General features: G+C 43.3%; 2 non-coding genes across 2 annotated transcripts; both read left to right on the top strand.

Annotated features, from left to right (window-relative positions):
- Nucleotides 1-44,880: 44,880 nt before the first annotated feature.
- Nucleotides 44,881-44,987, top strand: LOC132536130 (U6 spliceosomal RNA). Its single transcript, XR_009547801.1, has one exon. It is a non-coding gene; the product is annotated as a U6 spliceosomal RNA (small nuclear RNA).
- A 12,369-nt stretch (nt 44,988-57,356) lies between these two features.
- Nucleotides 57,357-57,463, top strand: LOC132536128 (U6 spliceosomal RNA). The gene has a single exon (XR_009547799.1). It is a non-coding gene; the product is annotated as a U6 spliceosomal RNA (small nuclear RNA).
- The last annotated feature ends 3,485 nt before the right edge of the window (nt 57,464-60,948 follow it).

Raw genomic sequence — 60,948 nt, forward strand, 5'->3', positions numbered from 1 at the left:
TTTCCCTGTCAGAAGGTATTGAAGCAAAGCTGGAAACCATTTACTCTGAATCTTTACAGTTAATGTCTCACTCCAGTCAGCCTCTTCTCAGATTGCCCTGATACTCACCTGCAGGTGGCTTTCTGGTTACTTCCAGCCTGGAATTCGCATCCTGGAAGAGAAGGAAGGCAGGGTCACAACAAGCCTTTGCAGTGAGCAGTGGAAGAACACATTTACCAGCAGCTCTGTTTCCCCAGAGAGAGAGTCCTGTGTCCAGGATCAAAGCTACTTGACCCTTGGGGGTGACTGTGGTTGAGTCGACACTGTAGATTTGAGTGAATCCTTGGGTTTTCAGTGCATGTTCAGAAGTGTGTTGACAAGGATATGTGGATTTCTTCTTGCTTGCTCTCTAGTCTCAGGATATACACACAGGTAACTCCCAGTTGAGTGAGTAATTTATAATTTAAAATGTCAAATATATCAACTATCTACTCAAATGCTTTGAAAAAAAAGCAGCTCCCCCCACCCCCTTTGAAGAGAAGCATTGCCTGGTGTATGAAGAAGCAGGAAAATGTCATCAATGCTGCAGAGTGAAGGCCAACCCTGACATGATGCAGCTGTTCAAATTATGCAAAAAAATAAAAGAAATAATGAAAAGAAAGCGGGCTAGGAGGTGGTGCAGCTGGTTAGGCACACACCTTACCAAGTCAAGAACCCAGGGCTGAACCCTCACTCCCTACCTGTAGTGGGGAGGCTTCCTTAGAGGTGAAGCAGGTCTGCAGGTTCTATCTCTCTTGAGTGGGGAGAAGTGGGTTATGGTGCACAAGGTTAAGCGTACATAGTACAGACTGCAAGAACCTACATAAGGATCCTGGTTCAGTTCGAGCCCCTGCTCCTTATCTGCATGGGGATCACTTCACAAGTGGTGAAGCAGGTCTGCAGTGTCTCTTTCTCCTCTATCTTCCCCTCCCCTCTCAATTTCTCTTTGTCCTATCAAAAAAAAAGGAAAAGTCAAAAAAATATCCATAAAAGCACTGGATCTGTAGTGCAGCAATGAGCCCCAGCAATAACCCTGGAGGGAGGGAGAGAGATAGAGAGAGAGGGAGGAAACAAAAGGAAAGGAAAAAAGGAAAAGAAAGGAAAGGAAAAGAAAAGAAAATTGAGGTCAGTATTTTCTCTTCACTTGAAGAGCCATCCTTGAATTGGGTTTGGTGTACTGCACTAAAGTAAAGGACTAGGGTGAATGGTTGTTCCAATCCTGGTGCATGATGGGGGAGGAGGAGCTGGGCTGGGAGTGAAGTGTTTTGCAGAAAACTGATATACATATGTGCCAACAACTATTTACTGTTTACTATAAACCGTTAATCTCCCCATGAATAAAAAGTAAAAAAAAAATCCTGGCCAGGGATAAATTATCTACAGGAAACAATGCAAACCACATTGTACATGCAAGAGTTAATTGGGAAAACAATCCAAGGTAATAGAAAAGCTGTCTTGTGAAAATTATTTGGTGCAAGAGACATCAAGGATTGATATTAGGGCAATATGAAAAAAATGTTAACTTTTCAGATGCAATGTTCTTTCCAAGTTTAAGTCATGTGACCACTAAGGACTGTTGCATATAGTCCCAGCTTCCTTTTCTGTGTATACACAGACCTGTGTGTCTGTAGAAAGATACACTTTTCTATCTGGTACATTCTGGATTCTTCCCTCATCTCTAGACCTCTTTCTGTCCAAGGCAGAAGCTTAGAGTGTAAGTTCTAGTCTTAGAAACACTTACAATGATGTCTTCCACCTGCTTTCGGAGGGTGTTCTGGAAGTCCAAAATCTCATTCTGAATGTTCCTAATCAAGTCCACAGTGACCCAGAACAGAAGAATATCTGTTAGATTATGTGCAAGTCAACTTACGTTTTGACTAGTCACTTCAGTATTTTGCATGCCTTTTTCAAGATATCAACATACTCAGCAAGATCTAATGAAGAGATATACAAATGTATTTCTGGAAAATGAGACCAAATCCTAGAAAACATATATTGTCAGGTCTCTGAGAGCAGGGCTCCAGATCCTGTCTTCACAGCTTTCCTGCCTGGAGTCCAGGCCAGAACCTCCCTGGGCTGTAGGGCTGGCAGATGCATTTGCTTTGAGAACCACCCCTTATAGAAACCTGCCCTTAAGTCTGAATACATGGTCCAGGGTGATGTTAGCTCCCATCACAGAGTGGAGAGAAGGGGGACAAGAGGGAGAAGCATTGACTGCTAGGACTCTGCATTCTGAGAACTTGAAGATTTGAAATACCATGGCCTGGGAGGTAACACAAAGGAAAAAGGATGCAAGCATGAGATCCTAGTTTAATTCCTGGAAGCACATGTACGAGTGATGTCTGGTTCTTACTCTCTCTCCTCCTATCTTTCTCATTAATAAATTAATGTCTTATAAAAAAAGATTTGAAATACCTGAACTAAGGACATACCTATGAAGCTCACTGTACCATTGCTCCATTTTGTCGACTGAACTGAAATCCAAGAGAAGGGCAGAAAAGAAGTTAAAATGCACAAAATTCACAAACATATTGTGAGTATTTCCCCCACCAATAAAAAGTAAAAAATAAAGAAATAAAATAAAATAAAGTTATCCCTTCCAGGGGGAAATTATCTACAGGAAACAACAACAACAACAAAATCAACATGCAAACATCAACATCAGGTTGTTATTGGTGGGACTGTGTGAGTCAGGAGGCCTGTCCTGCTCACTGGGTGGTGAGATGCCCAGCTTTCTGACAGAAAGTTTGCTGCGGGTTGGCAAGGAAATCTTCTAGCTGGAGGAGAAATTGGGTTGGGGCTCAGGTGGTGGTGCCAGTGGTTAACTGCACATGTTACCATGCACAAGGACCCAGGTTCAAACCCCTGGTTCCCACCTGCAGAGGGCTTAGAAGCTGCATGTGTTTGCTTGAATCACAACCATTGGGGGACAGTCCAGAGCATACAGCTATCCTTGTGGGGGTCAGAGCACATGTGGCAAATAGACCCCCAGATGGAGCTGTGCCCCCCACCCAGGTGAATCATATGGAGACAGGGCCGGGCTGCAGTCTTACTGAAAAAAGACCACGAAGCTGCGGTCATCCCAGCCCAAGACCAGCGATGTGCGGGCTCTCGCTCCATTCCTTGAGTTGTGTGCCACCCACATGTCCAGCAGGGGCACCCAGTACTTGATTCTGAAGTCACTCTTGAACCTGGAGAGGGAACAGAGCACAGAGCAGTTAGCTTGCATCTCCAGCATTCTGGGAGCAGCTGGGTTTCTCCTGGGGATATGGTGGGTGTGTTTCTGTGGCTCCTTCCCCTCTGAGCTGAGCCTTGAGAGCACAGCAGAGGGAGGGCTGGGGCCTGAGTGCTGTGTGCTGACTGGAGCCCGGCCCAGGATGTCCCTGAACACTCCTGACCAGTGGGAGGAAAGCAGCCATTTTCCTGAACATTGCAGAACAATTAGATACCCCCCTATATTTATGAGCTCGCTAAGAGAACCTTTCACTCATTTAGCATCTTTCCTGTTGCTTGCTTGTTAGCCATAATGGTCCATGATCATATTTCCCTTATTAATTGTATGGAAATTGCAATTAATATGTTAGTTCATTATTGTCATCCTGAAAGTGCTTGAGGATACTAATAAAATAAATCATGCATTACAATGTTAGTTAAGAATATTTTCTGGATGTCTGCCCCTCACCACAGAGATTTTACTTTGGTGCCTTACTTACAAGTTCATCAGGTCCTGCTTTTAGTTTCCCTTTCAGATCTTCTTACTCAACTTCTGTTGATGAGTGTTGATGAGTACATAAATACGCAAGTGCCTTCAGAGAACACCCTGGAGACTCTGAACTAAACTGTCACTGCTTCCACTGTGTGTGGGGAACTCGCTTAATAAAATCAGGATGCTGAGCGCACATGTTACAGTGTGCAGGGACCCGTGTTTGAGCCCCTGCTCCCCACCTGCAGGGAGAAAGCTTTGCAAGTGATGAAGCAATGTGGCAGGTGTCTGTCTCGCTTCCTCTTTTTTTAAATATTGATTTATTTTTCCCTTTTGTTACCCTTTTTTATTTTGATAGTTATTATTGTTGTTATTGATGTCATCATTGTTGGATAGGACAGAGAGAAATTGGAGAGAGGAGGGGAATACAGAGAGGGGGAGAGAAAGAGAGAGATTCCTGCAGACCGGGGCCGGGTGGTGGCGCACCTGGTTGAGCGCACATGTTACAATGCACAAGGTGCTGGGTTCAAGCCCCCACTCCCCACCTGCAGGGGAAAACTTCACAAGTGGTGAAGCAGTGCTCGATTTCTGACTGTCTCTATTCAGTAAATAAAGATAATTAAAAAATTAAAAAGAAAAAGACACCCGCAGACCTGCTCCACTGCCTGTGAAGCGACCCACCTGCGGGTGGGGAGCCAGTGTCTTGAAGCAGGGTCCTTATGTCAGTCCTTGTGCTTTGCTGCACGTGTGCTTAACCCGATGTGCTACTGCCCAGCACCCAATAATTTTTTGTAATACTGCAGGGCGCTGGGTGGAGGTGGGCCCTTCTCCCTGTGAGGGTGATGGAGAGCTGCAGCCCCCCCCACCTGCCCTTTGGCCTGGAGCAGAGTCGCCGCTGCCCTTCGTGTGGTCACACACGCGGCTCTTGCTCACCCTCACCTGCTGACAACCTCTCCCTCCATCCACAGCCTGCAGTGACCACGCCAGCTGGGCCTGGGACAGAAATGCGGCCGCAGCCAGGCCGGCGCAGCGCTGGGAGACGCAAACCCAGAGAAGAGGCTGCAGACAGGTAGGCGGACCTCCTCAATCGCTATCGAACAGGCCATGGCCGGTGCACCGCTGTGTTCCATCGCTGGGGAGCCAGAGACTGGCTACGAAAGAAGGGCAAATGCTAGAAGAAGAAGAAGGTAGGCGGACAGGCTTCCTACCCTGCCCTCACACTCCATCCCCAGACATCGATTTAGTGACATCTTTGCAAAGCGGCCAGAACTAGAAACTGTGTCAGCTCTACTGTCATCCGGATCATTGTGGATGATGGGATAATTCCACAGTGGAATTCTTCTTCTAGCATTTGCCCTTCTTCCGTAGCCAGTCAACAGCGTCAGGTTGAGCCTGATGTAAAGTTTTGAGACCTCCTTTGAATCTGGAGAGGTGGCAGTCGTTGACTATGTGGGTCATAGTCTGTCTGTAGCCACAGGGGCAGTTCGGGTTGTCTCTGGCTCCCCAGCGATGGAACACAGCGGCGCACAGGCCATGGCCTGTTCGATAGCGATTGAGGAGGGCCCAATCATAACGTGCTAGGTCAAAGGCGGGTTCCAGTGATGGAAAGACAAATGTACATGTGCATGGCAAACATTGGATGAATGTCACAACATCCTTTAAGAGAATGAGGATCCCATCAAACATTTCTATTTGCACAAAGTACAAAATATGCAAAAAGCATCTGAAATGTTGAGCAGGGACCTGAAGGAGACAGGAGGAGCCCTGAGAGCTGCTATGCAGGTGTCTGAGGTGATGCTGGGTTTGGAGGTCAGGTTACTGTATGCAATTTCCTGGAACTCATTATGACGCGTGCTTTTCTTACGTTTATTATTCTTTGAGGAGAGTTTAAATTTTCTTTAAAGGAGGCTTGGTACTCTTCTCTTTTCAGACCCATTAGAATTTTTTTTTTTGCCCATTGTATTGTCAGCATCCTGAATTTCATTGGTTGGTAGCCCAATACTAATTCTTTATAATCATTGCTGCTTGGATGTTAAATAAATTATAATTTATTACATCTGAATTGTAAACTTCTGTTGAGCAGAAAGTGTGTCATTTTTTTTCAGTGTCTTAAGTGAAATTAGATGGTAACAACTGTTAAATCACTGATACCTTCTCCAACCTCATTTCTCTTTTCTGTACTTTATTGATTTAATAATGATCAACAAGACCTTATTGAAGAGGGGCACAATGCCACACAATTCCCACCACCAGAGTTCCATATCCCATCCTCTCCATTGGAAGCTTCCCTAGTCTTTATCCCTCTGGGAGTATGGACCCAGGATCACTGTGGGGTGCAGAAGGTGGACGTTCTGGCTTCTGTAATTGCTTCTCAGCGAGACATGGGGTTAGCAGGTCGATCCACACTCCCAGTTGTACTTTCTTATTTGTTTAATAGAGTGTCCTCTGGCTCTGTACACATTTTCTTTTTTTAAAATTTTTTGTAAATTATCTTTATTTATTTACTGGATAGAGACAGAGAGCCATCAAGAGGGAATGAGGAGATAGAGAGGGAGGCAGACAGCTGCAGCCCTGCTTCGCCACTAGGGAAGCTTTTCCCCTGCAGATGGGGACCAGGGCCTTGAGCCTGAGTTCTTGTGCACAGTAGCATGTCCGCTTACGCAGGTGCGCCACCACCCAGACCCTGTGCACATTTCCTCATTTATAAGGAATTTGGTGTGTGAGTACCGTGTGGGTTTTCTTTTTGTTTTGTTTGTTTGTTTTGTGTGTTTTTATTTTTTGTAACTCAGAAGTCTAAATTTGTTTGCCTTTGCGATAGCACCTGAGGTTATAAAATATATAAATAAATTGGTTCTTGAGGATTTCAGCTCAGTGGATAAGAGCCAGTAGTCATGATAAAATTTGAGAGTTTCTCTACTGTCATATTGATTTTGAGAGCTCTGCCAAGGTCATCTATCTCTTAGGGCACTATCATGTGAATGGAAAGAATGATAGGCTCTCCTCCTCTCAGGACCACATCACTGTGCAGACGATGGGGCTTAAATACAGTTTCTTGTCCTTGCTAATGCAAAGGCCCACGAAGCTGCTCCCCCAGTTCTACTGGCAGATGCTATTTGTCTTCCTAGTGCTCACTGACAGATGAGAGAAAGCTGAGATGGCTGTGCTCCATCGCTCCCCTCAGCTAGTCTTTGAGACAGTGGGTCTCATTCCCTGCAAGGCAACCTGTCAGTAACTCCTACACACACACACAGGTGCCCAAGGAGCATATTTCCACTTGCCCTCAGGAAGATTTTCAGTTTTGCTGGGAAAGGAGTGCTTCAACTTGACTGTCTAGGCAGCAGGCTCTCCAAAGTGCTTGAATGCAAAACACTGTATGTGTGGGTGCCTGCCATGGGTTTGCCTCAAAATACGAACAGGATTATTGTGAAATCACTTTTAAATGTTCACTGTGCAACTTAGACATGTGCTTAAAACATTTATAGTGAGGGTGCTGGGCAGTAGTGCAGCAGGTTAAGCGCAAATGGCACAAAGCACAAGGACAAGTGTAAGGATACAGGTTTGAGTCCCCAGCTCCCCACCTAAAGGGGGGTCACTTTGCAAGTGGTGAAGCAGGTGTCTATCTTTCTCACCCCCTCTCTGCCTTCCCCATACAAAGCCAAACATACAAAGCCAAACAAATTGATGAGCAATCATGGACCCAAAGCTTGGAATAGTGGAGAGGAAGTGTTAGGGGATACTCACTGCAAACTCTAGTGTACTTCTGCTTTCAGGTATATATTTTGCAGTAGTTTATGGATACATGTAAACATATGCTTTCTCTCACAGAAACTGGTGTATATCTAGGTTTGGGGACTTTGTTGGAAAGTGAATCACCTGAGATGGAATTAGATATACTATGAAAGGAAAGGTCTCACCTGAGTAATGAAGCTGAAGGGTTGTCATTCCACATGTGAAGTCTCTGGACACAGTCTGAAGTGAAGCATCGCTGTGTTGATTAGGTAGTGATTGGCAGATGCAATATTATTTTATACGGATTGGGAGAGGCATACGGGAAAGTGGGCCCTATCCAAGGGTTCCAGTACTGGGGGAAGTAGAGGCTCTACAGTGGAGATGTGAGGTTCCTGCTGTCTTAGGGTTCAAAAAGACAATCGATAGTTAATGTTATCATCACATTATTTGGTAATTGGCTTAACTTTGAAAAGGCCTTTTGTTATGGTTTGCTGTATAGTACGCAGTATCTTGTATATAGCTGTGCTATTGGTTGCTTCTGATCTACTTGGTCTAGGCTTTTGAGAGAGTCCACCTATCAAATATACAGCCTATATATTAAAAAGATTCAGTATGTGTTTTAAAAAACTTCGAGACATACAATTAATTTTCCCCCTCTCATATTAATTAACTAGTGATTTATATGAGCCCTAACCCACTAGGGAAAGATAGAAAAGGTTGGGAGCATGGATCAACATGTCAGTGTCCATGTCCAGCAGAGAACAATTACAGAAGCCAGAGTCCATGACCAGCAGAGAACAATTACAGAAGCCAGACTGTCCACATTCTGCACCCCAAAAAAGAAATTTGGTCCATACTCCCAGATGGAGAGACAATAGGAAAGTTTCCAATAGAGGAGATGGGACACAGAACTCTATTGATGGAAGCTGTATGGAATTATTCTCCTATTACAATTATACCTTTTACAATCTAGTAAATCAATATTAATCACTAAAAAAAACCATAAAAATATATAGTCAATCCATATCTGTGACTTCGGGAGAACTATTATAATTTCCACTGGAGGGCTGTGGGGACCCAGAACTCTGGTGGTAGGTAGGAACAGTGTGGAATTTTACCTCTATTATCTTTTAATTTTGTAAATCACTATTAAATCATTGATAAGCATAAAAAAGCAAGTAGATGAGCTAAATAAAACAGCAATATACTTCTAGGCTCTGAAAAACAACTATATGGTAAAAGGAAAGTGTTGGTGAGTGATTGGAGAAGCACACCTTTGATTTTTTTTTTGTCTTTGTGGAAGAGAATACTCCTTGCTGTGGTGTAAATGAAACAGGGAAATTGCAGAAGGGAGAGAGGTAAGAACCTTCTGGCCACCTGTCCCAGAGCCTAGTGCCCTGAGGAACTCAGGCTCTGAAGCTTTTCTGTCAGTTGTGTTATTCCACAGGGCAGGGCGGGGTGGATCTGAAACCCTGGTCATACTCCTTTGCTTTATCCTTCAAGAATGTGTCTGAAAGGAGAAGATCCTTTTCTCTTGAAAAAAGAAACCCATAAGGGCAAATCAGCATTAGTTTTGCTGCATTGGGACCATGGGGCAGCTAGGAGGCTCCCACCTAGTGGTACTGAGAAGAAGACGACCATCTCACACCGAGATTCGTTCCACACATCATTTAACCCTAATTTGAATGACCTCCAATGTACACCTAAGTGAACAGCACAACTGTAGTGCATGGAACTCCATGAAATTACCTTTGTCTTTTTGGTACTTTTTTTCTTCCCTCAGAAGTGTGTTATATTTCCCTCATTTGTTATTCCAGTTTCTACATTGTGTTTCTAGAAGAATGGATTCACTGTGAGTCCTGACTTTATTGTGCATTTCAGTTCAGGACACTGATGTATTTACATGAGTTGCAAAAGAGTCCTGACTCCCATACACAACAATCCTGGTATCTTATTTTTACACTGATAAAATCAGAGAGGGTTGAAAGCAAAGCCACACGGCCCCTCTCCTTCTAAAAGAATGAAGGCAGCAGAATCCATCTGCTTCTATAGATCCAGCATTCACTGAATGTGTGCAGTGCTCATGTCTCTACTAGAGACATAAATCGAAGGCAACCACAGCACATGAGAGAGTTGTCTGCAGGAGGAAGTAGCTACTGTGAAAAGAGGAAGTGTTCTGGCTGCTGACACACAGGGCTTGACAGGAATCTCTGAGCAGGAGTTTGCAGGAATTGCATAGTAGTACCCAACCTTTCTTTATTTTTCTTTTTGTCTCCAGGGTTATCTCTGGGGCTTGGTGCCTGCACTACAAATCCACTGCTCCTGGAGGCCATTTCCCCCTCTTTTTTTTTGTTGTTGTTATTTTTAACCTGCTGTGCTACTGTCCATCCCTCAGACCCAGCCTTTGTATATCAGAAATAGAGATGAGCAGACATCTGATTTCAAACAGCCCCAACAAAGAAAGGTCCTACGTGCACGTGTGGCCCTGACCATACAGCTGTGTCTTAACTCCCTCCCAATTTGCAGACCCACAAAACATGTCCTATGTCTGTTCATCCCAGAATCTCCTATTTACAGCAGAAACTTGATCCTGGAACAAACAGCTGCACAGACACCACCATACATCAACTGGAAAACCATCAGCATGAGTGTTCATTAGCAGTGAAAAACAACCTCTCAACATCCAGTATTTAAAATTGGAAATGATCTCTTGTCTCCTAGTCTCATTCCCCCTAATGGGAAAAATAATAGTAAAATAATAATAAAGTCAAAATATGTTCTATTTTCAATATTCAGAAACTTTAAAATCCAGTCTGCAAAAAGCAGAAGTTGTGAGCACGAGCATGCTTTCCTCTTGCATCTTTTCCTTATTACTATGCCCTGCTGCTATTTGTGTAATTCCAAGCATATGATATTTTGCACAATTTCTTTTTGAGGAGATAGGGCCTTCTACATGCATGATTTCACCAAACTGGGCTCCTTTTTCTTTCTTTTTAAAAAATATTTATTTATTGGGAGTCCGTGGTAACGCAGTGGGTTGGGCGCAGGTGGCGCAAAGCACAAGGATTGGCTGAAGGATCCCGGTTCGAGCCCCCGGCTCCCCACCTGCAGGGGAATCGCTTCACAAGCGGTGAAGCAGGTCTGCAGGTGTCTATCTTTCTTTCCTCCTCTTTGTCTTCCCCTCCTCTCTCCATTTCTCTCTGTCCTATCCAACAACAACGACATCAATCATAACTACAACAATAAAACAACTAGGGCAAGAAAATGGAATAAATAATAAATAAAAATATTTTTAAAAATACATTAATTAATTAATTAATTAATTTTCCCTTTTGTTGCCCTTGTTTTATTGTTGTAGTTATTACTGTTGTTGTTATTGATGTCATCATTGTTGGACTGGACAGACAGAAATGGAGAGAAGAGGGGAAGACAGAGGAGGAGAGAAAGACAGACACCTGCAGACCTGCTTCACCGTCTGTGAAGCGACTCCCCTGCAAGTGGAGAGCTGAGGGCTCAAACTGGGATCCTTAACGCAGGTCCTTGCACTTGGAGCCACCTGCACTTAACCTGCTGTACCACCACCCAGCCCCCTTTTTTTTCAGATAGAGAAACACCACAGCACCAGGTCTTCCTCTAGTGCTGTAGCATCTCCCAGGCAGTGCCAGGACTCAAACCTGAACTGTGCCCACATAACAAGGTACACGCTTTACCTGGTGAATTATATCCCCAGATCCTTAAACTATTTTTCAAGGTTCATTTTTTATTTATTATACTTGAGAGAGAGTTTCATATGAGATGGGGTGGAGAAACACCAGAGCACCACTTTGGCACATATGCTGCCAGGAGTCAAGCCAGGAATCTTAGGCATGCAGGTCTGGCGCTCTACCAGTTGAGACAACTGCAGTTCTACTTCACTACTCATGAAGCTTCCTTTCTGCAGGTGGGGACCCGGGGCTTGAACCCAGATCTTTGAGCACTGTAATGTATGCACTTAGCCAGGTGGTTGGTAATTGAATGGGGGAAAGGGGTGATTTCTGGACCTTCTTTGAAAGCAACATGTTGTATGATGTGGAATAGCTTTTTAGTGTTTCTTGTTAGGTTTTATGATTTAATCGTTTTCTAGATATTTGAACTTGGAAGGTAAATGAGACTTCACAAGTGCAGGGTGGTGCCTCCTCATTTTCTTTCTGTTATGCTGTGTCTCCTCCTTTTTCTTGTTCAGCTCATGAGAGGAGGTCAACATGTTTACATGGAAAGTGCACTCATTCCTCTGTGAGCATAGCCCCCTTACACCCCCAAAGCTGTACTGGACAGTGCCTTCCAGGCTACGGGTTTAGGGGACAGGGGTTGAGAGCAGTTGCTTAGCATCATCTTTTTTGGAAATTTATAGAAGACTTTCATATTTCTCCAGGTTTCCTTCCTCTTTCTGTGTCTCTCTATCTGCATGCCTGTCTATATCTCTCCTCTTTTTGAACCACACTCCACATCATGGTATTTTATTTTTATTGGCCTGTTGAAATGCCCATGTTTTAAATTGAGGGCATAGAACATGTCTAGGAAGTAATGAGAATGGCTTTATCTTGTGTGCCCTTTTTGAAGATTAGTCAATAGCTGTGCCCTTTCTCTTTACACTCTGGGTGGACTTAATCTCCTCCACTCTTAAAACGGAATGCATTTGCACTGATGGTCCCACTGTGGGCTTTCAGTCAGCATCTCTGTGGAAGGTGTGCCCTCCAGAAGGCTCCATAGAAGCAGAGGAGCAGAACTGAAGGTGGAAATATGCCCTCAGCTGCAGCTTCTCGGTGGTGCTACTATCTGTTGACACAATTTTTTTTAACTTTTGTAGATGTCTAGGTCAGTGCTGACCTGTCCCCTGGCCACAGACTCCTTCTTCTGCTGTATCTGTGTTCATCTGCTGCGTACAAATGTTAAAGTTCCTGATCTGAGGATTTGTTGGATTTTGCCTAAAGGGTGCACTGCTTCTCTGAGACTACTACTACTTTTTCAGCTCTTACACGGGAAGCAGGGCAGTGAGTAGGATTTCTTGCTGCTTTATTTCTAGGTTAAATGAGGTTCTGAAGTGGTTTTCATAGAAGAAAAAAAAGTGTTAGAAATGGTTGCTCTTTTTCAAGTCATGTTGGTGTCCTCAGCTGAGAATAAGTTGCACATCTGCCTTTGAGAATTCTAGATGAATCCCACAGATCCTAGAGCCAATTCTCCATGCAGAAGCCCCCACAAGCCACTTAGGGAGATTCAATTCAGATTGAATTGTGGACATGATATAAGCAATAATAACTGGGGTGTATTGAAGATTTGCTACAGGTCCTCAGGCATGGTAAGGGCTAGCCTGTAATGGATGAATTATTTCCCCTGTCAGTTATACTTCTGATGTCCATTTGTGAGGTTTGCTCCTTGCTTTCAAGAATCTATAGATGATCAGAATGGCAAGTGCCATGCATTGTCCATGGTGCTGCCTGCAGTGGTGATGAAGGTCGTTAGACTCCTGTGCATACATGTTGAGATGACACTGTGCACACCTATCAAGCTGACACCATATATGCATGCCTAATATGATGACACTGTGTAACCTAGTGAGAAGGGGTCAGTGCAAACCTTCTGAGACAGTGTGCACACCTAGTGAAATAGACTCAGTGTACACCCTAGCAAAAAGGACTTAGAGCAAGAATGCAGTTGATGATTTTACTAACTAGAAGTAATCTTAAATGTCTTTTCCTAAGTTTCCTTTTCTTGCACCTTCTATTATTTGCCCATAAAGAGAAACCATTTCAAAGACCTGGTAGAATCATTGGGACCACTTAGAAACAAGTCATTTTTCAGGAATCAAAGAGATACTTCCAGATGTTGAGTTCAACTATGGGTCACCAACTTCAGTTTGATTACTGTACTCTCCCAGCGTGCATACACACTCTCACTCTCATGCCTTCCCTCCCTCCCTTACTACCTCTCTCCCTCTGGTGCACTGAGCAGAGCAGCCTCTGTGAAGACTTCTGGTTGCACAGGAGCTCCGCGCGCTGGAGCTTTGGGTCCCTAGCGGGCCTTCTGGCGCGGGGCTGCGCGGTCCTGCAGGGAACTTTGCAGCGCCCGGGGCTGGGCTGGAGCGCACCGCGGTGGAGGCCTCAGCCTCCTTGGGACATGCGCCCGGGCCCTCCGCGGTCCCCATGTCCCCGCTTGAACCGCGGGTCCCTGCGCAACAGTTGTCTGTTTGGAGGGACTCGGGGGGGTGGGGTGAAGGAGGGCGGGCCAGGGGCCTGGGCTGGGGCCCGCGGTGCGAGGCACCAGGGGCTGAGTGCCCCCCTAGGCATGCAGGGGGCTGGCCCCTCTGGTGGAGTGCGCACTGGCCGCCCCCCAGTGCGCAGGTGCCTCCCTGGGCGCTGAGTGCGCAGGCGCCAGCCGCTGGCACAGAAGGAAACCAGGCTTGAGCGCTGGACCAACAGGAACCCTGACTGACTGACCAAGGGAGCCTCAAGTCTCGGAGGCAACAGGACTACGAAGCCTGCCTAAGGGCCCGCTAGCCATGTGGCCCGGCACCTGCTGAGCCTGGAGCACTCCAGGATGTGCACGCTGAGGAAGGCGCGACTGCGGGGCCGGGTCGGGTCGGCGCGGGGCAGGGGGGTGGCGGGTGGCGGGGTAGGGTCCCTGCGGAGCGCGAGGGTGTGGGCGGGGGACCCTGCGCGAGACTGCGTGGGGGCGGGAGCGCGTAGGTCGCTGCTCCTGAGCCAGAGCGAGGTCCCCCCGCACCTGTGCGTGGGACCGCGAGTTGGCAGCGTGGCCCCGCGCCCCGGCGGCACTGAGTGCCTGGAGCCAGCGCGCGTCCTGCACCATGGCGGGGTCCCTGGGTCCTGGGCTCTGGGGTGCACGGCGGGCGCCGAGTGGGATGCCACGGGGGTGCGACTGTCCCTCCTTGGCCTTGTAAGCCCAGTAGGCGGGAGACCCATGGAGGGGCTGACTGGCGAGAGGGCTACATGCTGACTGGGACTCGGGTTCTGGCTTAGAAGGGGCAGCCGCCTTGGTGGTGGTGGGGCAGGCGGCACATTGCACCCCCCCCCCCAACCTCCTTGGTCAATTCCGTGTGGTGACGCTTTCTGGGACCCGCGGGAAAGGAGAGGTGTGGGGTCCCTGGTGCGGGGTGGCCTGGGCTGCAGCTACTGGGGTGGGGGGAAGGCGTGCTCCGGCAGGGGGTGGCCGACGCCCCCCTTTCCAAGTGCAAGAGAGCTTGCAGGGCCTTTTTAGGGGTAGTTGCTAAGCGAGGCGCTACCCAGCGCAGGATTTTGTAACCAAGCCTCCCCTGGCAGAGGCTGTCGCTGCTTGTGCCCCTTCCCTCTCTTGCGGGAGAAATAATGATGTGATGAGCACAGCCCTGCGCGCCATGGCCAGGGTGCAGTGGGTGCGCCCAGGTGGGCTGGCTGGGGTGTGTGTGTAGGGGGGCCGCTGCCCACTGCCTCGCCCCACCCCCACCACCCACCCCCGCGATGCGCCCGGGGTGTTGGGACTAATTAGACTTGGGGAGCCTAAAGGAGAGAAGAGTTGCAAGAGGTGGGGAGGGGGTGGCGAGCTCTGGCGAGGTGGCAAGCAGAGGGGACCTGCCTGCACCACCCCAGGAAACTCTGGGCTAGTCCTGGATGAGGGACTCCATCAGCCTTCGCTCTCGGTGAAGGTCTTGGGATTCAGAATCCATGATTTATCAGTGGTGGCAATATTGTATGGATTAACAATATGGCCATTGCCAGCAGAACCGTCTTCAGTGTTGATCGATTCTGCCTGGGCTGCTTTAGGGAGATTGAAGTGCTGTAGCCTCTCCATCACCTTTGGCTGGAGTGTGCTGGGGAGGCCACCTCACCTGCCACTGAACTGGGGGTGGAAGGGGTTGCCAACGGGGGGATGTCTCTGTTCTCACCCAGTCATCAGTTTGGGGGCCAGAAGGCCTGTGCTTCTGATTGACACTCAGGGACTTTAGTCTCCTAAGACTTGAAGACTCTTCTCAGCATAATCAGAGAGTGTCCCTGTGGCACATTCAGAGATTCCAAAGCCCAGTTAGCAACAGACCCCCTTTTAGCTCCACTTTCACCCCTGGGAGTGACACATTTAGATTTGAGGTTGAGTTGCATTACAGCACAATTTTCAGTTTACCTGCTTTATTTCCCTGGTGAAAGAAAGGTAATAGGTAACCAAGGCAAAAAAAAAAAGGTAAAATGATAAAAACATGCTAATTTTTGGCAGGTCAAGTTGTTACTCTAGTTTTTCAAAAAATACCATTAATCAGAATTTTCCAGTAGCCAAATTGTCTTGTGCAGGCAGCTGTGACTCAGAGATTTTGGCTCTAATAGTAATTGTAGAGTGTGCACCATTTCCTTTAGATGGGGTGACTTTTTCATTGCCTGCAAGAGAACAAATGAGAATTATTTTGTACCCCACATCTGGCATTATGGCTAGTGGGATTCAGGGTGTATGGTGTACGTGGGTACATTTGGACTGAGAGGTAGGGCCTTGCAGTCCTGCTGGGACAGGAACAGGAACTACACGCACCAAAGACACTATCTTCTCCACCAACATTTTGAGTAAATTTATCCTCTGTCAATAGTTCAGCAGACCTGAGGGTTCTTTTCAGTAAAACTTGTTCAAGGGAACTGGACTTTATACATGCAAATCACTCAGTTCCCTTTATTAACTCTTTCCTCCATGTTTCTCTGTTCTTGGTTAAGAGTTCATATAAGCCACAGATGTCATCGATGTCACTTGTCATGTCAAACTTGTGTATTGCACTTGAGACTAAGTGGTAACTTGAGTGAGCAAAATGAGTACTATGTCCAGTAACCAAGCAGATGAAATAAAGGTTCTCAGTTCAGCATTCTAAGTCATTGTTTCAAACTCTTAATCATTTATTCCTCCTTCTTTGAAAGAACTTTGCACTTATAGTATAATTATCCTTAGTGGTACTGTTTGAGACAAAAATAAACATGTATTCTACTTTCCAGTATTTCTGAATGTTATAGGTTACTTGTGGTGGAAATGAAATTTAACATGTAAAACCCTTCTATAGAATTCGGATTACATTGGTATTTCTCCCCTTTGACATATATAACCTGTAGCTCTCTGTAGTTAGGTTTTTTAAAATGGTATAAGTAACAAAATAAATAATAGCAATTAATAATAATACTCAATAGAAAAAGTCCTTTGGGGGGCCGGCAGTAGTGCTTAAGCATACATAGTAGGTTAAGCATACATAGTACGAAGTGCAAGGACCTGTGAAAGTATCCCAGTTCAAGCCCCAGCTCCCTACCTACAGGGGAGTTGCTTCACAGGTAGTGAACCAGGTCTGCAGTCATCTCTTTCTCTTCCCCTGTCTTCCCTTCCTCTCTCAAGTTCACTCTTTCCTGGGACCAGATGGTGGTACACCTGGTTGAGTGCACATGTTACAATGTGCAAGGACCCAGGTTTGAGCCCGGTCCCCACCTGCAGGGGGAAAGCTTCACAAGTGTTGAAGCAGGGCTGCAGGTATCTCTCTGTCTCTCTCCCTCTCTATCACCCTCTTCCCGCTTGATTTCTGGCTGTCTCTATCCGATAAATAAATCAATAAAGATAAAAAAGGGAGTTGGGTGGTAGCGCAAGTGTTAAGCACATGTGGCGCAAAGTGCAAGGACTGGCATAAGAATGCCGGTTCGAACCCCTGGCCCCCCACCTGGAGAGGAATCACTTCACAAGTGGTGAAGCAGGTCTGCAGGTGTCTCTTTTTCTCTTCCCCCTCTCTGTCTTCCCCTTCTCTCTCCATTTTTGTCTGTCCTATCTAACAATGATGACATCAATAACAATAATAAAAATCAACAAGGGCGACAAAAAGGAAAAATAAATATTAAAAAAAGAAAAAAATTCACTCTGTCCTATCCTATAAAAATAGTGCTTTGCAGAATTTAAATACATTGTATTTCATGTACCTAGAACCTGACCATTTTGAAAGTAAAGGATTATAATGGGTTTTTTTTTAATTGTTAGAGGATCTGTTATTGCTCTTAACAGAGTATCTTTCATGAAATGCACATAGGGTGAAGAGATGCCTTGATGCTTTTGTTATTTAAAACAACATATTGAGGTGATGACTAGGAGGTAGCTCACTTAGTAGAGCACACACTTTGCCATGCTAAGGATTCATAGGAACACCATGCAGAGGGGAAACTCCATGAGTGGTAAAGTAGTGCTGTGGTGTTTCTCCCCCCTCTCTCCCCCCTCTCTATTTCTGTCTCTCTCTCTCTCTCTCTCTCTCTCTACCCGTTTCTATATTCCATCTTCTGTATGAAAAAAAAGAGAAAATAGTCTACTTGGAGTGGTTGATTGTTGCAGACACTGGTGGCAAAAAAGTAAGTATATAATATTGATTTAAGAAAACATGGAAGTCATAGTTTCTCAGTTGCCCAAGTTATTGAATAATAGGCACTTTGACTACAGATTTTAAAGGAGTGTTAATTAAATATATTTTATTGACACACATAATAGATATGCCCTGGTCTTTCACTGGACACAATAAAAATAACTATGCCTTTGTGCCCTGGGCAGAAGGGAGTCCTGTGTCAGCACTGCCAGTACATTGGTTATGAAGAGTTGTGTTCAGGAAGTCAGTCGTAAGGACAAGATGAGTCAGTGGGCAGCACATATACTTTACCATGAGTTTTAATCTTGGCACCACATGGAGTACCATGGATAGCACTGTGGTAGCTCTCCTGATGAGGCAGAATGATGATGTGATACTCCTCTTCTCTCCTGTCCCGCATATAGTGAAGAAAGAAAAAGGGCCAAAGAGGTCTCTCAGTAGTGTTATCTGCCACGCATGAAGCCATAAATTGATGTTACATATGTACAAGGCTCAGAGCTCATTTCTGGTACTACATTAAAACAAATAAATAAACAGGAAGTCAGCAAGCAGAGTGTTCTCGTGCAGTTAAATCACTTGTAAGGACTGACAAAGTTGCTTACTTGGATAATGCAGAGCTTTGCCACCTGTGTGACCCAAGTTTGAGCCTGGGCCCCCATAGCATTGAAGAAAGCCTCAGTGCTCTGGTCTCTCTCACTCTTTCTACCTCTGCCCATTAAAAAGAAAAGTTATTCTTCATCCACCATAGTTTTACTTAATGCTGTTTTTATCAAACAGTCCATTCCCAGAAGACTGACATTTTCTTTGTCTGGGCTCCTTAGTGTATAAGATGGTGTGTGTGTGTGTGTGTGTTTGTGTGTGTGTGTGTGTGTGTGTGTGTTTGTGTGTGTGTGTGTGTGTGGTGTCAGGGCTCTCCTTTGAAACACCAAGTCTCAGCTCTGTCCTGTGGTGTGCCAGACACAGATAGGAGCACTTACACTGCCTTCTAGCCTGAACAGTAGTGACAAGGAATGGACTGAGCTGTCCATGGCAGCTGGAGTTCAGTAACCACTGCTCTGCTTTTTCAGCCACTACTTTCTGCCCCTATGCTGTGGAGATGCTTCTCAGTCAGCAGCTCCTGGTCCTCACATTCAGTCCCTTGGAGTGACAGTCCTCTTGAGCTGATCTGCCATTTCTCAGAGAGAATATTATAGGGCTCACTCTTGAGAAAATGTGCGTCTCCTGAATTATTCCCAGTCGTTTTTCCATGATGGATGCCTCCAGCTTTTATTCTTAAACTCTCTTTCCTGCTAGAAGAAGTTGTCCTGCACTCTTGCCCTTGTGATTGGCCCTCCATAGACATTTGCATGTAAATTTCCTTGGACTATTATATTTGCCTTTCTGAGAGTCTTGCTATTTTCAAAATGGGTTCTGCTTTGTCTAATGAGAACCATTCCTGTTTGAGAATTTTGTTATCCAGGGATAAGATAACATGACATTTATTTATTTATTTTTGAGCTGAGACAGAAACATGCCTTTTGAGCAGAGGGAATTCTTGGGAGGAAGGCTGAAAGGAAGTGGGGCCTAGAATTGTTGCTTGGTGCCAACAGCTTAGGTGGTGACTGTCTGTACACAGAGCAACATGGCCACTTTAATGTGAATTCATGCAAGAATCTGGTTGTCTGTCCATGGCAACCACAGTAAAGTATGAGTTTTTCTAAAATAATAATAATAATTACATGAAAACTACTGAAGAGCAAGATTTTCAGTCTTCAGCTGATATTCTCATCTGGTGTAGTCATAGAATAACAAAAAAGAAAACTTTTAATGAGTCATTGCTAAAAAGGAACATTTGCAACAAGACTTTCCTTAAAATCATAGAAAATATTTTAACAGTAACTTTGTAAGTTTAGGTAGGCATTACCTTTAAAATGATGTACTATACTCTGCACAAAAGAAAAAAGTACTGAACTAATCCACCAGAACCTGTAAGTATATATGTTAAGCCAGCCAAGATGTCATTATCCCCTTGTCCGTCATGAAAAGTTGTCCTGCTCTCCTGCATGAGGATGAATTGGAGCCCCCCTGGGGTGACAGTTCAAGTGGTATCACTGAGTTCTGATCCTAATACTCAAAAGGGGACAGAATCAATGCTGATTTGATAGGATTGTCACAAGGATGAAGTGAAACTGTGGCTGTACAGCATACAGCATTTAGAGAAGCTCCAGAGGTGACTCAGCAGGTAGAACACAGAGCCTGTGTGTGTGAGAGTCCCAAGTTCAATCCCTGGTATGTATATGCTAGAGTTGTTACTGATTCTCTCTTTCTCCTAAATAAGTACATACATACACAATGAAATTTCCCCCCTTTTTATTTAATAGGACAGAGAGAAATTGAGAGGAGGGTGAGGAGACAGCCAAAGAGAAAGAGGAAACTCTTGCAGTACTGTGTCACTGCACATGAAGCATTCCTCCTGCAGATGGGGACTTGGGACTTGAACACCAGTGCCACTACAACATGTGTGCTCAACTGGGTGCACCACTGCCCAGTCTCCATATTTTAAAAATAAAGCATTTAGCATAGTGCTCACTGTCATGCTCAATGAAGCTAGTTCATTGGGACCCAGTTGCAGCCATCTTGCATAGGTTGTGACCAGGAAATCTTCATATTACCATCCACCCAGAAAATAATGATTTACAGGACAGTTCTTACATGGGTTACTTGTTCATCCTTCCATGATAGGTATCTACACACCATTCCCACCATCAATTTTGCTCCACCACTGTGCATTGGGTCCCTGATAGCCACTCAACTCCCTTCCGTCGGCTTTCTGCAGTGGAGTACATCTAGTCTGGTTTTCACCCAGTGTTTTATCTTTCTTTCTTTTTAAAAAATTTTTTATTTATTCCCTTTTGTTGCTATTTTTATTGTTGTAGTTAATACTGTTGCTGTTGTATAGGGCAGAGAGAAATGGAGAAAGGAGGGGAAGACAGAGAGGTGGGAGAGAAAGAGAGACACCTGCAGACCTGCTTCACTGCCTGTGAAGTGACTCCCCTGCAGGTGGGGAGCTGGGGGCTCAAACAGGGATCCTTACACCAGTCTTTGCACTTTGTGCTACATGCACTTAACCCACTGTGCTACCGCCCGACTCCCTGTGTTTCATCTTTAAGTTCCACTTATAAGTGAGATCATATAGTGTTCATTCTTCTCCTTTTGATTGATCTCACTTAACATGATTTCTTCAAGTTCCATTCAAGATGGGGCAAAAGAGATTGTTACATCATTTTAAATAACTGAATAGTATTCCATTATGAATATAGACCACAATTACCTTTCTCTTCTATTCCCTTCTTCTTTCTCCTCCTCCTTCTCTTCTCTTCTCTTCTCTTCTCCCCTCCCACCACCTCCCCTCCCCTCCTCTCTCTCTCCCCCCCCTCTCTGAACAGGGGCTTAAATCCAGGTCTTTAACATGGTAATATGTGTGTTTAATTGGATGCACCACTGCCTACCCCTAGACGCTAAATTTCTTAACCACCTGTCTGTTGTTGGACATTTAGCATGGTCTGTTGTTGAGCTATTTTCCCAGAGAATTATGGCTGCTGTTCTGAATGTGAAACCATGTGGGTGAAGTCTTAAGCTTTTGTCTCCAAATCCAAGCCACTTTTCTGTCCCCCCGCCCAACGCTTGGGAAGCAGGGTGAGTGTCCCAATGAGAACTTAGATGTGGTATAAGTACCACTTTCTGATCCACAGGGTGGGCCAAGTAACACTCTGCACCTTCTATGGAATAGCATCTCACCATCAAAATCTCCCCATCCCCCCAGACCCCCTGCCCCTGCCACCTTTCTTCTGGAGAGACAGCTCTTAAAAAACAGTGCCTGGGGAGTTGGGCGGTGGCGCAGTGGGTTAAGTGCATGTGGCACAAAGCACAAGGACATGCGTAAGGATCCCTGTTAGAACCCCCAGCTCTCCACCTGCAGGGGAGTCACTTCACAAGTGTTGAAGCAGGTCTGCAGGTGTCTGTCTTTCTCTCACCTCTCTGTCTTCCCCTCCTCTCCATTTCTCTCTATCCTATCCAACAACAACGACATCAATAACCACAACAACGTTAAACAACAAGAGCAACAAAAGGGAAAATAAATAAATTAAACAAAACAAAAAATACCAGTGCCTGGTCTTATTTAGCTAAGATCTGACCGAAGAGGTCATACTATTCTGTGGATGAGTGAGTGAGACTGTGGGACACATTACAGATTCTCCAGATCTGTCTGACCTTGTCTTGTGAACACTGCCACTTCCTGTGGGCCCAGTACTCTGCTCTTGGGTCCTGTTACTCTGTACCAGTTTCTGATTCACCTACACAAGGACAAGATTCCCTGATTTTTAATTTAATGAATTAATTTATTTAGCCTTTTCCTTGTTTTCTTCTCATTTGTTCTTTATGACCTCACTGAATAGCTACTTCTGCTGTGCCTGTGTCTCAGGTCTTAACTGCCAAAAGTCAATATATCTGTGTGGCCCTGGGTCTCTGCCTGTCTCAGGGAACATTCTGTGGAAGATTTGTTCTCCAGGCTGCCCAGCTAGAGTATGGCACTGTCTTTAGGGGTTGAGATTCAGTGAATGGGCAAGTTTGGCAGTCTCCCAGTGTCCACATAGTTTTTGAATGAATAAATAAATCCACAACCAACTAACTCCATTGTCCACTACTAGAAAGTGTCCTACTGGCATGTTTTCACATTTCTTCTATAAATTGTGTGAGAGAGACAGACGGAGCTAGAGGACCTCATGAGCATGTTAGTGGGTATGAATACTTTTTATTTGCTTGTAATAGGATAACTTTGACTCTTTAAAAATAACTTCAATCTTTTGTAATATTTTGACAAGTTTTCCAACATTTGTTTTCTGGTTCTATTAAAAACGTAGCACTGAAATCTATACTATAGGCAATTTAGATTTTTTTTTTTGCCTCCAGGCTTATTGCTGGTGCGCAGTGTTGCGCTGCAAATCCATTGATCCTGGAGGCTGTTTTTTTCCTTTCGTTGCCCTTATTGTTTACTGTTATTGCTGTCATTGTTGTTATATAGGACAGAGAGTAATCACGAGGGAGAGGAAGAAAAGACAGAGAGAGGGAGAGAAGAATAGGCACCTGCAGACCTGCTTCACCGCTTGTGAAGTGATCCCGTGCAGGTGGGGAGCTGGAGGCTCGAACCTGTATCCTTATGCCTGTTCTTGTGCTTTGTACCATGTGTGCTTCACCTGCTATGTTATCTGCCCCCCAGCAATTTAGAATTTTTCACAAACTGTTGATGTTGTCTTTTCAGTCTTTCATCATGATAACTACATATTCCCAAATCTATACTATGCTGTTTATGTCATCAACCATCATTAGGCCAAGATTTTAGTTTTTTGTAAGGCAAGTTACATTGCTCTTTGAAGTCTGAACATTATTTCTTAGTCTTCAATTTATCTATTTGTTTATATTTCCTTGTTTCTATAATGATATTGTACTAAGGGTCATAGCACACATTTAAAAAGCACTACTATTCCAGGGCCTGGTGGTGGCTCAACTGGCAGAATTGGTAGCACACGCTACCAAGCACAAGGTCCCAAGTTCATGTCCTTGGCGTCTCCCTTCAGGGACCGTCATGGGCTGTGAAGCAGTGTTGCAGACATCTCTCCTTCTCTGTGTCTCTCTATTCTTTTTCTATGTCTCTTGGTCTCTAAAGAAATGTCAGCCTGTAATGGGGAAGTAGTGTAGGTACCATATTCCAGTGGCAGCAAGAACACCACCACCATTCTTTCTGCTTCCAGCAGTTTCATTTCTGGGAACATATCCTAAGAAAATTATCATGAATTTATAGGAAATTAGCTGAACAGATGTTCTCTTCAGCTTTGGTCATTGTAAGAAGTTGGAAAATAGCATTAACCATTGGATAAAGCCAGTGTGAAAAGTAAAAGAAAAGGGAAAGAAAACTATATGTATGCATTAAAAGGATAAAGTTTAATACAAAATACTGTGCTCAGTGAAGAAAAGCAGGCCCTTGTACCCCAAATACCTGTCATCCTTTTCAATCCTGACACCAATCTAACTATGTCAACCCGTCTGACTGAGTTTGTCCTTATCTAACCAGATTGGAAGACCATGTGGGAGAGTGTGTTAGTGTGGTCCGAAGTGCATATGCCACTTCATTCTGTTCTGTTGCCTCCTCACATGCCACACTCATGGGTGGGAGATAAAAGACCCTTAGGGCCCAGGAAGAATAAGGGGTGTGTGTGTGTGTGTGTGTGTGTGTGTGTGTGTGTTTGTGTGTGATGTATGTGAATCTTTGACTGTTTCATGGAACTGGGAAACCTGATGTGTTCCTTTTCACAGAATAGAGACCTCCTGAGGTTCTCCAGAGGATTGTAACCTGTATTTCACAAACCTAATACTGGTTTGAAAAGCCACTCAACACTTTAAAAACTGGGAGAAAGTCTAAGCTTGTCTGATATAGAAGGGACTCCAAAAGCTGGATAAGGGCAGGAGACTGGCTCACTCAATGATGGTCTCTTTAGCCAGTGTCAAGCCACTCTTATCACCTAGGGTCCTATCCAGAGGATCATAGGATTCCCCCATAGATGATGTGGGGCAAGATCTCTAGGAGTTCCCTCTAACACCACTGGTCACATCCATTGGGAATATTACCAGAAAGTCCATTGAAAACACTGTGTTTAAAATGGGAGTTGCCTCAGATAAATCAGATCTAGAGACAGCTTCAGAAAATGATGGAAAATTCCCTTTCCTTTTATGTTCATTTCCACCTCCACGTTTCAGAGACAGTAATTAAAATTTTTATTTATAAAAAGGAAACCCTGACAAAAACCATATATATGATGGGTACAATTCCCCACAACCCCTGCCACCAGAATGCCATATCCCACCCCCTCCCCTGATAGCTTTCCTCTTCTTTCTCCCTCTGGGAGTATGGACCCAGGGTCATTATAGGGTACAGAAGGTGGAATGTTTGGCTTCTGTAATTACTTCCCCACTGAACATGGGTGTTTGTAGGTTGATCCATACTACCAGCCTGTCTCTCTTTCCCTAGTGGGGCGGGGTTTTGGGGAAGCAGAGCTCAAAGACACATTGGTGTGGGGTTTTCTGCCCACGGAAGTCCAGTTGGCATCATGTTAGCATCTGGAACCTGTTGTCTGAAAAAAGATTTAACATATAAAACAAACAAACAAAAGTTGACTAATCATTATCCTAAATGCTGTAAAAGTTCATATGAAGAGTTGGGGGGTATCCATTTTAGAGTTAGTTATAGTTCTATTTTAGGTGTATTCCAAAGAGCCTATGACTATACTACTTTGTTTTCCTGAGCCTAACATCTAATATGCAGGTGGATCTAAGTTATTGTCTGTGGAGATGATATCATGGCTGGAGAAAGGACCAGAAAGCTGGATCAGCGAAGAGAGTAGCTCCCAAGTATGGGATAGGTGTATAAATATTGTTGACTGTAAACCACATAAATTTGATCTGATCTAGTGACCATATTAAGCTTTGGAGCCTATGTGACCTCTGCATCCCTATAGACCTGAGTTCACATTCTGAGGTCATGAGTAGGAATGTTTCAAGCTGCCCCAATTTCAGTATCCAACTTCCTCAGGTGGAAAATGGAGAAACATTCTCTACTCAGAGACTATTTGAAAAGATAGAGTCAGCTATTATTAATAATTTGAAACAAGGGCAACAAAAGGATAAATAAATAAAAAATAATTTGAAGGCATTCTTTAAAAAATTAACAAGTAATATATATAAATATATAAATATATAAATATATAAATATATATATATAATTGGGGGCCTGGCGGTAGTGCAGTGGATTAAGTGCACATGGTACAAGGCTCAAAGCCTGGCCTAAGGATCCTGATCGGAACCCCTAGCTCCTGACCTGCAGGGGGGGGGGTCATGTCAGAAGTGGTAAAGATGGACTGTAGGTGTCTCTCTCTCTTTCCCCATCTCTGTCTTCCTGTCCTCTCTCAGTTTTCTCTGTCCTATCCAACAACAATAACAACATTGTTAATAACAACAATGATAAGCAACAAAAGGGAAAATAACCTCCAGGAGCAGTGGATTATAGTGCAGGCACTGAGCCCCAGCAATAAACCCAGAGGTAAAAAAAAATAAACATTTTTCATGTGAAATAATAGAAGACTAAAAAAAGATATGGCTTTTACCTCCCCAGAGCCCTGCTGCCTCACTTGGGAAAGACAGAAACAGGTTGGGGGTATGGACCCAACGGGCAATGCCCATGTCCAGTGGAGAAGCAATTACAGAATTCAGAACTCCTCCTTAGGCACCCCATAAAAATCTTTGCTCCAGTGGTTGGGCGGTAGCACAGCGCGTTAAGTGCACTTGGTGCAATGCTCCAGGATTGGAGTAAGGATCCCAGTTCGAGCCCCCAGCTCTCAACTGTAAGGTGGCCACTTAACACTTGTGAGGCAGGTCTGAAGGTGTCTGTTTTTCTCTCCCCACCTCTGTCTTCCCATCCTCTCTGTATTTCTCTCTGTCCTATCCAACAAAAATAGCAATGGCAACAATAACCACAGCAGTAACAACTAGGACAAAAGAATGGAAAATAATGACCTCCAGGAGCAGTGGACTGTAGTGCAGGCACCAAGCCACAGCTGTAACCCTGGAGGAAAAAAAAAAAAGAAATCTTTGGTCCATTCTCCCAGAAGGATAAAGATTAGGGAACCTTCCAGTGGAGGGGAGGGTATAAGGAACTCTGGTGACTGGAATTGTATGGGATTGTGCTTCTATTATCCCACAATCTTGTTAATCATTATTAAATCACTAATTTAAAAAAAAAGATGAAAAAATCTATAAAAACACAGAAGCACACTATCTGCTAGCTACCTTCTTAGTAACTTTCTGAAGCTTTACATCCATTCTGTAGTATATTTAGAAAAGAGTTTATTCTAGCTAGCTTAACACAAATACTAAAGAAAACATGTTCTTTATACACTTGTTGCTGGAGGAACATGGCTTGGTTTTTTTCCTATTTTTATTAGTGATTTAATAATGGGTTTAATTGTTGTTATTGTTGAGTCATATGATTTATTTATTGTCATTTGTGATCAGTCTCTTGTCAGTTTTGTGACATCCAGGTATCTTCTCCCAGTTTCCAGGTTACCTTTGTGTGTGTCTGTGTGTGTGTGTATGAACTTTTCTTTTAACGTGAAGAAGCTGTTAAATTTGATGTAGTCCCAGTAATTTAACCTTGTTTTAGTTTTGTTTACCCATAGTGTGATGAGTCTCCAAATAGAGCCTGATGTTAAATTGTGGACGTGTTTCACCAATGTTTTCTTCTCTATAATTTTTAGTCTCAGTTCCAATAACCAGATCTTTGATCCATCTTGAGTTATTTGGCATTTGGTGTTAAGGGGCTGGTGCAGTTTCATTTTTCAATGACTACCCAGCATCAGCTATTGAAGAGGTCTTTTTCCCTCCCACCCCCCACTGAAAAGGTTTTAGTCCTTTATTATGTACACATGGGTTTATTTATGAAATTTAAATTTTGTTTTGTTGGTATATAAATTGTTTTTTTCCAGTACAGTATGTAACATTAATTACTATTGCTTTGTAGCATCAATGGAAGTCAGGAATGTTATGTATGCATTGTTTGGTTTTTGCTAGACTGCTATGGTGCTGACTCCCCTCTGGACATCTTTAATAAAATATTTTCAATAAATGTGAAAACGCATACCTTGGGATTCATAGTGTGATTATTAATACATGATTGTTAGTTTCTATAATTAGCATATTTAATAAATATTAAAGTAGATTTTTAAATTAACTCATCTCTATATAATTAAATTATATGGCAAAGTTAGTAAAAATGTAAAACCAAGGTCTCTTTTGCAGTCTTCTCCTTGGGCAACAGAAGATTACTTGTCATTTATAAGCCAGGTTCTAGTAGGAATGAACATGTCTGGCTCCACTCTGAAATATTTCTTTTTAATATTTACTATGGCTTTCAATTTCCCATCGTTTCCCATCCAAGTTCAGCTCATTAGCAAATCCAGTAGCAAGTCTAGAATGAAATTTTCAAGAGAAAATGATCTTGTCTTTTACTTCCAAAAGCCTGAAGATTCTGTGAAAAGATAGAGGTATTTATTTCTTCTAGTGTAGGTGATTATTTTTCTTATGATTAATGAAGAAATAGCTACAATTCAAGGCCAGAGGGTAAGCTGTTGCCCAGGGGTTCTTTTCAACCTTTTGTTAATTAGGAAATTCCTGAGCCCAATTATTCAAGTAATGCTTTGACTACTTTCTTTTTTATTATCTTTATTTTTAATATTTATTTATTATTCCCTTTTTGTTGCCCTTGTTTTTGTTATTGTAATTGTTGTTATTGATGCCATCTTTGTTGGATAGGACAGAGGGAAATGGAGAGAGGAGGGGAAGACAGAGAGGCAGAGAGAAAGATAGACACCTGCAGACCTGCTTCACCTCCTGTCAAGCGACTCCCCTGCAGGTGGGGAGCCAGGGGCTTGAACCGGGATCCTTACACTGGTCTTTGAGCTTTGCGCCACCTGTGCTTAATCCGTTGTGCTACCACCTGACTCGCTATTTGACTACTTTCTTTGTAAATAGATTTAGGTAAATTAGTTCTCCTCCAGGACCATATTTAAAGCTGACTCTCCATCAAAATCCAAAGGCACACACCTGTGAAAAATGGCAAAAAGGCACTGAAGTTCCAGGTTCAATCTGCCATACCACCATAAGCCACAGTTGAGCAGTGTTATGGTAAAATAAAAATAAAATAAATCAGTCTTCAGTGCATATAATTTAACTCTGATCTAAATTGCATAGAGTAGAAATAAGAAGATGTGAAGTCTAATCATTTAGTAATCACAATGGCATTTTTGGTGCAGAGGAATAGGGAGTGGTGTCAGGAAATACTAGCACCACGCAAGCACTAAGGATTGCCAACTGACTACCCTGATACACAGCGTGCTCTCTGCTGGTCTTTTAGGCTCATATTCTTCTTTTTATTTTATATTTTAAATAAATATTTATTTGTTCCCTTTTGTTGCCCTTTTTGTTTTATTGTTGTCCTTATTGATGCTGTTTGTTGTTGGATAGGACAGAGTGAAATGGCGACAGAAGCAGAAGACAGAGGGGGAGAGAAAAGATAGACATCTGCAGACCTGCTTCACCTCTTTTGAAGCGACTCCCAGGATCCTTACACTGGTTCTTGTGCTTTGCGCCATGTGTGCTTAACCTGCTGTGCCACTGCCCAGTTCCCTTAGGCTCATATTCTAAGAGAACAGGTACATTGACTTGATCCACTTCAGGGATCCCGAAACACTCTAGTCAACTTTAAAAAGAGTCCAATTTTTTTTGTGGGCTGGGTGTTGTGCAGTGGTAGAGTACAGGACTTGTGAGTATGAGATTCTAAATTAGATTCTAACACCATATGAATCAGATTAATGCACTGATCCTCTTTTCTTAAATGAATTAAAAATACAATTATTAATTAGAAATTGAGTTTATCTGTTTGTAGGAATAATTATACCCATCAAAATGCTAAATTGTCATATTCCTCTGTTTTAAGCTCCCTTATTTATGACAGTACATGAAAAATAAGATATTTATTAAATTGCATGCCTAAGCTAGAAATTGACTTGTGAGAATTTCCCTATAAGCTTAATGGCATTGGGTTCAGTCTTCATGGGTTAAAAAGGCAGTATGGTGAAACTAGGTATCTGCATCAGCATCTTAATGTGTTCTTACTCCTGGAAACAGCTAGAGAACTAGAAAGTTTGTGCTGCTTTCTCCACCAAACCTACTCAAACCTGCCCTTTGTGTGTGTTCAGGTTTAATGTATTTCACATGCATTAACCTCTTTACATATTAGTGCCACATTGTAGTATAGTAACAACCCCTTTCTTTTTTTGTTTGTTTCTTTTTTTAATATTTATTTTTATTATTCCCTTTTGTTGCCCTTGTTGTTTTATTGTTGTAGTTATTATTGATGTTGTTGTTGTTGGATAGGAAAGAGAGAAATGGAGAGAGAAGGAGAGAAAGATAGACACTTGCAGACCTGCTTCACCGCTTGTGAAGCTATTCCTCTGCAGGTGGGGAGCTGGGGGCTCAAGCCAGGATCCTTACACAGGTCCTTGCGCTTTGCGCCAAGTGTGCTTAACCCGCTACGCTACTGGCCGACTCCCAACAACCCCTTTCTTTGTCTGAAAGCTATTTTATCTACAAAATCTTACTTCTTTACTTAATAACTGTCTATCCATCCAGCTGGTGTTATAAAGTAACTTGAACATGTGGAGTGTTTTATTATGTCACTTCTTTATCAGTAATGCTACTACTAAGACAAAGTAAGTGTGGATCACTTGTTAAAAATATCCCCCTGGAAGTTGGGCAGTAGCACAGAGGGTTTAGCTCAGGTGGCGCAAGGCACAAATACCAGTGTAAGGATCCTGGTTCAAGCCCTGGGCTTCCCACCTGCAGGGGAGTAGCTTCACAGGCAGTGAAGCAGGTTTGCAGGTGTCTCTTTCTCTCTCCTCCTCTCTGTCTTCCCCTCCTATCTCCATTTCTATCCAGCAATGGCTACAACAATAACTATTAAAAAAAACATCTAGGGCAACAAAGGAATAAATAAATAAGTAAATATATAAATAAAATATCCCTCTGAGCTTTCCTATAGAGGTTGCTTAGAGACAGAACAGAAGCTTTTGCCAAAGGCTACTTCTAGGTGGGATCTTCCTGGGCGGAGGTCTACCCCTAGACACCTCGGCATTATAGTGGACTAAGCTGTTTGAAGTGCTGTGTCCAGGTGTGTCATGTTCTGAAAGGGAAGGACTGTCACCTCTCAGTGTGGATAAATCCTCTCAGTTTTCTTCTATTGTGATAGTAAGATTTTTTTGGAAATATTGAGGTGAAAACATAATAAAACCAACCTATGACAAACCCACAGTTAGTATGGTGGAAGTCACACACTCACCATTTGCAGATAATATGATAGTATTCATAGAAAAACCTAAAGAATCCAGCAGTAAGCTCTTGGAAATTATCAAGTAATATAGTAAAATGTCAGGCTACAAAATTAACATATAAAAGTCAGTGGCATACCTCTATGGAAACACTAAATTAACAGAAGAAGAAATCAATCCCTTTTACTATAGCAATAAGAACAATAGAATATGTAGGAATAAACCTAACAAAGGAAGTGAAAGATTTGTATACTTAAAATTATGAGTCACTATTCAAGGAAGTAGAAAAATAATAGGAAGAATTAGCATCATCAAAATGAATATGTTATCCAGGACCAAGTACAATTTATTTTTATTTTTAAAAGTTTTTTATAATCTTTATTACTGCATAGAGACAGAGAGATTGAGAGGGGAGGGGGATGTAGAGAGGGAGACAGAGACAGAGAGACACCCTCAGCCATGTTTCACCACCTGTGAAGCTTGCCCCCTGCAGGTGGGGGCCAGGAGCTTGAACCTGTGTCCTTGTGCACTGTAATGTGTGCTCTCAACTGGCTGTGCCATCACCCTGCCGTTCATTTTTAATACTTTGAGGAACTTCCCATTTTCTTTATCTAGAGCCTGGACCAGTTTACATATCTCTGCATAAGGGATCCTTTTTTTTCATACCCTCACCAATAACTGCTGTTGCTGGTCTTTTTGATGTTGGGGATTTGGTAGTGTGATTTTACTTATTTATTAAATTTATTTTAATAAATAAGTGGAGATATGAAGAGAAAGATATGAAGAGAGAAAGACTGCTCAGGTCTGGCTTATGAAGGTGATAAGGACATGAAACTTAGACCTTGAATCCTCAAAATATCAGTCTTTTTTGTAACCATCCTGCCCTCTCCCCTATTCAAGATTTTTAAAAATAGTAATTAAATGAAAAAAAGTGATCCATTTCTGATTTTATTTTACATGTGTTAAGGATAAGAATAATGAAGCTATAGAAATTTCCTTAGGTGATCTTAATTATTTTAAAAGAAAAATATCATTTGACCTAAAAAATAATTGAGATGTAGTTGTAGTATTACTTTGTTTGATTTATAGTACCCTTCATTCTCATTATTTGCCCGAGATAGCTCAGATTCAAAATGAAGTATCTTATGCCTTATAAGTTACATACAGACATGCACAAAAACCCACAGTTACCTGTAAGATGTATGTAAATTTTCTACCATAAGAAAAATCAAAATAATTGTGGAGTTTGGGGCTGTTGGGTTGGGTTATCTTCTGCCTTATAAGTTACATACACACATGCACAAAAATCCATAGATAGCTATAAGATGTATGTGAATTTATCACCTTATGAAAAATCAAAATAATTGTGGAATTTGGGGCTGTTGGCTATTTGGCTGTTGGCCAAGACTAAAGTTGTTCAGTTTAGGAAATTTTTCCCCCAGTGCTAAGAGAGGAGCTGCCGCTGGAGGGCACTTAGCACTTTTTTTTTATTGTTTGACAATTAAAAAAATATCAGAGTCTAGTTTCCTTGCCTTTCTTTTAAAGAGAAGACATTTTTCCCCCTCCTCCAGAGTTATTGCTGGGTTTGGTGCCTGCACCATGAATCCACCACTCCTGGAGGCCATTTTTTTCCCACTTTTTTGTTGTCCTTGTTGTTGTAGCCTCATTGTGGTTATTATTATTACCATTGTTGATGTTGTTCATTGTTGGACAGGAAAGAGAGAAATGGAGAGAGGAGGGGAAGACAGAAAGGGGGACTCCCCTGCAGATGGGGAGCCGGGGGCTCGAACTGGGATCTTTATGCTGGTCCTTGCACTTTGTACCACCTGTGCTTAACCCACTGCACCACCACCCGACCCCCAGAGAGAAGACATTTTACCAACAGTACAGATACAGTTATCTTCTCATTCAACTGCATGAGTTTGACCTCAGGTTATTTACCACTTTTGTCTCTAGTCTTTGCAGTCCATAGAACTCAGCTCTTCTAAACACCCCCCACCCCCGGGAGCCCCAGTGATTTCACCTACAGGTTATTTAGGAAACCGGAGTCTATGTATCTGCTGCTTTCTGACTTGAACTGCCTTGTCTTCAGCACTCAGATAATTAATAAAGGAATGCTGCCTCAGGTGTTACTGTGAGTCTGGTTTTGAGAGGCTTCCTTGTGCCAGTATGAATGAGATACTCTTTCTAGAGAGCTTACACAACAAGATTTCTTTCTCTGCCCACGATGACATCTTTGGATTGCTCCCAAATCTTTCCTGCATCCTAAAATTGTCTATTTCTCCCACCTTGAATATATGTGGATATATATATCCAGGGTTATTGCTGGGGCTCGGTGCCTGCGCTATGAATCCACTGCTTCTGGAAACCATTTCCCCCATTTTTGCTGCCTTTGTTGATGCCCTTGTTGTTGGTATTTTTATTGTTGCCATTGCTATTGTTGTTGCTGCTGCACAGGACAGAGAGAAATCAAGAAAGGAGGGGAATATAGGGGGAGAGAAAGACAGATACCTGAAGACCTACTTCCCTGACTGTGAAGCAACTCCCCTATAAGTGGGGAGCTGGGGGCTTGAACTGGGGTCCTTACGCAGGTCCTTGCGTTTCATACCATGTGTGCTTAACCCACTGCACTGCTACCGCCTAGCTCTCTATTTTCTAGTTTTAAGGTCTTCCTTGCAAGTATATGGGTATGCTTACATGCTGTTTTTACAATGAGTGGTAATTTTAGGAATATACAATGTCTCATCTTAAAATACATTTTCAATTTAAAACTCATCCCTGGAGATTATTAATACGTGTATTTATATACTATTTGCATTTATGTTTCGTTTGTCTCTTACTTTTTTTTTGCCTCCAGTGTTGTTGCTGGGGCTCAGTGCCTGCACCATGGATCCACTGCTCCTGCAGGCATTTTTTCTGTTATTAGACAGGACAGAGAGAAATTGAGAGAGCAGGGGGAGATAGAGAGGAAGAGAGAAAGATAGACACCTGCAGACTAGCTGATTGTGAAGTGCAGTGACCCCCCCCTGCAGGAGGGGAGCCAGGGGCTTGAACTGGGAATCTTGTGCAGGTCCTTGCACTTTGTACTATGTGCGCTTAACCTGGTGAAGCACCGCCTGGCCTGGCCTTTACTCTTTAACTAATATTAAAGTATGGTTTTCATTATGATTGCCACTGTCCAGTCAGTAAGGTGGTCCTGACTTTAATCTTGTGATACAGCTATTATCACTATCATTCAAATTAACAGTTGAAATTGCAGCACGAGATATGTTTTTAACCAATCAGACACTGAAGAAATGTGACCACTAGCTAATTACAGATTGTGTTCATGTAATTGGCAGAGCTGCTCTTGCTGACACTGAAGTTGATTTCACTCAACTCTTAGACTTTCTGTAGATTCTGACTTAGAAAGGTACATCAAAACTCTGGTGACTGGTATGTGCCAAATAGGTATTCATAGGCTTATTAATATTTTCTCAGTAGTGTAAAGCCACCTGTATTCTAAGGCTCATTGGATCAGTCAGTCAGATGTGTGCCATACTGGTAGGATCTGAAGGTTCACAAATGAGTAGGAGCACAGCACAGCGTCTGCTTGATGACTTAGCTTCCTACCCACCGCAGCATGTCCTGCTTAAGAAAGGCAACTCCCCAACCTGCAACATCCTGCTGACCAGGCAGAAGGGAAGATAACCAAAAGTCGCAACCCCTACCCACCTGCTTCCTCCTGCTATGGCTTGGGAACACTTTTTTTTAACTAAACTAACACGATGCTTGTCACGTAGCCCCCCTGCCCTAAACCCTATATAATCTCAATAGAAACTATAGAGGGGGTCAAGCATTTCTGACCACCACTGCGTGGTGGCTCAGGGTGTTCGTCCCTGGCGCCAGCTAATAAAGACTCTGTTGATTTTACATCGCTCTGGTCTCTTGGTAATTTCTGTGGATTACCGGACCCTAACACACGGAGGGCGCCTAGTGGGGTGCCGCGGAGGTGCGACGGTCCCTCCTCGGCCCTGTGAGCCCAGTAGCCGGGAGACCCATGGAGGGGCTGACCAGCAAGAGGGCTACATGCTGACTGGGACTCGGGTTCTGGCGCCGGAGGGGCAGCCGCGGTGGTGGTGGCGGTGGCGGTGGTGGTGGTGGCGGTGGCAGCACATTGCAGGTGTGGGGTCACTGGTGTAGGGTGGCCTCGGCTGCAGCTGCTGGGGTGGGGGGAATGTGTGCGCCAACAGGGGGTGGCTGATGCCCTGCTCTCCAAGTGCCAGCTAGCGCGCCAGGCTTTCTTAGGGGTGGTTGCTAATCGAGGCGCTACCAGGCGCAGGATTTTATAACCAAGCCTTTTGTAACAAAAGCAAATTAATATGTAAAATATGATAGATTCCTTGTGCAGGCACCAATACCCAGAAATAACCCTGGTGAGGAAAACAAAACACAGAACGTAAAAAATAAATAAATAAATAAACAATGATGTTGAGAGAAAAAAGTTAAAAGAATCTGGAGGAGCTGGGCGGTAGTGCAGCAGGTTAAACGCAGGTGGCACTAAGCACAAGGACCGGCCTAAGGATCCCTGTTCGAGCCCCAGGTTCCCCTCCTGCAGGGGAGTCCTTCACAGATGGTGCAGCAGGTCTGCAGCTGTCTATCTTTATCCCCACCCCCGCTGTCTTCCCCTCCTCTGTCCATTTCTCTCTGTCCTTTTTAACAATGACGACATCAATAATTACAGTAATAACTGCAACAATAAAAATGAACCAGGGCAAAAAAGGGAAAATAAAAAACATATATATTTTTAAAAAGCACATTTAAAATATCTTGGAGTTGGGCGGTAGCCCAGTGGGTTTAGCACACATGGCACAAAGCACAAGGACTGGCCTAAGGATCCCGGTTTGAGCCCCCAACTCCCCACCTACAGTGGAGTTGCTTCACGGGCTGTGAAATAGGTCTGCAGGTGTCTATCTTTCTCTCCCCTCTCTGTCTTTCCCTCCTCTCTCTATTTCTCTGTCCTATGCAACAAGGGCAACAATAACAACAACAATGGTAACTACAACAATAAAACAAGGGCAACAAAAGGGAATAAATATTTTTAAAAAAGAAGTTAAAAGAATCTTTAAATCTGTAGCAAACAGGTAAACAGTAACAATTCAGTGTACATATCCTTGTAGACACTATATGGAAGCCAATGTGCAGACATCAGAGGAAACAACACTGCTGTTTGGGGATGGTCTAGATGTGAAGTGATATAGTCCCAGAATGAAAAAAATGTTTCTGGACTGAGGATAGTAGTCTTTCTTAGTTACGTAGCCTTTCCTCTCTTTGTACACATTTGAGAATATTAATAATAGGGTCAGTTATTATTAAGAACTTGAAACAACAAGGGCAACAAAAGGATAAATGAATAAATAAAAATTTAATAGAAGAATTTGAAGGCATCTTGTAAATAATTAACAAGTGTTATACATATATGTGTGTATATATATAAGATTTATAGAAATATAAAGCAAATTCAGGGCCTGGCGGTAGTGCAGTGGATTATGTGTACACAGCACAAGGCGCAAAGACTGGCCTAAGGATCCTGGTTGGAACCCCTGGATCCCCACCTGTGGGGGGGTCACTTCACAAGTGGTGAAGCAGGACTGTAGGTGTTGCTCTCCTTTTCAGTCTCTGTCTTCCTGTCCTCTCTGTTTCTCTCTGTCCTATCCAACAGCAATAGCAATGGCAACAATAACCACAGCAGTAACAACTAGGACAAAAGAATGGGAAATAATGACCTCCAGGAGCAGTGGACTGTAGTGCAGGCACCAAGCCCCAGCTATAAGCCTGGAGGCAAAAAGAAGAAATTTTTTGTCCATTCTCCCAGAGGGATAAGGATTAGGGAACCTTCCAGTGGAGGGGAGTGTATAGGGAACTCTGGTGACTGGAATTGTATGGGATTGTACTCCTCTTATCCCACAATCTTCTTAATCATTATTAAATCACTAATTTAAAGAAAGCAAGAGAAAAAAATCTATAAAAACACAGAAGCACACTATCTGCTAGCTACCTTCTTAGTAACTTTCTGAAGCTCCACATTCATTCTGTAGTATATTTAGAAAAGAGTTTAGCTTAGCTAGCTTAACAAAAATACTAAAGAAAACATGTTCTCTATACAATTGGTGAGGGAGGAACATTGCTTTTTTTCCTATTTTTATTAGTGATTTAATAATGGGTTTAATTGTTTTGTTGTTATTGTTGAGTCATATGATTGATTTATTGTCATTTGTGATCAGTCTCTTGTCAGTTTTGTGACATCCAGGTATCTTCTCCCAATTTCCGGGTTACCTTTGTGTGTGTGTGTGTGTGTGTGTGTGTATGTGTGTGTGAAGTTTTCTTTTAATGTGAAGAAGCTGTTAAATTTGATATAGTCCCAGTAATTTAACCTTATTTTAGTTTTGCTTACCCATAGTGTGATGAGTCTCCATATAGAGCCTGATGTTAAATTGTGGATGTGTTTCACCAATGTTTTCTTCTCTATATTTTTTAGTCTCAGTTCTAACAACAAGGTCTTTGGTCCATTTTGAGTTAATTTGGCATATGGTGTTAAAGGCTGGTGCAGATTCATTTTTCTGCAATTGACTACCCAGTATCAGCTATTGAAGAGGCCTTCTTTTCCCCCACTGAAAAGGTTTTAGTCCTTTATTAGTACACACATAGGGGTTTATTTATGGAATTTCAATTTTGTTTTGTTGGTCTATAAATTGGTTTTGTTACAGTGCTATAACTTTTTAATTGCTATTGTTTCGTAGCATCAATGGAAGTCAGGAATGTTATGTATGCATTGTTTGGTTTTTGCTAGACTGCTATGGTGCTGACTCCCCTCTGGACATCTTTAATAAAATATTTTCAATAAATGTGAAAACACATACTTTGGGATCCATAGTGTGATTATTAATACATGATTTTCAGTTTCTATACTTAGCATATTTAAGATTAAAGTAGATTTTTAAATTAATTCAACTATAAATAATTAAATGTTTATATGGCAAATTTAGTAAAAATGTAAAACCAAGGTCTCTTTTGCAGTCTTCTCCTTGGGAAACAGAAGATGGCTTGTCATTTTTTTTTTATTTAAGACCTTTATTAACAGATGCTTGCAGCTTGTTGCCTTTTTTTTTTGAAAAAAATCAAGTTGTAAACTTTTATTACAAATTCAAAATGAGGTTCTTAAAAATCTCAACTTGACCAGATATGAAACAATTTAAAAACCTTTAAAGGTGTATTGAGAAAAACCAGGCCTTTTTTTTTTTTTTTAAAAAAAAACATGTTTGACATTACCAAAAAGAGACATCTTTAGGTAAAAATAATAAAAACCCCCTTGCTGCATAGATAATGCAGATAGTTCTGGTTATCTGGTCAAGGGGCAAAAAGCAAGCACTTAAGGTCTTCAGCTCATTCCTATTGTTGAAACCATATCTGCTCCTTACATTGACCATTTTACTGTTCCCATAACCTTCATTGCCTTGATCTTTTTGTCCCTGCCAGCAGGCGCCACCGATATGAGGCTGCCTGGGCAGCCGCTCCCTGTGCCACTACCCGTGGCACCAGGCTTGGTGTCGGTGGTGCTGAGGGCGGGGGTGGCCTGTGGCTGCTGGGTCTAGACCACTCTGCTCATGGTTGCCATGATGGTGACTGGGGCCAGCTGCTGCAGCTACAGCTCCTCCCAGGGTGTGATGGTAACTAGGAGGTGGTGGCGCTGGGGCTGCTCAGGGCTCTCTGGGGTCCGCTCTCAGCTTGTCATTTTTAAACCAGGTTTTAGTAGGAATGAACATGTCTGGCTCCACTCAGAAACATTTCTTTTTAATATTTACTATGGTTTTCAATTTCCCATCCTTTCCCATCCAAGTTCAGCTCATTAGCAAATCTTAGCAAAGATCTTGTTTAATATTTTGGCATCTATGTTCATCAGAGATATTGGTCTGTAGTTTTCCTTTTTTGTTCTGTCCCTATCAGCTTTTGGTATCAGGGTGATGTTGGCTTCATAGAAGGTGGAAGGGAGTATACCTGTTTCTTCAATCTTATGGAAAAGCTTAAGAAGTATGGGTACTGTTTCCTGAAAGTTTTAAGTAGAATGCTGTTTAGTTTCCAACTTCTGTGACTTTTAATAATCTTCGGTTTGTTGTTAAATGTTAGTTTTACTCCACTGTGGTCTGAAAGATACGTGGCATGATTTTGATGCTCTTGAATTTATTGATCCTGTCTTTGTGGCCTAATATGTGGTCTATCCTTGAGTATGTATTATGTGGATTTGAAAAGAAGGTGTATGCCAGTTTTTTTGGGTGAAGGACTCTGAAAATGTCCAAGAGGTCTAGTCTGTCTATCTCTTCATTCAATTCTCTTGTATCTTTGTTGGTTCTCTGCTTTGTTGATCTGTCTAAGTGTGAGAGTGGTGTATTGAAGTTTCCCACTATTACTGTATTATTATTGATGTATTATTGAAATTCTTTCAGTAAGCGCTTGACATATTTAGATGGCCCCTCACTGGGTACATAGATGTTAATAATTGTTATGTCTTCTTGGCTGATTGATCCTCTAATCATTATGTAATGTCCTTGCCTATCTTTTGTTACTTTTTTTAACCTAAAATCTATAGTGTCTGAGATGAGAATGGCAGTTCCTGCCCTTTTTTGTGTCCATTAGCCTGTATGATAGTTTTCCATCCTTTCACTTTAAGTCTGTGTTTATCTTGTTGTGACAGATGTGATTCTTGCTAGCAGCATATGGTTGGGTTATGCTTTCTGATCCATCCCCCACTCTGTGCCTTTTGATGGGTGAGTTTAAACCATTGACATTTATTGATATTATGGATTTAATGTATTGTAGTGCCATTGTTCAAATAAAAATTTTTGTTTGCTCTGATATATTGCAAGTATTTATAGTGATGTTCTTGTTTATAAGAGGTCTTTTAGAACCTCTTTCAGGGCCGGCTTGGTGATGGTTGCCTCCTTTAACTGTTGTTTGTCTAAGAAGGTTTTGATCCCTCCATCTAGTTTGAATGAAAGTCTAGCAGGATATATTATCCTTGGTTGAAACCCTTTTTCACTCAGGGCTCGATAGATATCTTGCCATTCTCTTCTGGCTTTTAGAGTTTGATTGGAGAAGTCTGCAGATAATCTTATGGCATTTCCCCTGTATGTGACTTTTTGTTTCTCTCTTGCAGCCTTTAGGATCCTTTGTTTATCCTTACTTATTCTCATAGTGACTATGATGTGTCTTAGTGTCTTCAGGTCTGGGTTGTATCTGTTTGGAACTCTCTGGGCCTCTTGAATCTCGATGTCCTTTCTGTTATTCAGGTCTGGGAAGTTTTCTTCTATTATTTCCTCTAGAATGTTTGCTTCCCCTTCCCCTCTTTCTTCCTCTGGCACGCCAATTAAACGAATGTTACTTCTTTTGAGATCATCCCATATGTCTCTGTTGTTGTTTCCAGTGTCTCTCAGTCTCTTTTTGAGCTATTTCACCTCTTTCTTAATTTTCTCTAACTTATCCTCTGTCTGACTAATTCTGTTTTCTGCTTCTGTTAGCCTGCTTTCCCTTGCCTCAGCTTTTTTCTTCATTAGAGCTATTTGAGGTTTCAGTTCTCTAATTGCCTCAAGATAATCAGTATTTTCCTTGGGGGTCTCAACTTGTTTTCCGAATAGTGCCATTCCTTTCCTCCAAAGTTGTTTTCATTTCTGTCATTAATAAGTTTATTATTGCTTGTATCCTTTTCTTATCTATGGTAACTTCTGGCTGATTTGTAGTTTCTTCTGGGCTCTTGTCTTCATTCATTGGAGTAGCAGTTTTATTTGTTTTTGATCTACCCATTTTTAATGTATTTCTTTTTTTATGCTCTGTTATTCCTCTTTTGTTGTGTCTTCAGTACAATTAACACTGTACTAAATACCTTTATGACAATTGCACTCACCAACCTCAGGAATTACAATAGCAACTGTAGCAAGTATTGAAGCAGTTTAATCACTACCAGTTAGCCAAACAATATCTCCAGTCTGTGAAAAAATAGTAACCAAATCCCAGTGAAGAAGAAAGAGTAAAAAAAAAAAAAGGATAGCAAGAATAGACAGTTATGCAAATCTACTATCCACTGTATATTCTAGGGGTAACAAGAGGGGAAAGGGAACTAGAGCAGAGATAGACACATAGAGAGTCCACTCTGAGTCAGATTTCTTCCCCAAAATAATTCACAAATTCATAACGGCAAAGAAGAAGGAAGGAAGAAGTGTATGACAAGATAAAAAAAGAAACAAGAGAGAAAAAAGAGAAAAGATAAAAAAGAGCTGTAATTAAAGAGCAGTGAAAGGAAAGTTTTTTTTATTACTTTATTTTTAATTTAAGTTTTTTAATTAGCTAGGAGGAGGAAGGCGAGAGTCTGTAGAGGAGGTAGGAGTAATGAGACAAGTTCCTCCCACAATAGATAAGATGCCCATTACCCTAGCAATGAAAGATACCCTAAGAGTTAATTCTGATCAACCTAAAGGGGGGGAAGATATATGCCTTTACATAATATTAATAATAAAATAGAGCAGGGTAAAAATAACACCCTGTCCCAGATTACCTCAAACCTCGTGAGCAGAGGTAGCTGATTGTTAAGAAAGAAGAAGAAAAATAATAATTAAAAAAACCTCAGGACTAGACAAGGATAGCTGGGATAGACAATTATACAAATCTATTATCCACTGTATATTCTAGGGGTAGCAAAAGGAGGAAGGGAAGTTGATCAGAGATACTCATAGTGAGAGTCCACTCTGAGTCAGATTTCATCCCAAAAATAATTCCCAAACATGTATCAGTGAATTCAGTGAAAGCACACTGTTTGGTGATGTAGGGGATGGGGTCTGTGGCTTTGGAAGCCACAAAAAAAGAGAGAGAGAGAGAGAAAAGAAAAAACAAGAAAAAGAACAGTAATAAAAGAGCAGTTAAAGGAAAGAGTTTTTTATTTGTTTATTTTTTATTATTTAATTATCTATGTGGGGGAGGGGTGGATACTTAGAAAGAAAAAAGGCCAGAGGTTTCAGAAGGGAATAGACTTAGAATGAATGGTACTCCCTGGTGGGACAGGAATCTTGGTAAAGAAAGAAGCTCAGCAGAGGAGCCTGCTAGGAGGTGGTCCCCCGGGATTGGTTATGGGGGGGTGAGGGGGAGGAGGTTCGCTTTGGGAATAATAATTTAAAAGAAAAAAATTTTTTTTCCTTTTTTTTCTACTCTATTTTTAACCCAAATTAAGTTATAGTCACCTCCTTGGTAGGCCTATTTTAGTTGTATTCCAAAGGGATATATATCCCAAAGGTATATTATATTCCAAGGGATATATATTTCAAAGGGATATTATATTCCTACTGCTTTGTCCTCCTCTCACGCAGTCTCATCGTGCAGGTAGCAGGGATGGGTCTGGGCAAAGCCCTATTTCTTTTTCTGGCTCTGAGATTTTGAACTTTACATCCTGTCTCTAGATTTTATTCAAACTTAAGTCTGTCTCTAAACCCTAACACCATCAACACAAAATGAATTGAGTTAGATTCTTAAAATTTATTTTGGATTTGAGTCCCCATCACACCTGCAGAGGAAAACCTTTGTGAATGGTGAAGCAGTGCTGCAGGTTTCTCTCTCTCTCTCTCTCTTTCATTCTCTTCTCCCTCTTTACTTCCCATTTCCTTTTTGATTTCTTCTGTTACTATCCAATAAACAAAGATAATAAAAATATATTTATTTTTTAATTTTTAAAATATTTATTTCCCTTTTGTTACCCTTGTTGTTTTATTGTTGTAGTAATTATTGTTGTTATTGATGTCCTTGTAGTTGGATAGGACAGAGAAAAATGGAGAGAGGAGGGGAAGACAGAGGGGGAGAGAAAGATAGGCAGTGAAGCAGGTCTGCAGGTGTCTATCTTTCTCTCACCCTGTCTTCCATTCTTCTCTTCTTCCCTTTGTCCCAGCTGCATCCACAGCAGCACCATGGAGCCCTGAGGTCCGCGCCCTGAGACCCTGTCGCCCCCTGTCACATTGAGTAGCATAGCATCGCATCACCCCCAGGCAGCATTGAGCCATGCCGCGTTGTGTCGCACCCATAGGCCCCAGTGCTGGGGCCTCGGCCCTGCACCCTGAGCGCCCAGCAAGAACTGTGCGGAGTCCCCGTGTGGAAGTACTGCTGGGGACTCCCCAAGGTGCTGTGCCAGACAGCAGCCAGTGGCCAGGTCCATAGTGCTGGAGCCCGTCTAGTGAGATTCCTCCAATTGCAAGTAAGTGGCCCCTGGTTCCTGTGCCCTTGAAGGCTGGGTTGTTGTGCCCATCTGGGAAGTTGCTGGGTGGGGTGAGGGGCGAAGTCGGGGTACAGCCGCAGAGGGGCCAGCACCCCCGGACCCAGTACCCCGGGACAGGCCCACCCCTTAGAGGTGGCTGCGCACCCCCCCAAACCTCCAGCACCCAGCGGCCTTCAGCAGGGCGCTCCCCGAGATGGAGCCATGTGCACCCCCGGCAGGGGCGCACCCAGGGGAGGTGTCCGCGAGCCCCCAGACCCTGCACCCCTGGCAGGGACACCCTGGAAGGGTGGCTGTGCGCCCCCAGATCGTGCTGCTTTTGGCTTCCGTGAGCGCGAGCGTAGGGACCCCGCCTGAGAGTCTGGGCAGCCGGCCTTCCCTTTCCTTCCTGCCGGGAGTGGGGTCCTAGGTCCCTGGGCCTTACCCAGCGTGTCAGTGCTGGTGGCTCCAAGTGCCCCGAGGGTGAGGACCCGCCAGTGCAGCTGGAGTCCAGGCAGTGCGCCTCCCACCCACCCCAAACGCCCTGGCAGGAGGGGACGGGGACCCCGGAACCCACCGACCTGGCTTCAGGGGCAGCCAGGTCCAGAAAACTTTCCGTGTGTCCGCCCACCAGAAATGTGCACCCGCTGTCCTTCCTCTCGGTGTGGCCCACGACGAGGTCCTCGGGGGACGGCTGTTTGGAATCCTGAACTTCGAGTTTGGTCTGGGGAAACATGGCGAGCCAAGCTCCCAAATTAGGGTGAAGGAGGCTGGGGCACGGGGTGCGGGTCCAGGTTGGGGGTCTCCTCGCACTACTAGAACTGGAGTGTTTTCTCTGCCTCTGTCTCTCTCAGAAGAGACATGCATTTCAGAGGGGTGCCCCAAGCCAGCTGGCTCCAACCCTTGTTGAGCCCTGGGCCCGGGCTGTGGATTGGGTCTGGGCTGAAGGTCTGGCACTTTGCAACCTGCTGGTCCTGGAGGGTACTGCCAACACCCACCCCCAACCCCCCTTGTCCCGGTGGCCTGGGCCTGGCAGGGCTCCTTGTGTGGTGGGGGGTGGGCAGGGGTCGCCTGGGGTTCTTGTGTCTGTGGGGACAGTCCTGGGGAGACTGCAGTCTTCCTACTCACACAATGGGGCAGCCAGGATGCTGGCAGGTGGGAGCTGCACTAGGAGCCCCACAGAGCCAGGGAGCAGCCGATCTTGGAGCCGGGTAGGAACCGGGCAGGAACCGCGGTTTTTAAAAAAAAATGAAATTAAAAAAAGGAAATTAAAAAAAGGAAAAATGTTATTTATTAATACAAAAAAGAGAAGCAGAGCATGAATATGGCACATGCAAATCTGGGGATTGAATTCAGGACTTAGTTCGTACAGAGCCATTGCCCTAGCCATTCTGCAATTCTAAAGTATAAATAGGTTATTTTATTTTTGTTGTTGTTGTTGTCACCAAGGTCTCATTGTCTCCCTTTCTTTTTTTTTTCTTGTCTATTCTTTTCCACTCTTTTTTATTTTTATTTATTTTTCCATTTTGTTGCCCTTGTTGCTTAACATTGTGTGGTGATTAATGTCGTTGTTGTTGGATAGGACAGAGAGAAATGGAGAGAAGAGGGGAAGACATAGAGGGGGAGAGAAAGACAGACACCTGCAGACCTGCTTCACCACCTGTGAAGGGACTCCCGGGCAGGTGGGGAGCCAGGGGCTAGAACCGCGATCTTTCCTCTGGTCCATGAGCTTTGTGCCATGTGCGCTTAACCTGCTGTGCCACTGCCTGACTCCAACTGTCTCCATCTCTTCACACTTTTAAAATAAGATTATAATATAGTCCTAGCTTCGGTAGTACATATACTAAAATTGGCATGATACATAGAAGATTAGCATGGCCCCTGCTCAAGGATTACACACAGATTCATGAGGCATACCATATTTTTTCAAAAAAAGGATTATAAAATATATGTACACACATATAAATAATTATAACCTTTTAAAGAGCCAGTTAATGCAACCTGGGAGGCGGTTCAGTGGCAAGAGATCTGGATTTGTATGTGTGGGATCCCAGGTCTGTCTGAACTCTGGTTCTACATATGCTGAAGCTCTTTTAAAAGATTTATTAATCAGTGAGGGAGAAAGGGAGGAGAGAGAGAGAGAGAGAGAGAGAGAGAGAGAGAGAGAGAGGAAAAACACTATAGCATCAGTCTGGAACATGTGATGCTGGAGGTAGAATTCAGGACCTCATGCTTGAGTCCAAAACTCCAACCACTCTGCCAGCCTCCAGGACTGCAGATTGGCTTTTTTGAATAAAATCATGGTAATATTGTTCTCTTAACTGTACATATTTTAAATAATACAAAGTCTTTTAAAATTTTTTTCTCAAATATTGTGCCTGGGGATCAATCCCACCCAGAACCTTGCACCTGCATGGGACAGCTGAGAGGCCTCCCTGCCAGTCTCCATTCTGTATCCTTTAAGAGAGGGAGACATGCAAAGCACTGCTCCTCTATGCACGGAGTCCCGCCCATTGCCTGCCTGTGTTTTCACTTGCAGTGTGGAGGATCAGACCCCCAGCCACATGCTATGCTATGTTTTCTTTTTAAGAAACAGACAACCTGCGCCTAGATTTAGGCGTGTAACTGGACTCAACAGTAGGCCAGGCCCATTTAAAATCCAAATTCAACAAATTTAGAACCAAGGCAAAGGAAAGAACAGTCACTATAACTTTTTTAAGACACTGGGTAGCTTCTTTGCATTGGTCTCTCTATATAAACATGTTATTTTCAACATCTCTGTATTGATGATTGAAGTGGGTCAAGCTGACTTAGTTCTCCTTGAGACAGACAACGTGTGTATCTACATTTGGGTCACAATACCCTGCTGTATGTTGATCTTTCAAAGTAAATGAATGTGCTGGGGTGGGATTGGGAGGCAGAACATGGAGAAAGAATCATCCTCATCAATAGGTGTTGCTACATTCAGCCTTCATATAGGAAACACCTCAAGATATCAGTATCAGAGCAACCATTTACAAGTATTTTTTCAAGATTTATTTTACTTTACTTGTTTATTGAATAAAGACAGAGAAACTGAGATCATAGGGGGAGGTAGAGAGAAAGACACCAACAGCACTGCTTAACCGCCTGTGAAGCTTCCTTCTTTACAGGTGAGTCAACAGTTATTACATCTTAAGCTAGGTATCATTTCTTCCTTTCTTTCTCTCTTTTTATTTTTAATTTCTTTATTGGGGAATTAATGTTTTACATTCCACATTAAATACAATAGTTTGTATTTGCAGAACAATTTCCAGTTTTCCATATAGCAATCTATGTATCATTTCTTTTCTTTATTTCTTTTTTTTTGTTGTTATTGGATAGCGACAAAGAGAAATTGAGAGAGAAGGGGGAGATAGAGAGGAATAGAGACAGAGAGACACCTGCAGACCTGCTTTACTACCTGTGAAGTGACTCCACTGCAGGTGGGGAGCAGGGGGCTTGAACCAGGATCCTAAACGGTCCTTGCTCTTTGTGCCATGTGGGCTTAGCCCACTGTGCTACCTTCTGGCTCCCTTAGGTATCATTTCTAAAGCCTGTTAAATCTAAAATGTTCTTAACCTTTTGTAGTAATTTCCTGATTCATGTTTGCTTGTCTTAAATATCTTAGTTCTGTTTTAGTTTGCCTTGTGGGAACTCCCATCTGTCTTTGGTCTTGGTAATTTTCCAGGGCTTGTAGTTGAATGCCAGCAAGGACGCTCCCAGATAAAAAAACAAAGAAATTGCTCTGCATGTGCTTCGAGATAGGCTTTACCAGAAGATTATAGAGAAAGACGTGTCGACAGCAAAATACCAGAAGAATGCAGGTAAATAAAAGAAATAATAAATAAAAATAAAAGAAATAAAATAAAAGAAAATAAATAAAAGAAAAAAAGAAAGGTGGGGGTCAGGTGGTAGTGCAGGAGGTTGAGTGCAGGTGATGCAAATCTCAAGGATTGGTGCAAGGAACCTGGGTTGTGTTCCTGGATCCCCACCTGCAGGTTGTCTCTTCATAAGTGGTGAATCAGGTTTGTAGATGTCTTATCTTTAACTCACCCTCTATCTTCCCCTCCTCTCTCGATTTCTGTCTGTCCTATCCACAATGACATCAATAACAATAATAATTACCATAATAATGATAAAACAACAAGTGCAACAAAATGGAAAGGAAAAAAATGATTTATTTATTAATGAGAAGGTGTGAGGGAAGAACTAGAATATCAATGTGACCTATGGAATGCCAGAGATTAAACTCAGAACTTCATGCTTGAGAGTCCAATGTCTTATTCACTGAACCACCTGTCAGGACACTGCAGATAAAATTTATTTAGTAGAATCACTTAACAACTGTTCGAAGAGTCATTCTGCACATGCCTTACATATGGGAGTCCCTCGGATTGATTCCTGGCACCACTGAACAGTAACACAGACACCACTGAACAGTAACACAGACACAGCCAAGTTCAGTGGATGGTAGATCTATGCTTAGGTCTCTATCTCAAAATCATAAGCATTGAACTGAGAGGTAGCTTATTGGTAAATTGCATACTGCACATGCATAAGGCCCCAAGATTGATCCCCAGCATACAGAAGTTCTGAGTGGTGCTCTATCCATAAAGATAAATAAACGAAGGGGTCCAGAGCTTGCTCCCCCAGTAGAGTGCACATCACATCACCATGCTTGCAGACCTGGTGTTGAGCCCTAACACAACATGGGAGCACCAGGCATGATGGCAGGTACTGTGATGTTTCTCACATGCTCTTTCTCCCACTTTTTCTATTTCATTTAAAAAAAATTTTAAAGTCAATTGTAATTTATAAATGTTAATATATTTATTTATTATTGGACAGAGACAGAGAAATATGGAGGGGAGGGGGAGATAGAACAGGAGAGAGACAGAGAACCACCTACATACAGCCTTGCTTTACCACTTGTGAAGCTTCCCCTACCCCCTGCAGCTTAGGACCAAGGGCTTGAACCTGGTTCCTTATGCACTGTAATTTGTGTGCTTAACCAGATGCACCACTGCTGGTCCCCTGTATATTTTATTCATTTATTATTTCCTGGATAGAAATTGAGAGGGAACAGAAGATCTAGAAGGGGAGACAAAGAGAGACACCTGCAGTGCTACCTCACCACTTGTGAAGCTTCTCCTCAGCTGGTTGTATCTTGGGCTTGAACCTTAGTCCTTGTGCATTGTAACATGTTTACTCCACTGGTTACACCACCTCCTGGACCCCATTTTTTCATTTTTAAATTTAAAAGGAGAAAACAACTGTTGACAACAGTAGAATTATGTAAGTATGAAACTCTGGTGTAAGTATGAAACTCTGGCGTACTAAAATACATCAATATATTCATCTTTTTTTAAAGGTCACTTTGTGAGTGCACATGTTATAGTGTGAGAGGACCAAGGTTCAAGCCCCTGATCCCCACTTGCAGGTGGAAGCTTCACAAGCAGTGAAACAGTATCTTAATGTGTCTCACTTTCTTTTTCCACTCTATCTCCCCTTTCCATCTCCATTTCTTTCTTTCTTACCAAGCAAAAAGAAAAAAAAAACTTTTTAAAAGGTTTCTTTATATTAAAAATGTTTTTTCATTATTCTTGACCAAGTGAAAATCTCAGGACATATAGAAAATATACTCCGCTGTGAATAAGAAATAACTTGAATGTTTAGGCTCTCTGTGTCTGTGCCAGAAGGGGTTTGCTAAGAAGTAGTGGTTTTTAAATGCAAATTCCTATCTTCAAGTCTACCTACTGATGCTCCTCTGCAATCTGAGACCATCACAGGCAAGGGATAAATATATTATTTGCACTGTCACTTACACTACTGCAGGCTAAAACAAGCGTAGGGAAAGTGGAAAGGCCAAAAGTAGGGAAAACTAAGATATCTAAATCAAAGTGACTTGTGACAGTTATTATAATGCTTACTGTTATGCAGCCCACTTTTCCTAAAATGCTACAAGGTTTACTGCAAATAACTCAAAAACATGGCTATTTTGGGCTTCCAACTCCAAAATTCTCTTTCAACCCCATTCAGGTTTTACTTTTGTTTGTAAAGATTTATTTATTAATGAGAGAGATAGGGGAGAGGAAGAAGGAGAACCGCAGCATCACTCTGACACATCTGATGCCGGAGATCAATCTTGAGACCTCACACCTAAGAACCCCAAAGCTTTATCCACTGCACAACCTCCCAGACAGTGGCAGCCTTTATTTTTATTTTTTATATTTATTTTATTTATTTATTCCCTTTTGTTGCCATTGTTGTTTTATTGTTGTAGTTATTATTGTTGTTGTCATTGTTGGATAGGACAGAGAGAAATGGAGAGAAGAGGGGAAGACAGAGAGGAGGAGAGATAGACACCTGCAGATCTGCTTCACCGCCTGTGAAGCGACTCCCCTGCAGGTGGGGAGGCGGGGTTCGAACCGGGATCCTTATGCCGGTCCTTGTGCTTTGCGCCACCTGCGCTTAACCTGCTGCGCTACAGCCCGACTCACGGCAGCCTTTACTTTTTTATAATTTAAAATAATATGATACTTTGCTTACTTAAGAGGCAAAAGATTTATACAATCTGAAGAGAACAAGAGTATACATACTTTGCTTATTTAAATGATACATACACTTTAGTAGAACTTATACATTTGAATAAAACTACATACATATGTAATTCAAAATCTAGGAAATAGAGAAAAATGAAGTGGGGGGAAAACCCTTTCCTGACCCTCGACCTTAGACTCTATCAGTAGAGAATATTACAGTATGGTGTTTTTAAATGAATTAATTTATTTTCCCTTTTTAGTTGCCCTTGTTTAACATTGTTGTAGTTATTGATGTTGTTGTTGTTGGATAGGACAGAGAGAAATGGAGATAGCAGGGGAAGACAGAGGGGGAGAGAAAGACAGATACCTGCAGACCTGCTTCACTGCTTGTGAAGTACCTTTCCTGCAGGTCCGGGGAGCTGGGGCCAGAACCAGGATCCTTCCGCTGGTCCTTGCACTTTGCAGTATGGTTTTGGCAGAGATATTTATTTCTGAACCCATAGGGATTTGTAATAAATTTTTGTAATAATATATTTCATTTTAAAACTTGGAAGTATCTTAATTTCCATAAAAAATTTCATAAAAATGACCTTTAAACCAATTTTCTCTTTAGACAGTTATGATACAAATCCTGAATAGAAATAGCTTGAGGAAGAAATTTGAGTTAACACATTAGTAAACTTGCTGGAGAACGGACTGATGAGGGTAAAATATAGTTTTTTAATTACTTTAATTTCATGAATTACAGAAGGTGGTAGAGGGGCCCAGAAGCAGCACTCTAGCATATGCAGTGCTTGGGATTGGACTCAGGACCTAAAATTTAGAAGCTCTAATTTCTTCCATGGTGCAACCTACCCATCTTCAGAGATATTTTTCTTTTGTTTTGTTCTAAAGATCTTATTTATTCATTAATGAGAGATAGAGGAGCAGGGAGGATCTGCACGTTACTCTGGTATATGTGGCACCAGGAATTGAACTTGGGACCTCATGCCTGAGAATCCTATACTTTATCCACTCTACCTCTTCCTCCCAGTACCACTGATAATTTGGCTTTGATTGGAATTGGAACTAGTGAAGAAGCACTATTGGGTGCTGGGTGGTAGTGCAGCGAGCAGGTTAAGCACACATGGCACAAAGCTCAAGGATAGGGGTTGGGATCCCAGTTTGAGCTCCCCACCTGCAGGGATGTCACTTCACAAGTGGTGAATCAGGTCTGCAGGTGTCTGTCTTTCTCTCCCACTCATTGTCTCCGCCCCACCCTCAATTTCTCTGTCCTATCCAGCAACAATGATAAACAAAAAGAACAACAAAAGGCGGCGGGGGGGGTGATGGCCTGCAGGAGCAGTGGATTTGTAGTTCAGGAAGAAAAAAAAAAGAAAAAGAAACACTCTTACTCCATAAGTAAACCTGAGATAATAAGAGTCTTAAACAATTAAATTCCTTCCACTCTTGCTCTTTGTCAATTGTATGTGCCTGACGTTCAGAAATAGAAATCCTTAGAAAAGAATTTCTGGTGCCTTTTCCATTGTAGTAAAGATAGTAATTATATTAAAATGTGAATTCCTTTCTATCTCTGCACAGGTTGGAACAAGAACCTAGTCAGAAAGAATCCAGACCTACAATTTCACCCAGAATAGTGTCACTGACCACAGGGTAGGATATGAAGTCCATGATATTAAGGTAATATTACTGAATGTGCTTACTGTATCTTTGATTTATTAAGGAATCAAATTTTGGGGCCTGGTTTATTAAGGAATGAAATTTGGGGGCTCTAGCCGGTATCCTTAGGTTGATCCTTGTGCTTTGCACCACCTGTGCTTAACCCACTGTGCTACAGCCCAACCGCTGTTAATATTCTATTATCTTCCTTTCCTTCTTGGCTTGGTCCCTTTATCTTGCTTGTAAATCTGTCATCTGAACTCAGAAGGTTGAAAGAGGAGGGGAGGGGGCCCACTGAGGTGGAAGGATCCAGGGCCACATGTATGCCCTGCCCACTTCACTCCCAGGTCAGACTGGCTTCCTCTGCCCCCTGGAGCCTGTCTGTGCATGTGTGTGTGTGGGGGTGGGGTGTTTACAAGTGTTTCCTGATGCTAGAACAGTCTCGTTGGAGTGTGACTGCTAACTGCTTTTTGGCAAGATACTATTTTAAATAGTCCTGGTGTCCTGATTGTGGTACACCTGGTTGAGCACACATGTTACAGTGCACAAGGATCCAAGTTCAAGCACCTGGCCCCCATCTGCAAGGGGAAAACTTTTTGAGTGGTGAAGCCAACACGTGTTGCAGGTGTCTCTGTCTCTCTCCCTATCACCTACCTTCCCTCTGAATTTATGGCTGTTTCTATCCATTAAATAAATATAATAATAGAAAAATTAATTTACATGACAGAAGTCTACATCAAATTGGCATTTGAAATAAGAAAGCTCTTTTTTGAGGTCCCCTGTTACAGAGCACATGAGTGGAAACAAACTGCTTCTGGAAAGCCTGTTTTTAGTAGCTTAACTTTTTCCTTTCTTTAATTTTCTTTTCTTTTTAAACTATCTTTATTTATTGGATAGAGACAGCCAGAACTTGAGATGTGATGGAAGGGGGAGAGAGAGGGAGGGAGAGACAGAGACACTTGCAGCCCTGCTTAGTCACTTTTGAAGCTTTCCTCCTGCAGTGAGGACCAGGGGCTTGAATCCATGTCCCTGTGCATTGTTGTGTGTTTAACCAAGTATACCACTGCCTGACTCCCCCCTTTTTTCTCTTGGCTTTTCTTTCTTTGTTTATTTTTCTTTCTTTCTTTCTTACTTGCTTTTGGGCTTATCACCAGGTTTCAGGGCCATCACTATGAATCCACTGGTGCTGGCAGCCATATATTTATTGATTCATTTATTTATTAATTTTAGCTAAGACAGAGAGAAACTGAGAGGGGAGGGTGTATATAGAGAGGGATAGAGACCTGTTTCTCTGCTTGTGAAGTGTCCCTCTGCAGGTGAGGAGCCAGGGCCTCCAACCAAGATCCTTGCATGGGTCTGTGCTTTTATACTATGTGCACTAAACCCAGTGCACCCCCACCTACCCCACCCTCCCATTTGCATTCCTTTATAGGTGAGAGGAAATACAAAATAAGAGGCAAAATCTTCACCCAGCACTTTGTTTAGGGCAGAAGAAACTCTGCAAATGTCTCCCCTCAGCTTAGAGGGAGAGGGGAGTTTCTCTGCATGTGATGCCTCTTTTTTTTAATTATCTATGTCTGGATTGACTGATTGATTAGATAGAAAGAGAAATTGATAAGGGAGGAGCATGTAGAAAGGGAAAGAGATACAGACACCTGTAGCTATATTTCACCACTTGTGAAGTTTTCCCCCTGCAGGTAGGGGGCCAGGGGCTTGAACCCAGGTCCTTGTGCACTATGATGTATGCACTTAACCAGGTGCACCACCACCTGCCCCCATTTTTTTGCTTTTAAAGAAGCTTCCACTGATTTTTTGCATACAACTCTCTATATATGCTATTCTTTTTTAAAGGTTTATTTATAAAATGGAAACATTGACAAGGCCATAGGATAAGAGGGGTATAATTCCCACCACCAGAACTCAGTATCCCATCCCTTCCCAATGGCTTTCCTATTCTTTAACCCTCTGGGAGTATGGACTCAGGGACATTATGGTGTGCAGAGGTAGAAGGTCTGGCTTCTGTAACTGCTTCCATGCTGAACATGGTTGTTTACAGGTGGATCCATACTCTCAGTCTGTCTTTCTCTTTCCCTAGTGGGGCAGAGCTCTGGGGAAGTGGGGCTCCAGGACACATTGGTGGAGTCTTCTGTTCAGGGAAGTCCAGTAGGCATCTTGGTAGCATCTGAAACCTGGTGGCTAAAAAAAGAGTTGACATATAAAGCCAAACAAATTGTTGACCAATCAGGAACCTAAAGGCTGGAATATTGCAGATGAAGATTTGGGGTCTCTGTTTTGAAGAGAGCTAGTAGGCCTATTTTTAAAATGTTATATTCCAAAGGGATATATATTCCAAAGGGATATTATATCCCAAGGGATATATATTCCAAAGGTATATTATATTACTACTGCTTTGTTCTTCTTTCAGCCAGTCTCATCGTGCAGGTAGCAGGGATGGGTCTGGGCAAAGCCCTATTTCTTTTTCTGGCTCTGAGATTTTGAACTTTACATCCTGTCTCTAGATTTTATTCAAAATTAAGTCTGTCTCTAAACCCTAACACCATCAACACAAAATGAGTTGAGTTAGATTCTTAAAATTTATTTTGGATTTGAGTCCCCACCACACCTGCAGAGGAAAAGCTTTGTGAATGGTGAAGCAGTGCTGCAGGTCTCTCTCTCTCTCTCTCTTCTCCCTCTTTACTTCCCCTTTCCCTTTTGATTTCTGCTGTTACTATCCAATAAATAAAGATAAAAATATTTTTAAATTTTTAAAATATTTATTTTCCCTTTTGTTGCCCTTGTTATTTTATTGTTGTAGTTATTATTGTTCTTATTGATGTCCTTGTAGTTGGATAGGACAGAGAGAAATGGAGAGAGGAGGAGAAAACAGAGAGGGGGAGAGAAAGATAGACACCTGCAGACCTGCTTCACTGCCTATGAAGGAAACCCTCTGCAGTTTGAGAGCTGGTGTACTTAACCCACTGTGCTACCTCCTGACTTCGCTTAGATTATCTTTAAGGAATTTGTATTTACAATTAAATTTTGATTTGATAGGACAAGGCAATTCATACAAGGAAGGGAGATAATGGAGAGAGAGAAAGACACGTACAGCTCTGCTTGCTTGTCAAACTTAACTCCACCCCCTAGCAGGTAGGCACTGGGGCCTTGAACCTGGGTTCTTAGTCATGGTTATGTGCATGCTCAACTGAGATCACCACCACCTGTGCCTAAATTATTAAAGAATTTCTTAAGAATCCCCTCAACACTTTATCTGTACTATTCCAGCTTAGGTCCATGATTGGTCAACAATTTGTTCGGCTTTGTATGTTAACTCTTTTCAACCACCAGGTTCCAGATGCTAGCATAATGCTGACCAGACTTCCCTGGACAGACAACACCACCAATGTGTCCTGGAGCTCTGCTTCCCCAGAGCCCTTTCCCACTAGGACTAGGGAGAGACAGGCTGGGAGTATGGATCAACCAGTCAACGCCCATGTTCAGCGGGGAAGCAATTGCAGAAGCCAGACCTTCCATCTTCTGCATCCCACAATGACCTTGGGTCCATACTCCCAGAGTTAAAAAACAAGAAAGCTATCAGGGGAGGGGATGGGATACAGAGTTCTGGTGGTGGTAATTGTGTGGAGTTGTACCCCTCTTTTAAAAAAAAAAAATTTATTTATTTATTCCCTTTTGTTGCCCTTGTTGATTTATTGTTGTAGTTATTATTGTTGTTGTCGTTGTTGGAAGTTGTACCCCTCTTATCCTATGGTTTACTCAATGTTTCCTTTTTATAAATAAAACATTTAAAAAAAGGGAGTTCGGAGGTAGCGCAGCAGGTTTATCGCAGGTCGCACAGCCTAAGGATCCTGGTTCGAGCCCCCAGCTCCCCACCTGCAGGGGCCTGGCCTCACAGTAGGTGAAGCAGGTCTGCAGGTGTGTCTATCTTTCTCTCCCCCTGTCTTCCCTTCTCTTCTTCTCTTTGTCCCAGCTGCGTCCAGCTCAGTGCCATGGAGCCCTGCGGCCCTCGTCCTGAGGCCCCGTCGCCCCCACGCTGCACTGCTTAGCGTCGCGTCGCGTCACGTCACCCCCACGCCGCATTGCGTTGAGTTGCGTCGCACCCATAGGCCCCAGCGCTGGGGCCCGGTCTGAGACTTGAGCGCCAGGCCACGACTGTGCGGAGGCTCCCGGCATGGAAGTACTGCTGGGGAGTCATGACTGTGCTGTGCTGGACAGCAGTGGCCATGTCCATCGTGCTCGGCCCATCTACTGCCATTCCTCCAATTCCAAGTAAGTGGCCCCCGGTGCCACCCGTCCTGGAAGGCTCGGGTGTCGCACCCGCCCAGGAAGGTGCTGGGTGGGGAGAGGGGCGAAGTCGGGGTACAGCCACAGAGGCGCCAGCGCCGCTGGACCCCTTACCCCGGGCCAGGCACACCCCGAAGAGGTGGCTGCGCCCCCCCCCCAACCCCCAGGATCCAGCGGCCTTGAGTGGGGCAGTCCCTGGATAAGGGCCATGCGCACCCCCGGCAGGGGCGCACCCGGGGGAGGTGTGCGCGAGACCCCAGACCCCACACCCCGGGCAGGGACACCCTGGAAGGGTGGCTGAGCGCCCCAGATCCCGCTGTTTTCGGCTTCCAGGAGCGCAAGCACAGGGACCCCGTCGGAGAGTCTGGGCAGCCGGCCTTCCCTTTCCTTCCAGCCAGGAGAGGGGTCCTGGGGTCCCAGGGCCTCGCCCAGCATGTCCATGCCTGCGGCTCCGAGCGCCCTGAGGGTGAGGACCCGCCCGGGCAGCTCGAGGCCGGGCAGTGCGCCTCCCGCCCACCCCAACCGCCCAGGCAGGAGGGGACCCCGGTGGAACCCACCAGCCTGCCTTGGCTTAGGGAGTGGCCAGGCCCAGAGAACTTTCCGAGCGCCCGCCCATCGAAATGTGCGCCCGCTGTCCTTCCTCGGTGTGGCCCATGACGAGGTCCTCGGGGGACTGCTGTTTGGAATCCTGAACCTGGAGTTTGGCCTGGGGCAACATGGCGAGCCGGGCCCCCAGACTAAGGTGAAGGCCTGGGCGCGGGGTGTGGGTCCAGGTTGGGGGGTCTCCTCACACTTCTAGAACTGGAGTGTTTTCTCTGCCTCTGTCTCTCATGAAGAGACATGCATTTCAGAGCTGTGCCCCATGCTGGCTGGCTGGAACCCCTGTTGAGCCATTTGCCAGGCTGCGGGTTGGGTCTGGGATGAGGGTCTGGCACTTTGCAAACTGCTGGTCCGGGGAGGCCACTCCCAGCGCCCCCCCACCCCCTACCCCTTTCAGGAGGCCTGGGCCTGGCTGGGCTCCTTGTGCCATTGGGGGGTGGGGGGGGCGCCTGGGGCTCTTGTGTCTGCAAGGATAGTCCTGGGGGGACTGCAGTCCGCCTGCGCACAACAGGGCGGCCAGGGCACTGGCAGGTGGGAGCTGCAATAGGAGCTGGGCAGAGCCAGGCAGGAGCCAATCTTGGAGCTGGGTAGGAACCGGACAGGAACTGTGGTTTAAAAAAAAAAAGGAAAAAATGTTACTTATTAATACCAAAAAGAGAAGCAGAGCATGACTATGGCACATGCAATGCTGGGGATTGAATTCAGGACTTAATGCCTACAGATCCACTGCCCTAGCCATTTTGCAATTCTAGAGTATAAATAGGTTATTTTATTTTTTTGTTGTTGTTGTCACCAAGGTCTCATTGTCTCCCTTTCTTTTTTTTCTTTTCTATTCTTTTCCACTCTTTTTTAATTTTTATTTATTTTTCCTTTTGGTTTCCCTGGTTGCTTAACATTGTTGTGGTTATTAATGTCGTTGTTGTTGGATAGGACAGAGAGAAATGGAGAGAGGAGGGGAAGACAGAGAGGGGGAGAGAAAGATAGACACCTGCAGACCTGCTTCACCACCTGTAAAGGGAGTCCCCGGCAGGTGGGGAGCCAGGAGCTCGAACCACAAACCGCGACCTTTCCTCCGGTCCTTGAGCTTTGCGCCATGTGCGCTTAACCCGCTGTGCCACCACCCGACTCCAACTGTCTCCATCTCTTAACACTTTTTAAATAAGATTATAATATAGTCCTAGCTTTGGTAGTACATATACTGAAATTGGCATGATACAGAGAAGATTAGCATGGCCCCTGCTCAAGGATTACACACAAATTCATGAAGTGTACCATATTTTTTCAAAAAAAAGTTTATAAAATATATGTACACATATAAATAATTAAAATCTTTTAAAGAACCAGTTAATGCAAGCTGGGAGGTGGTTCAGTGGTAAGAGGTCAGGATTTGCATGTGTTGGATCCTAGGTCTGTCTGAACCCTTTTTCTACATATGCTGGAGCTCTTTTAAAAGATTTATTAGTGAGGGAGAAAGGGAGAAGAAAGAGAGAGAGATAGAGAGAGAGAGAAAACACTGTAGCATCAGTCTGTAACATGTGATGCTGGTGGTAGAATTCAGGACCTCATGCTTGAGTCCAAAGCTCCAACCATTGTGCCAGCCTCCAGGGCTGCAGATTGGCTTTTTTGAAAAAAACCATGGTAATATTGTCCTATTAACTGTACATCTTTTAAGTAATACAAAGACTTTTAAAAATTTTTCTCAAATATTGTGCCTGGGGATCAATCCCACCCAGAACCTTGCACCTGCATGGGACAGCTGAGAAGCCTCCCCGCCAGTCTCCATTCTGTATCCTTTAAGAGAGGGAGACATGCAAAGCACTGCTCCTCTATGCACGGAGTCCCTCCCATTGCCTGCCTGTGGTGTTCACTTGCGGTGTCCAGGATCAGACCCCCAGCCACATGCTACGTAAAGCATGTGCTTTACCCCCTGAGCCGCCTTCTGGTCCTGAGTTTGATTCCTGGCATTGCATGTACCATAATGATGCTCTCATTCTCTTTTATGAATAAAAAAGTTATGTTATGTATGTACTTGCATAACAATTCCCAGTTTTCCATAAAGCAATCTATGTATCTTTTTTTTGTTTGTTATTGGATAGTGACAGAGAGAAATTGAGAGAGAAGGGGGAGATAGAGAGGAATAGAGACAGAGAGACACCTGCAGACCTGCTTTACTACCTGTGAAGCGACTCCTCTACAGGTGGAGAGCAGGGGGCTTGAACCAGGATCCTAAACGGTCCTTGTTCTTTGTGCCATGTGGGCTTAGCCCACTGTGCTACCTTCTGGCTCCCTTAGGTATCATTTCTAAAGCCTGTTAAATCTAAAATGTTCTTAATCTTTTGTAGTAATTTCCTGATTCATGTTTCCTTGTCTTAAACATCTTGCTTCTGTTTAAGTTTGCCTTGTGGGAAGTCCCATCTGTCTTTGGTCTTGGTAATTTTCCAGGGCTTGTAGTTGAATGCCAGCAAGAACGCTCCCAGATAAAAAACAAAGAAATTGCTCTGCATGTGCTTCAAGGTAGGCTTTACCAGAAGATTATAGAGAAAGGTGTGAGGGAAGAACTAGAGTATCACTGTGACCTATGCAATGCCAGAGATTAAACTGAGAACTTCATGCTTTAGAGTCCAATGTCTTATTCACTGTACCACCTCTCAGGACACTGCAGATAAGATTTATTTAGTAGAATCACTTAACAACTGTTCGAAGAGTCACTCTGCACATGCCTTACATATGGGAGTCCCTGGGCTTGATTCCTGGCCCCACTGAACAGCAACACAGATACAGCAAGCCAAGTTCAGTGGATAGTAGATCTGTGCTTAGGTCTCTATCTCAAAATTTTAAGCATTTAACTGAGAGATAGGTTAGTGGTAAACTGCATACTACACGTGCAGGAGGCCCCAAGTTTGATCCCCAGCATACAGAAGTTCTGAGTAGTGCTCTATCCATAAAAATAAATAAACGAAGGGGTCCAGAGCTTGCTTCCCCAGTAGAGTGCACATCACATCACCATGCTTGCAGACTTGGTGTTGAGCCCTAACACAACATGGGAGCACCAGGCATGATGGCAGGTACTGTGATGTTTCTCACATGCTCTTTATCCCACTTTTTCTATTTCATTTTTTAAAATTTTTAAAGTCAATTTTCTTTTATATATATTAATATATTTATTTATTATTGGACTGAGACAGAGGAATTGGGAGGAGAGGAGGAGTTAGAAAAGAGAGAGACAGAGAAACACCTGCAGCCTTGCTTTACCACTTGTGAAGCTTCCCCTACCCCCTGAAGCTGGGGACCAGGGACTTGAACATTATTCCTTATGCACTGAAATTTCTGTGCTTAAACAGATGCACCACTGCTGGCCCCCTGTATATTTTATTCATTAATTATTTCCTGGATAGAAGTTGAGAGGGAACAGAAGATGTAGAGGGGGAGACACAGAGAGACACCTGCAGCATTGCCTCACCACTTGTGAAGCTTCTCCTCAGCTGGTTGTATCTTGGGATTGAACCTTAGTCCTTGTGAATTGTAACATGTTCACTCCACTGGTTACATCACCTCCCGGACCCCATTTTTTTCATTTTAAAGTTAAAAGGAGAAAACATCTGTTGGCAATAGTAGAATTATGTAGTATAAAACTGTTGTACTAAAATACATCGATATATTCATCTTTTTTTAAAGGTCATTTTGTGAGTGCACATGTATAGTGTGAGAGGACCAATGTTCAAGCCCTTCATCCCCACTTGCAGGCAGAAGCTTCACAAGCAGTGAAACACCATCTTAATGTGTCTCACTTTCTTTTTCCACTCTATCTCCCCTTTCCATCTCTATTTCTTTCTCTCTTACCAAACAAAAAAAAAGACTTTTTAAAGGTTACTTTATATTAAAAATGTTATTTCATTATTCTTGACCAAGTAAAAATATCTCAGGACATATAGAAAATATATTCCATTGAGAATAAGAAGTAACTTGAATGTTTAGGCTCTCTGTGTCTGTGCCAGAAGGGGTTTGCTAAGAAGTAATGGTTGGGAAATGTGAATTCCTAGCTTCAAGTTTACCTACTGATGCTCCTCTGCAATCTGAGACCATCGCAGGCAAGGGATTAATATATCATTTGCACTGTCACTTACACTACTGCAGGCTAAAACAAGGGTAGGGAAAGTGGAAAGGACAAGAGTAGGGAAAACTAAGATATCTAAATCAAAGTGACTAGTGACAGTTATTGTAATGCTTACTGTTATGCAACCCACTTTCCCTAAAATGCTACAAGGTTTACTGCAAATAACTCAAAAACATGTCTATTTTGGGCTTCCACATTCTCTTTCAACCCCATTCAGGTTTTACTTTTGTTTGTAAAGATTTATTTATTAATGAGAGAAATAGGGGAGAGGAAGAAGGAGAACCACATCTCAAAAGACAAACTGAATCTTTTTAATAGATAGGCAACGTATTTGATATGCGGACTCTCTCAAAAGCCTAGACCAAGTAGACTAGAAGCTTCCAATAGCACAGCTATATACAAGATACTGGGTACTGTACAGCAAACCATAACAAAGGGACTTTTCAAAGTTAACCCAATTAACAAATAATGTGATGATAATATTAACTATTGATTGTCTTTTTGAAGCCTAAGACAACAGGAACCTCACATCTTCACTATAGAGCCCCTACTTCCCCCAGTCCTGGCACCCATGGATAGGGCTCACTTTCCCGTATGCTTCTCCCAATCCATACCAAATAATATTGCATCCGCCGATCACAACCTAACCAAA

This window comes from Erinaceus europaeus, assembly GCF_950295315.1.
Source record: "Erinaceus europaeus chromosome 6 unlocalized genomic scaffold, mEriEur2.1 SUPER_6_unloc_12, whole genome shotgun sequence".
Lineage (NCBI taxonomy): Eukaryota > Metazoa > Chordata > Mammalia > Eulipotyphla > Erinaceidae > Erinaceus > Erinaceus europaeus.